The sequence below is a fragment of the Pelophylax lessonae genome (genome assembly GCF_965119305.1).
Source record: "Pelophylax lessonae genome assembly, chromosome: 2".
NCBI lineage: Eukaryota > Metazoa > Chordata > Amphibia > Anura > Ranidae > Pelophylax > Pelophylax lessonae.
In genome coordinates, this window is record NC_138769.1 from 426,562,719 (window position 1) to 426,634,807 (window position 72,089).

General features: G+C 43.7%; 2 protein-coding genes across 2 annotated transcripts in view; one reads left to right on the forward strand and one right to left on the reverse strand.

Moving 5' to 3' along the window:
* LOC309547796 (galectin-9B-like) overlaps positions 1–18,024 on the forward strand; it is a 47,844-nt gene extending 29,820 nt beyond the window's left edge. The window contains exons 4-10 of the mRNA XM_082247797.1: positions 4,569–4,688; positions 4,821–4,865; positions 8,265–8,300; positions 11,688–11,723; positions 15,034–15,122; positions 15,276–15,441; positions 17,783–18,024. Coding sequence (XP_082103923.1) covers positions 4,569–4,688; positions 4,821–4,865; positions 8,265–8,300; positions 11,688–11,723; positions 15,034–15,122; positions 15,276–15,441; positions 17,783–17,929 — 639 coding nt within the window. The 3' untranslated portion in view covers positions 17,930–18,024. The remainder of the gene's footprint in view (positions 1–4,568; positions 4,689–4,820; positions 4,866–8,264; positions 8,301–11,687; positions 11,724–15,033; positions 15,123–15,275; positions 15,442–17,782) is intronic.
* A 12,745-nt stretch (positions 18,025–30,769) lies between these two features.
* LOC309547797 (uncharacterized protein) lies at positions 30,770–58,087 on the reverse strand. Its single transcript, XM_082247798.1, has 3 exons — positions 57,975–58,087; positions 57,758–57,892; positions 30,770–31,034 (listed from the first exon to the last, which is right to left on the reverse strand). Exons 1-3 carry the CDS (start codon positions 58,027–58,029, stop codon positions 30,916–30,918), a joined length of 309 nt encoding a protein of 102 aa, XP_082103924.1. The 5' UTR covers positions 58,030–58,087; the 3' UTR covers positions 30,770–30,915.
* Between the last annotated feature and the right edge of the window lie 14,002 nt (positions 58,088–72,089).

The window sequence follows — 72,089 nt, forward strand, 5'->3', positions numbered from 1 at the left end:
TTCAATGCAGAGACCAGCATACATGCCCCCTTCAATGCAGAGACCAGCGTACTTGCCCCCTTCAATGCCGTGACCAGCGTACATGCCCCCTTCAATGCAGAGACCAGCGTACATGCCCCCTTCAATGCAGAGACCAGCGTACATGCCCCCTTCAATGCAGTGACCAGTGCACATGCCCCCATCAATGCAGAGACCAGCGTACATGTCCCTTTTCAATGCAGTGACCCGCGTACATGCCCCCTTTCAATGCAGAGACCAGCGTACATGCCCCCTTCAATGCAGTGACCAGCGTACATGCCCCCTTTCAATGCAGAGACCAGCTTACATGCCCCCTTAATGCAGTGACCAGCATACATGCCCCCTTCAATGCAGAGATCAGCGTGTGTGCCCCCTTCAATGCAGAGACCAGCATACATGCCCCCTTCAATGCAGAGATCAGCGTGCGTGCCCCCTTCAATGCAATGAACAGCGTACATGCCCCCTTCAATGCAGAGTTCAGCGTGCATGCCCCCTTCAATGCAATGAACAGCGTACATGCCCCCTTCAATGCAGAGTTCAGTTTGCGTGCCCCCTTCAATGCAATGAACAGCGTACATGCCCCCTTCAATGCAGAGTTCAGCGTGCGTGCCCCCTTCAATGCAATGAACATTGTGCCGTGCCCCCATCAATGCAGAGTTCAGCGTGCGTGCCCCCTTCAATGCAATTACCAGCGTACATGCCCCCTTCAATGCAATGAACAGCGTACATGCCCCCTTCAATACAGCATACATGCCCCCTTCAATGCAGAGTTCAGCGTGCTTGCCCCCTTCAATGCAATGTACATTGTGCCGTGCCCCCATTAATGCAGAGTTTAGCGTGCATGCCCCCCCCAGAGCAGTGCACTTACCTGGAGCCCTGGAGCAGCCCGCCTGGGCTACGGCTTCTCTTGTCTTCAGTCCCGGACTCCCGGCGGGTGGCTTCTTCTCACTCCGGCGGCGCGTCTTCTCTGGTCCTCCCGCCTCCTCCTCGGCCAATGGCATGGGGTTTGCCATGTGGCCAATCAGGAAGCCGGTATTAGACCGGCTTCCTGATTGGCCAGGAGGAGGATCGGTGTGCAATAGCGAATTTTCATTCACTGTTGTCACACAATGGGTGGGCTCTGGGCGCACTGCTCTGTGCCCCGGGACCACCCTTTGCATCACCCTATTAGAGCCCCTGGCTCTAATCAGGTGATTTAAAAAAAAATAAAATAAACATTAAGCTCCATGCTTCTGGCGCCCTGCATGCAGATTAGGGGGCTGGATGCATGGATGGGGGGGCAGCGCCCCTGCGCCCTGTATACACCAGCCGCCACTGGCGGTAATACGCGTAAATCACACGCATGCCCGCAGACAAAATGGGCTGCTTATTAGCTGACGAGTGTATATATATATATATTCCCTCTCATGTATCACTCCCTCGATTCATAGGGTCAAGTAGTCTTATTTAAATTCATGTTTAAGTCAGTACCTGCATGACGATAGCGGACTTTTGTTTTTATTATGAGAGGACTTCAGGGTTACAATAGTAGTCAGAAGTTTTGTTAAAGAAGCACTCTTCTCCTTTTTTTAGGGATGCTCCATGTTTTTTGAATATACCACTTTTAACTGCTTTAAGAGCTTTTAGTATAGGGTCAGTAGTATGGTTGGAAATACCTGTAGAGTTATTTAGCCACTAAGTGTACAGGGTCTTCAGGGCCAATGGTAGTGGTAGGTTGAGAAATTTCAGAGAAGAGTCTGACTAGATTTGTGACCTTATGGTGGTCTGAGCGGACCAGGACAAGACATGGTGAGACAGAAGAAAGAAATCAATTCTGCTATATGAATTCTGCACTGTTTAATACTATCCTGTGCATTAGGGCGTTGCATGTGCCGGACATCTATAAACTGTAGGAGATTAAAGTGTTTCTTAAATGTGTTAACTGAGTAGGATATCTGAGACCAATATTAGATTATGAGAATTTTACCCTAATTAGGGAAGTAAATATTAGCTATAGTCCATCTCATGTGCGCAGTCAAACATTTCAAAAAGACTTACCTGCTGTCAGTTTTTGAACATTTTGCAATCATTTTTCAGGGTAGAAAAGCATGTAGGCCAATGGAAACCCCTGTAGTCTCTTTCAGAGGGTTAGAGCTAAAGAGCTATTTAGTATAGTACCAGTTGTGTAGTATGGTGCCTTATGGTCCAGAAATAGAGTCCCCTGGAGAAGAAGAATACAAGTTTTCTTTTAATGCCTGTTATGAAGTATTTGAGAGTGTTTGTGTCCAGAATTAGGACCTCTAGTATTCAACAAGCCAAAATGTATTTTAACCATATAAAATGTATCTCATGGGTGAAACAATAGCAAAGGGGACTGCCTCAAATAGGAGAGTAGGTGGAAAGACATGAAGAGGGTCAGAAGACGAGAAAGAAGTTAAAGGCAGATAGAAGCACACAAGCACAGAAGACAAAATGCGTAGAAGAAAAAAAATCCTCCTCAAGCTCCATTTGGCCTGAATACCTATATAAGGTCTCAAAGCCGGTCTGTGTGGGGAAAAGTGGAAGCAGGGCTCAGGGGAAGTCTGGTTTTGTAAGCATATTGCCTACAACAGGGGTATACAGGGTATAATTCCTAAATGCATCCTTGGGGATGTTACACAGATTTCAGGGAGAACAAAATACATTACGTCCTGTGTGTGGAGCTAATATTAAGAAAAAAGGCCTCACTGTGGTGGTCAGGCATTGGAGTATATACACTAGCAAGTTTCAGGGTTGTCTTACTTATCTATGACAAGACAGAAAATGTAATAGCATGTGATAATTCAATGAGAAGCAGACAAAAGTGCAATATCCAATAAGTCCAGTAGGTAGAGCTGATGTCAAGTGAAAGTCTCAGCACAATGGCCAGACAATTAAGATATGCTATACCAAGTAACATTCATAGATATTGGGTTGGTGAAATTCTCGCGCTGTCACTCTATATGAATCCTAAATTCCTTTAAAGCTGCAGGTACTGTTATTGGTAACCTACGCAATTCAGAAATGTATAACAGGGGGGAGTACCGCGCTTAAAAGGTGCTTAGTGCATGTTATTCATACATTTAATAATTTACTTTCAGTGCTTTCAAATGTTTATAATAAAATATAAATATTCTCCAGTGCATAAAATTATATAAATATTCTCCAGTGCATAAAATTTAAAAAAATTCTCATTAATAAATAAAATATTTCTTACAAGTGATGTAAATATGTGCTATAAACAATCCTTAAATATATCAAAATTTGTATAAATGAAAATAAAAATAAAATGCCAGTGATAAATTATGTGCTTATAAGTTTCCAATAATTAAATAATTCAAAAGTGAAAAAGTGCCAAAGTGTCCTTGTATATATAAATAAAATGGTGTATATTCAAACGCCTTTTCTTTCCCAAAATTCATGCAGGTGCTCTTCCATGCAGTGGCCACTAGGTGTCCTAAGCGCTCACCTCAATTGGCTTTATAACCAGCTTTGTATGGTATCATATGTAATCCTCCTTTTCTATGGTTGATGGGTCCGGTCACTAATTCTCACACTTATCCCTTTTAACACGATATTCCAGGGGGTGTGTGTGGAGCCTTTGAATCTCCAAAATAAATGGGGCCACAATAGTGAGGTACCGTTTGGTGATTTTATTAAAAGAGATAAAAGTAACAGACTCACATTTTCCTTCGTCTTTGCCAATGCATAACAATTGTAATGTCGCTACGTCACTTCCGGTTTGGCGTCCTACGCGTTACGCTGCGTGCCCACACAGCTTCTTCCAGGGATCATTCATAACAAAACATAAAGCACTATAATGTATAATCTCATCAGATTACCTGATAGGGATGTTCAAATAAAGAACTATAGTGGGTTCTCACATGCGGTCCAACTGATATCAGGCTAGCTAAAAAGGCTAGTGTCACTTACTGCTAGGTAAGCAAAACTTCTGTTTACAGAATTCATCAGTTGTTTGGTGCTTCAGGTTCAGGAGTTTGGCATGACCTTCTAACACAAAAAGGTTGTGGTGGATTGTGCCTTTCTTAAAAAGTAGTGACCAGTGCGGGCGAAGAAAGGCCAAGCCTTCAGCTGTACAGCAGACAGATTTAACACTTCCAAGACTTGTATGTTTGATTTCAGAATGGGAGAAGGGACTATAGTCAGTCAGCCCCATCTTGGCCATGATGTTCAGCCCTGGCCTGGAAGTAAAGAACTGATGTCCTTGGGATGTGAAGTGGCAAGTGTAGATCTGAATGGTCTATGAGCTTTCTTGGGCAGACAGTGACCCATGAGCAGGGAAAAAAAGTAAAATGGGTTAGTGTTTTCTCCCTTTGCTTTGCACAGACCAAGCAGGACGCATCCTTAGTCGTCGATGTGTAGAAGACACCTCCCTTTTTTTAAATAAAATATGTTTTTTTTAATGCAGCCATAGTCCTGCACTACAGCAGATTAAGTTTTTTTTTTTTTTTTTTTTTATATAGCAGATATTTATGCATGTAAATAAATGTTTGTGATTTTGTGTCTTTATCAAAAGTGCAATTTCCTTTCAGGTTTCTGTGAACGGAAATCACATTTTGGAGTATCGTCACAGAATTCCCATCCATCGAGTCAATAATCTGTCTGTAAATGGCTGTGTCAGTTTATCTTTTGTGAATGTACAAGCTCCAGGGGTAAGTGTCTGTACCTTTCTACATTTCATTTTACATACAATCGCTAACAGTATTATTACGTTAGTTCTTACATTTTTTCATCCACATTTATTTCAGAAATAAATATAATATAATATTGTAATTTTTTTTTAGGGAGGATTTCCTCCTCAACAATTTCCAGGTGCAGGAATGTACAATGTAAGTATTTCATATTTGAATTTGCCTAAAATGTAAGTCTCTGCTGCACCCACTGCCAATCCTCCTCTGCTTCTGCTTCTGCTGCACCTGCAGATTCAGTCTCCTTAGAAGTCTGGGGCACCCACTGTACTGGCAGCCTGTTCTGCACCCACAATCTCCACTGCATGTACAGTCTGAACCTCCGCTGCGCAACCTCTGCGTCTGCAGCCTCTGGCCTCTGCCATGCCCCTCTGCACCCATAGCTTCAGACTTCTGTTGCACCAACAGACTTAGCCTCTACTGCATCATCTCTGCACCTGCAGCCTCAAGCCCTCACTGTGCCTCCGCTGCAGGTCTCCTCCTGCCTCTAGCTACTCAGTGCTGCCTAACTCTCTTATGCTCCTGTTTCTCATTACCCGGAACCTACACTCATTTGTGTCTGCTAAATATCTGTTAAATGACCTGTGGGTAGCCAGCAGCTAAGCCCAAACTCCTGTAAGGGGGTGCCTGGCAGAACACCAGTTACTTTTTAGATTCTACTCTCACAGGAAGCAGCTGTACAGTGGAGACTGATCCACACCTCAACTTGTGACAAACGTTATGTATAGTTGTGAAACCATAAATGTACATATAGATTGTGTAACATCAATAATGGTGTTCACCCAGTCACTGAAACGAAAACAAAAAAAAATAAAGATTTTACGCTACCAATTCACTTAAATTATTTCATATAATAAAAAGTGTACCACAGTCAATATCTGTATGAGTGTACCAAATGGTAATCAATAAAAGATAATAGTCCAATAATATAAATCATGTGGCTACAGTTCATAAACGTGAAATATATGTAATTTCCACCTTAAATAACCTTTAAGCTTCTTCCCAATCACCTCTGTTCTCAGTACCCTCACCTTAAAAGTGTAGTATGCATGCATGTATAGTAATATCCAGCTAGCTTCTCTCTCTCGTCAGAATGGCAATCCAAGGTCCCAAGGAACTCTGTGGTATGGCCTCCCACTCACCAGGGTACTCTTGTCGACTTAGATCATCAGCAATGGGGTTGTGGTCCCTTTAAAAACATGTGGCTCATGTACTGGAATATAAGGGGTTAATACATAAACATACATAAAGTGCAATATATAAACCAATAAATTATGTAAATGATTAATACATCAAAAAGCATATATTGTTATTGAGGTGACTTAGTGCAATAAATCAGTGCGCATCAATTTCATAAAGTGTACGTGCGCATATGCAAAAAGTGCTAATGGTGCTCTCAAAGTAATATTAAAAAATTATATAAACTGCCAGTTGATATCAATCATCACAATATATTTAAAGTGATTAAGTGCAATAAATCTGTGCAGCATAATTTACATAAAGAGCACGTGCGCCTGTGCTGCCATAATAGGTGGCACCTACTGGTGCTAGCAGTAATATCCCAAACCACTAATAAAAATAAAAAATATTGAGAGTGGTAAAAATGGTCATTAAAATATACCAAATAATGAATAGTGAACTATAACAAAAACTAATAAAAATAGTGTGTGCAAACAAAAGGGATAGAATAATATACGTGCAAGTGATAGACTCTGACTGTGAAAAAAAAATGTGATTATGTATGGTATATGAAATAGAAAAATTTATATATCTCTAGTGAGAAAAATTCAATCTGATGGGTGAATAGAAACAGAAATAAACTTCATATAAAGTCCATAAAAAAGTGCCAAATGAGCGTGGGCTATTGCGGTATTCAGCTCCGAGGGTGTTTTCCGTGGTGCTCCGAATATAAGGGTGTCAAGTGTGGAGACAGTGCTGCCCTTAATATCGACTATTGCCCGCACTCACCAGAAGTTTTCACCCCGACAGGGGTAATCAGCATATAACACCTAAATCTGTTCCCTGGTCCTGGGTGGTCCCATAAGCTGATCCCTTTATAGTAGCCGTATATGCCGCTTATATTATGTGCCCCTCGCGCTCACAAGCCGTGGGTCCAGGGTTCCATAAGGAGGAAGGAAATCTCGTATAGTGAAGTACCGTTTTAAATAAAATCCAATTTATTATTAAAAGACATAGTACTCACATTTTATCAGCAAACGTAGGCATAGAAAAAACATAGGGACCGCAAGACCCTCTTTAGCGGTAATTTCCGGGACGCTGTGCTGTCCAACCGCCGGATCTGCGTTCCACCAGTGCGGAAGTGACGTCGTTACGCTTGACGCGTTTCGTCATCCAATGACGTCTTCAGAAAATTACACTAATATGATATAGCACACGTTAATATTATTACTACTGGGCAGCGCCAGGTACCTCATTTCCCCCACATTGATTTAATATTGACCACTGGTCCATATTTTAGAGGTAGGCAGCAGCCATTTCCTAGAAAAATCTAGCAATAGATTGCATCTCTCCTTGGCGCGGATATTATCGTGAACCATATCATGTACTGGAATGTTCTCATATTCTACGTTGGGACAGAGAGGATAGCCTAATAGTGTACAGTATTATGCTTTAAAACCGCTTTATTTGTGTTTAAAACATTTATTTCATGAATAAAAATATTACAGGTATATAAGTGATACCATTCTTCCTTGTATGACATCATCTCAGGTCCACTCACCTACAGACTCCGCCCTATGTGTTACAGCACACATCACATGACTTTATCAGGGAAAATATATTGACAGTGGTACACTTTTTATAATATGAAATTATTTAAGCAAATTGGTGAGGCAGCCTCTTTACTTTGTTTTTGTTTTAGTTTAAAGTATAGTTGTCCCTGGAACAGAGTGGAAATGTTTTAATAGGAACAACTCTTCTAAAGATAGGAGTTTCCCCTCATTTTTAAGAGATTTTACCTTACTTATTGTCTGGGACAGGAAGTGATGGGAAGTCTTTCCAATGGGTCAAAGACAGGAAAAAAAAATGACAGGGGTTTTACCCATTCCCTACTCTACTGAGAACTAAAACAAATGTAAGCTTTAGAAACATTTTCTTCAAATTAGTAATATCAGCGGGCATTGCATTAAGGTAGCACATTCATTTTTAAAGGACTGCTGACGCAGTGAAAAATGTAACCTAGAGTAATTTTTTAACACAACATATGGTATGTGCATGGCATTGGATTGTAGTAGAGGTCTGCCAGCATCTATAGTAGTTGTGCATTGGAGCATAATTTAAAATGTATGACAATGCAGCTCACCACACAGAGGAGCTTGCATTAACATTAGCGCAACACATACCTATGAAGCCAGGGTTTAGGGTTTTTGGACATTCTATATTGATGCTAAACTAAGCCTACTTTACCATACTTAAACTATAATTACCTATGTTTGGGTTATGCAAGTATTGTAAATATCTAACATAAAGTTATGCACCGTATACTAATAGTATTTTGTACTTCTGTCATCTTTATTTTAGCCAGCATTCCCCCCACAGCCGTTTCCTGGAAGCAATGTAAGAATTTATGTATTGCAAATTATTTGATAAGTCATCATGTAATCCATATAGGAATGGATCTCCTTAGCAATTGTAGGCAGTTGGAGAGGTTTGTTTATGTTTTGCTCATCATAAGAAATATTGTTAGGCTGGGTGTCATTTTTGGGGGGTTTACTCAATAATGCTATGGTCACATATAATACTGTCCCTGTATTATCTGGCACGTCCCCTGCCTAAATCACACTTGAAATCAATAGACAGGTGGAGATCATTGTGGCATGAAATTTAATGTAGCAAAGTGCACTGTCAGACCCAGTGACTGAAGGCACTATAGTGTTGGAAAATTTGCTAAACAGAGCCTGAGACTGTGCAAAGAGCACAAGTTTCTACATTACAGCATGGAAAACCATGTTTGATGCATCACTGACGTTGGAACCTCATTGGCCTTTGCACATTCTTACTGAATATAATAATAGCCTTTATGTGTACTGCTTTGCTTTGCATTTGCAGTACAGCACCTGTCAGTGTCTGACTTCCTGTTTTAGTAAAGGTCAATACATAAACTATTACAAGGGGATAAACCAAAGATGGGAGTGTCACTAGTCTTTTCGTCATGGGTCATATTGTAAACCAGGGGTGTTCAACCCGTGGCCCTCGGAGCCCTCAGATGTTGCCCTCGACCTCAAACTGAATGCAGGTGTTTTGCTGTACTTACTGAAAGTGCACTGCAACTGCAGGATATTATTGAAGTCTAAGGCACAGTGCAGCTAACCCGAAGGAAAGCTGCACATGCACTGCACTGCACCCGCGGTTCGGGTAAACCGCAGTATGTTAGTGTGAAAGCAGCTTTATAGGGACAGTACAACTTGTTTACATTTGCGGTTTTGGGGGGGGGGGTGATAAACCCACATAGTTGAGACTTGTTTTTACCACAGCCCCCCAACCACCAGCCAGGAGTCGCAATGGCCCTGCCCCATGCTCCTGTGCAGTCTCCCTGTCACGTTCTGTTTTACACTTGGACTGGAGGGGTGGCAGGGGTGACATATACAAGAACCGATCCTCTTCACTTTCCTACTGCAACTGCTGAAACCTCGTCTCCCTCCTGCCAATATTCAGCGGCTGCAGGAGGAAATATTTATAATGCTATTCTAAATAGAAAAATTCAAATACTGAGCTATTTAATTTTTGCGGCCTGCGACTATTTATTAAATCACCTGAGCACCCCTGTTGTAAACAATATCCTCCCCATATTACTTGTCCTGTGATTGAATTTGTTCACATCACCCATTCAACAAGAATTCTGATAATACTATGTGACATACATATAAACATTCACAGAGGGGGCACTCCTACAAACTGTGTATGGAATAACCACAAGAATGGGCAAATGTGAAGCCTATTTTACCAACATTATTATATACTGCATATGTTAAAGTAAGAGCTCATTTTCACGTGCGGCAGCCCTTGCCACTCCTCTTAAAAGCAATTTGGTGTGGATTGCTTTTCAGATGGTTTGACAAGTGGGGAGCAAGCAATATGTTCCCCTCTCACTGCCTGTTAAAGCCCCAAAAGAGTGAACCACTGTATGGCCCCATACACTTAAATGGGTTGTATTTGGTGGTAGTAATGTCCACTAAATGCAACATGAAGTTTAATTTTTGCCGTGGCATGCATACAGCCCTTAAACGGCTGCATGCTGGTAGGCAGTTTGTGGTTGATAAAGCTACGACTAAACTACCTGCTTTTACCTCCCCCTGGCCGCCAGGGTGAACGAGCCCTAAGAAAATAGTATCAGAAACACTAATGCTAAAAACCTTTTTTATTATTATAAATAATAAATAAAAAATAAATATCTTTTATTGATTATTCAGGCTGCATTCACACTTGAGCGTAGCGTTATTTACCGCGATTTTACCGCGATTTTACCACGATTTTTTCTGGCGTTTTTCATTGACATCTATCAAAAACGCTGGTAATCAGCCCAAAAAGAAGCTCATGTACTTTTTTCAGCTACAGGCGTTTTGCAAAACGCTCAGATGTGAACAGGGGCCATTTAAATGAATGGGGTTTTACTTGTTGGGCGTTTTGGAAGCGTTTCTTTTGAGCGTTTTTGGAGCTGAAAACGCCCAGGTGTGAATGGAGCCTTAATGTAGACATAAGGCTCAGTTCACAAAGTTAACACACCAGAATCAAGGTGGGTACAGGCAGATCAAAATTTGGCTGGCTCAGCAAGGACTGGCCAACCTGTGTTTGCCCCTCACTGTTCGACAGAAGTTGATTGGTAGATCACTTTCTGTCAAACAACCTCTCTGGAAAACCTTCATTGTTCAGTGTCCACAGATGTCAGAATACAATGTCTCAGCAGGGAGGATTCCTCCAACCATTTTGCTTGTGTAGGTAAGGGAATCTATTTGTTTGTTTTTTTGTTATTGCTGGCGGAACAAAAAAGCTAACTATGTATACCCAACCTAATGTAAGAATCCCTATTTAATATGACAGTTTTTTTTTTTTTAGCTGAGTCTAATGAAGTTTGAAAATACAATCACCAGGCTGAGTGCTTTAAAGTCGTTGAAAAGTCTCAAAGTTTTTCCCTTTAATGCATTCTATGCATTAAGTTAAAAAACCTTCTGTGCTGTAAGTGCCCCCCAGACCCCCCCCCTCCTTCCTACCTGAGCTTGATCTGATCCAACGATGTGCAGGAGCACAATCCAGAGATGTGTCTCTCTCCTCATTGCACAGATTGGTAGCAGCAGGAGCCATTTGCTCCCGCTGCTGTCAATCAAATCCTGTGAAGTGGGGGGCAGGGCAGAGTCCCGGTATCTGTGTCAGTGGACACAGCAGCGGGACATGGGAGTGAGCCCGCAAGGGTGCCCCGATGGCAAGCAGCTTTCCGTGGGTGCACCCGATGAAGGGGGAGGAGCTAGGAGCGTCAGTGGGGCACCCCAGAAGAAGAGGATCGTGAGTATAGAGCAGAGCAGGTGAGTATAATATGTTTGTTATTTTTATTAAAAGAAAAAACAAACCTTTGCAAACACTTTAAGCTCACCACACACATTACAGACTGATTGTACAATCTCCATTAGATCTGCCACTAAGTATTTAGTGCAATGGCCTGCCTGATTGAAATCAAATTGATTGAAAAGTTCAAGGAGGTCTTTATATCATATAGTTTTGGTAGATCTAAAATTGATTGTACAGCGATTGTATAGTAATATGTATGGTTAGCCTTAGGCAAGTGAAGTTTTGTGAATTGAGCCTTTGGTATTTAAATACATGAGCAAGAGAAAGAATGTATTTTTTGTTCAATAGTACAACAGCGTGCGAATATCTTCATGAACCTTAACAGCTGTTTCCAATAACACTTCTATTTTAATTTCTAAAAAAAATATTGATTTATTTTTACAGCCGTTTCCTGCTGCACAACAGTATGGAGCTCATTTAGTAAGTACTTTCTACTGTACATTTCTATTTCTTCATTACTAACATTTGGAGTTAAAAGATACCATCTATTGGTTAAGGCCCCTTTCACATAAAGTATTCATTTCCCAGTGAAGCAGTTCTAGCAATTGGAGTGGTGTTTAGTGGCATGGACAAATGGAATGATAAGTATTTTCCTGCGTTCTTTAACCCCTTCACACCTAAGAGTAAAACAAATCTAAATGCCTGAGCACAAATTAGCAATTTTTGACATATGTTAGTAAAGCCGTACATATCATCACAACTACTTTGTACATTCAAATGGATTATTCCTTGTTTTTTTTTTTGTAGGACAAATTGGGCTTTCATTTGGTAGTAAATAGTTGTGAATTTCCCATGATTTATTTTTTTTATTATGAAAGGAATAGTTGCCAAAAATAGTAAAAATATATATATTTTTTAATTTAGCTATATTTTTCTTGTTACTACCATAACCTACCACCAAAGAACAACCCAAATTCAATTCTCCTGCTCCTGATGATTGCAAAAATACCATATGTGTATTTATTTGTTGTTTCTACCCATAGTACAGCCCAGAAGCATTTTTTTTTGTCCTACCTAAACTACACTAATTGACACTGATGCTAATTTAAAATAAATCCTGTCCAAAAAAATATACTGACCCTGACCTTAACCTTTGAACCTGACCTTGACCCAAACACTAACCCTGGCACTGATCTAGATCAAACCTGGATCTAGGTATTTTTCTTTATTTTTTATTTTATTTTTTTAATATTTTTTTAATATTTATTTATTTTAACAAACACTTTTTTCTGCAATAAACTAAACAAGAAAGATAGATTGAATCCTTCTTCTCCATTCACAGAAAGAAAAAAACATAGGGGCACGCTTCACAGTGACTGATAACTGTGGTAGCCAATAAAAGGTTACCACAGCGATCAGGTGACCCGGAATTGGGAGATCCGTTCCTCATCGTTAGGACGGGGCCCAGGGCTCTCGGTGAGACCCCGGTCCCTGTGGTGGAGGTGCACCTGCCTTTTCATGCACATGAACTTTAATGGCATCCCAGTTTTAGTCCATAGGGTTCAATATTGAGTTGGCCCACCCTTTGCAACTATGACAGCTTCTACACTTCTGGGAAGGCTGTCTATAAGGTTTAGGAGCGTGAAGAATAAATAATGAGGCGCTGCTACTGGTTGTTCATTAGCATTAATGAACAACCCCTAGCACATTTTTTATGGACACTATTTATTGACTTATTTTGCTCACTTTTTGATTTAAACGTTCTGAAGAAACACTGAGCACCTTTTTTATCACTTTGCACTTAATCATTTTTGTTTTAAATGTGTTTTTATATGTGGATTCAGCACCTGTATTCATTATTGTAAATTATTTTGGCACATGTTGTGAGTTCAACACAACATACTACACATTGAAATATTTTTTTATCTTTTTAATGGTATATTTAATATATACCGCACACAGCGCTATTTAGCACAGACTAGCACAAGCGCTTTATATTTATTAACTATTTATATTTATTTTTCTCCAATCTATTGTATTGGTTTGCATGCTTACATACAGTCATTCTTTTCATGCATGTGATGTCATTGTCACTCATAGAATATTCATATGATTGTATGAAGTTAACATCTAACACAGCCTCATTTATTTACTAATGTTAATGATCAACCAGTAGCAGCGCCTCATTATTTATTCTTCACTCTCTATTTAAGTATCCACTACTTAAATTGAATGCAGCTCTACATAGGACACCCTTATGTAGCTAGGAGAGGCACCTCACTCCTTACATTTCTACACAGGTTTAGGAGCGTGTCTTTAGGAATGTTTGACCATTCTTCCAGAAGGGAATTGTGACGTCAGGCACTGATATTGGGGAGAGGGCCTGGTTCGCAGTCTCCGCTCTAATTCATCCCAAAGGTGTTCTATCAGGTTGAGGTCAGGACTCTGTGCAAGCCAGTCAGTTCCACCCCATACTCGCTCATCCATGTCTTTATGGACCTTGCTTTGCGCGCTGGTGTGCAGACATGTTGGAACAGGAAAGGCCAACCCCAAACTATTCCCATGAAGTTGGAAGCATGAAATTGTCCAAAATGTCTTGGTATGTTGACACCTTAAGAGTTCCCTTCACTGGAACTAAGGGGCCAAGCCCAACCCCTGAAAAACATCCCCACACCATAATCCCCCCTCCACCAAATAATGTGGACCAGTGCACAAAGCAAGGCCCATAAATACATGGATGAGCGAGTTTGGGGTGGAGAAACTTGACTGGCCTGCTCAGTCCTGACCTCAGCCTGCACGCCAGGCCTTCTCTTCAACATCAGTGCCTGACCTGACAAATGCGCTTCTGGAAGAATGGTCAAACATTCCCAAAGACACACTCCTAAACCTTGTGGACAGCCTTCACAGGTGCACATTTTGGGCAAAGTAGACAACTGCTTCGCAAGAGGCATGAAAGGTAATTTATGTAAAACTGGAAAAACCATTCCTAAACAGCGTTGGGACTTTAGCACCATCTGTCACCCACGTGTAATGGCATTTTTACTTTTTTTAACCTGGAAAATTTGACAACAATTCACATGCAACATTCAATCATGCCATATAAGCAATTATCACCAGTTCTAGATTTCATGGCACCATGGTTACTTCATAATGAAAATCGAACAGGCCAGTTTCACAAACTTTCACACCTCCTGTCATGTTCTTGGACAGTCAGAATCTACCTTGACACATTACATTATATCATGAAGATTTGATTAAGCTGATGGAGTTGCCATTTTGGCGTTGAATGCTGGGGCTTGTTCCTGACACTCATTTGAGCTGAAAAAGCTACTGGAATGAGTGGCGAAACAACTTCAACATAAACAATATCTAGTTGAATGTGACAAACTACTGCTACCGTAGTACATACATACCATGATCTGGATAAAGGAGAAGCTTCACAGACAACATTTTGCTTCAACTCCAGCATTTCTGTCTTATTTATAACTGACATGGTACAATAACTCTGCTGCTATTATTTTGCTGGGGCTTGTTCCTGACACTCATTTGAGCTGAAAAAGCTACTGGAATGAGTAGCGAAACAACTTCAACATAAACAATATCTAGTTGAATGTGACAAACTACTGCTACCGTAGTACATACATACCATGATCTGGATAAAGGAGAAGCTTCACAGACAACATTTTGCTTCAACTCCAGCATTTCTGTCTTATTTATAACTGACATGGTACAATAACTCTGCTGCTATTATTTTAACTTAGTTGAGCTGTATATATTTTCTTACAACTAGGCAATTCCATATAATTCGAAGATCCATGGTGGCCTATATCCTAACAAGGTCATTGTCATAAGTGGAGCAGTTACTGGACATCCCAAGAGGTAATATATTAGCTTGTTCAGGCTTGCAACTGCCAGAAGCATTTTGCAAGGAGTGGCAGCCAGTAAATGACTGCTTGCTTCACTATACTCCAGTAGAACCCCCTCTCCCTCCTCTTTATTGATCTTCAATTATTATTTCTAAACATCTTTCAGATTTCATGTCAACCTGAGATTCCATGGTGGAATTGCATTTCACTTCAATCCAAGATTTGATGAACACACCATCGTTCGTAACAGCCAGCTTAATAATAGTTGGGGGCAGGAGGAGCGTCAAATGCCCAGTTGTGGACTGTGTTTTACTCCTGGCCAAAGCTTTGTGGTAAGTTCGATAACAACAAGTTCAATAACAACCTACATCTGCTGATAAATGTTCTTTGTATACTGGAATACATTTTTGTGCAGCCAGACCCCCTTATTGCTTTGACTGGTTCTGTAAAGTTATACAGTCTAATTAAAGACAGGGCTGGGGCAAGGGAAGGGGGGGGGGGGTGAGCAGGCACCTGCCCTGAGCGCTGTGTTTTTTAGGGGGGGATGTGCTGGCGATGTGACCTCTCGTCCTGTTCCTCACTGACAGGAGTGATTGCGGCAGCAGAGCTGGCTTCTGCTGGTGAGAGGATTCAGCTTTGTCCTCCCTCCAGCTGGCAGGGGGAGATAGAAAGCCCGCGCTGATTCCCACGCGATGCTGATTAGGAAAGGGTAAACTGTCCTTCCTACTCTTTCTATTTGTTATGTGACATATCACATGACTGGAGAGCGGAAGAAAAAGCTGCATTCATTCCAGTTCAAGGAGAAAGGGGGGCCACAACTCTGATGTAAGGGGGCACTGCGAAGGAGGAACATGATGTATGGGGGCACACTGAAGTATGAAGGCACACTGATGGGGAACCCTTATGTATGGGGTTACTCTGATGGGGGAACCTAATGTATGGGGTCAACTGATATATGGGGGTACACTGAAGTATGAAGGCTCATTGATGAGGGGAACCTGATGTATGGGGGCACTCTGATGTTAGCAAGAAGTTGATTGAGCACAATCTGTGCTTGACCAACTTTAGTGAGGTCCATAGGTGGCATTAGTGGTCTAATAGATCCTTGATGTCTCCCTGAAAAGGATCTGTTAGATAGTTGAAAAAGTGCAGAATTACAAACAATTGAAAAAAAGAAATTAAACCCCCCCAAACAACAATTGCACATATTAGGTATGGATTGAGAGCAATTATTTTAGGATGGTTAATCGTTATGGTTAACTTTAAATTAAAGACCTGTAAAGGCTTTAAAATGTCGCCTATGAACAGTTTTGGGTACCTAATTTTTTTTTGTTGCTGCCTCACATACACATACGATTTTAAGGCATGTTATGTTTGATATCTATTTGTATTTTTAATTAACGTTATGGGTTTGATAACAGCTGTGCTAATATCATGCGTCATAAACAGTTGAAACTCCCACCATTTTATTCTCCAGGGTCTCTGTTTTCATAAAATAAATAATGCTTGGTGGTTTTAACAAATGTTCTCTCAAAATAATTGTAAAAAATAGCTCTGGCAGCAAAAGGGTTAAAAACTAACTATAAACTGTTGATTGTTTACAATTATGTTTTAATTTTTTTTGTGTAAACTCTCCCTACATATTACAATCTGAATGTAAAATCTTTTTAGGAAAACCCTTATTATGTGGTTTTGGAAAGCCTAGAGGAGATTGTACAGAGATTGTACAACCAGATTGTAACTTGTACAACCATTTTAAGCCTAGTAAACACTATTCGTTTTTTTTTCCGTTCAACCCAACGTGTTGAATGGAAAAAACTGTCAGCTGTACTAACAATCCGACGTTAGTACAGCAATCTCCCCCGCTAAGCTGTTGTGTTAGGACAGGGGAACAGCCCCCCCGCCAGAACACTCTGATCAGCGCTCTCAGCCATTGGCTGAGAGTGCTGATTGGGAGTCGGTCAGCTGCTGGTTTTCCAGGATGCTCGTTCGACAGAAGCCGCCATACACACGGGCCGAATGGTGGTTGGTTTTGTATTGAATCAACCTATGTCAGCCGGTATTCAGCCCGTGTGTACGGGGCTTTAAGATGCATATAATGTTTAGGGGTGTTTTTGTAGGATATCTAAAATAACAGTATTGCTGGGAATAGTAATGTTTATATGTCTATAGCTGAGCTCCTGATTTTTAATGGAAGACACAGTTATCTTATATGTAAGATAAGTGAGTAACGAAGAAACAATTTATGTTATGGTGACTGCAGACAGCTTTTACCCTTCTGCTTCAGAGATGAATGATCAGACAGATCAGAAAGACTTTATTCCTCCTGTAAATAAGCCAGTGCTGAAGCTGTCTGGCCACATTTCCCTCCTCCTCTGTCCACTAACATAAATGTGTATGCTCAGCTGAAGTGAGCACCCTACTTTATGGAGCAATCTGTCTCAATGCTTTGCTTTATATCAGTCAAATCCTGCCTGAACGTCCAACCACCCTAATAAAATGTATAATCACTTTTAGCATTACTTCAGATATTGGAATGTCTAATAAGGTAACACGATTTACCCCATGATCAAACCATTGGAAATTTATCTTGAATGTTCATTGTTTACTGGCCTCTAAAATTTCAGTCTTCGAGTACAGTTTACTTCTATTTTTTTTTTTTTTTTTTTACAGATTGAAATTGTTTGTGAACAACATGCTTTCAGAGTGAACGTTAATGGGAACCATGTGTGCAATTTTAATCATCGTGTGCCACATCTTAATCAAATAGACACTCTGCAGATAGAGGGCGATGTTGTCCTGCAGCATGTTCAGATTTAGATAATAAAATGTCTATGCCATGTCTTTAATACCCAACTGTTTAACATATCTATACATACAGTATACCTCACAACTTAATACAGAAATAATACATAGTACAAATACATAAAAAAAATTATAGAGCAAAGTCAGCAGACAATATATAAACTGTCTGTTTATTTTAACACATTTAAAACTTTTAAAGCTACATGATTATGTATAGCCCATATATAAATTAGATTTACATATTTACATTTATTACAATATTTGTAAAATATCTATACATAAATATGATTTTATGTGTATATACCACTTTTTCTTGGCTACGTATTTTCTACTTCCCACATTGGACTAGAAAATGTGTGCTTTTCATGAAAAAAAGCCTAAACTGTATACATTTATTTGATAACTTTATGGATTTCTTCATCCTGTATACCAGCAGAAATATTTTAGTGTTAGTTTATCCATTGCCATAGCAAACACTGTTTTGTTCTGTTTTCATTCCATTTTATTTTATTTTTATACAATTTTTAAATGAGATGAGGAACCCATGGGCCTAGGATAGTCAAGGCACAAATTGAAAAACACTGATATACAGACATTGTTTTTTTACAGGATATATCTGAAAAAATCTGTAAACTTTTATTTGGGAAGAACAACGTTCTCCCATTTGTTTATAAATAGTTTGTTTAATAGAAAGGTAAGAAACCACTAAAAAAAAAACTATGTCACATACAGTACTCAAAGGGTTTAGGTGCAGTCTTTGAGCTTACAGGCAAACAGAAAAACTTCAACCGTAACCATGAAGTGGAACATAAGAGCATATAGTGTATTACATTATTAAAATAATACAGTTGTCAATAAAAGAGTCATGTAATAAAAGTTTTTGATTATGAAGAAACCATGGCGAGTGTTCTCATTCCTTTTAAATAATCATGCAGAGTGCTATAACGGAGGTCCGAGGGAGGAAGGGATATCAAGGGGATACATGGGTGTGGGAGGACTCTGTTGCTCTCAATCAGGGGGGGAAAGGTTGCTGGTCATCAACAAGCTGCCATGTATGGCAAATTTTATCAAATCTTGCATCTAATCATATCATTTACTTGGTATAGGGTGAGTTTTTTTATGGATAGTTTTAAGGCATAGTTCACCTATGCAAAAAAATAAATACATTTAGTTTGCAGACTTACTGTAAAGTGTATTTTTTCTTTTTTTTTTCCTTAATTAATAACATTTTATTTTACAACATGTTACACAGGATGGGATATTCAGATTACAGAGATCTAGTGGTTAGACTCCAGCATAAGTTAGTTCTAGTAGTATATCATAAGGGACATGAAAAATGTAAAGTATAAGAGGACAATTTCTAGTATATCAATATACTGAACCATGCTAGTATCCAACAGGGAGAGTCATTATATCTACATGCAAGACAAATCAATCCTCTGCGTAAGGAATTTAAGTCTACTGTCTGCAAGCAATGTCTGCACTTCTCTTTAAACTGTCGTGTTTCAAAATGTTTGAAACAAGATTAAAATAGCTCTGAAAGAAACATAAGAAGAAGAAATAGGATTGAAAAAGGTACAAATTTCTCCACCCTTCTGACCACAAAGCACACAGTTTTAAAGTGGTTGTTAGGCCACTACTATAAAATAATCTAATCCACTCTGTAATATAACACAAATATAATTGCTCCTGTGGAAAGGAAAGAAGTGAGGCATATGTGGACTTTAATGGTACCGTAACAAATTGGGTGAGAAAAGGGATTTTTTAAAACATAATTTTATTATCCAAAGATATAAAAAATATCAGGAGATCATCTCCATATTTAAACACTATTACAAAGTATACAACTGTAAGTATTTGGTACTTATACACTTGTGCACTACAAATGATACATCACAGATGGAGTAACCCTAAAGGTATCATAGCTGTGAATACGTACAATACCCTCTGGATTTTTTTGGGCTCAACATATTTCGCTGAATACATATTCATTTACATATCAAAGGTAAACTATATTACATCACATTATACAAACATATCAGAAATACAAAAATACAGAGAAACAATATATGCGGAATCACTCCATGCGTAACCTTATTTAAGGCAGAGCCCCACCCGTGGGCACAGGGTCATTTACGCCTTCCCGGGCGTATGTGGGAATCCCATTGATCAAAACGGGAGGATAGGAATGCAAAATACCATAATCTAATAGCAACAAATATATATAGGTAAATATAAGTATATGCGTAAAACGAAGGGAGTATTACAACCATAACTATGGTAACAATTCCTATCTTGAAATGAGAGACATAAAGACATACCATGCTTAAATATGATGGGCTATTAAGTCGTGTCCTCAGGTATTGGGTATTTTACGATGTCAAACAACAGCCTGGATATTAGCTGACCAATGTCAAGAAGAAACTTCCCATATATATTTAGTAGCCAAAATGTAGTAGCAACTTCATAGACAGCTAATGGATGCTGAAACTATAATGATATGGATATAAATATTCATATTCACCTCTAGAACATGATGCCCATATACATAGAACATATATATATTTTTTCCGACAAATACCTTATAGGTTGACAAGGGGAGATATTTCCAGGAAAAAGAAAGATGTCACAACCCTGGGCTTCACAGTGAAATTCCCGTAGTCTAAAGTAAATGGGCATAAAAGGTTATTATGGTAGGTTAAACTAGGTGATTGCCCCTGATCTGCAAAGCAGAACAGGTATATTGCCATTTAATCGCTCAATTTCTTAGAACCATTACAAACAGCTCACCTAAGAGGTATGTGGATCAGGGGTATATCAGGTAGTCCCTAGGATTTTATTAGGATATAGGTACAGATCGGCATATTTTTTCTATAACACAGGCACAGGAGCATTTAGTGTTATATTACAGAGTGGAAGGGATTATTTTATAATAAATATGAGAGCAGCAGGAGTGGAGGGGCAGCGCTGACTCAGCAGGCAGGCAGGGAGGGGAGGAGGACACAGGAGACAGAGAGCAGGGCTGCAGGTGACAGAGCACAGCATGTACACTGACCACGGTGTCAGGGCTCAGCAGCCATTATACTCAATGGTTAGTTTACAGAAGGGGGAGTAGAAACTGGCAGGATCAGCCAGGTTTTTTAGGTGATAGGGGGGGGGGGGCAAATTACACAGCACAAGCACTGTGCTGTATAACATACCGTAATTTAAGGAAAAAGTATCTGTTTTTTTAGGGTAACAAATGCTTTAAGTAAAGTGAAAGTGTATTGAAAGGCTCCTATTAAGGCGGGTCTTGTTTAGTATCCCACAGCTCCCATACCTGATTATGTTCATCTAGAGAATCATGTAACCGTGCCGTGAGTGTTTCCATAAGCTCAACATCTTTAATTCTAGCATAAAGTGCTAAGGAAGATGAGGGTTCTCTCCAGATATGTGCAGAACGAAAACATTTGTTTTGTTTCTTTTTGGATGGATTTTTTAAGTAAAACATTTTGTTTAGTCACATTCATTGTGTTAGAATCATTTGTTTTCGTAATTTATTTTGTTTTTTAGATTCAAATTTTTTTGTCCGTATTCGAATCGAATTCGATCAATATCGATTTGAATCTAAAAAAACGAAAATTATTTAGGTACTACTTGTTCATAGACGGTATTTGTGATTTTATCAGATAAAAATACGTTTTCACAACATGACAGCCTCCATTATGGGCCCAACAGAATATGTAACAATAAATTATAGGTAAGTTATCATTATAATTTATAAAAATTGTTGAACTACAATAGTATCAACATGTGCTAGACCCCAAACACCTTAATGCTTTTCATGAAATACTTTCTATAGAAAATGATAACAGCAATTTTATGTGTTGCAATAAAATGTATTTACTAATACTAACATGAAACTCACGTAATTGAACATACTATCTTTTTGTATACTCTAAGACACACATGCATAATAATTAAGTTGAGTATAGTCATTACAGGCATGTTATGTCTTCACTTGTTTACACTATCCACTGCCACTCGAATAGGGCTGAGGGAAACAAGGAGCGTTAAAATTACAGATGCACCGATATGTGTTTTCTACCAGCAAATGCGAGTACCGATACTTGTATTCAAGTAATCTCCGATACCTATTACAGATACCTTTGTGGTACTTACACTCGTGCAAATGCGCTGATACCTAAAACCAATACCTTTGCAGTGCCATTTGAGCCCATACAAATAAATGGGCTCAAATCGCACTGCAAGAATCGCATGTGATTTGAACAGGAATGCGGTGAGATTCTTTTCCGAATCACATGCAGTTTCCTGCGCCTCCCCTGTGTAAACCCAGGCTGAGGTCACTATGACAAGCCTGAGTATACTACAAATATACAATGCCATTTAAGAAGATCCTATAAGTTAAATACTGGTAATGGATTGGATATGTATTGTACGATAGATTCCTATTGTATGTTTGATAACATTTTTGCACAGTAGATCTGTTCTTTTGCATTTAAAGGCAGCCCACCTTCTCATCACCGAGTAATGTAATCTATGAACAAAAAGGTGGCAGTTTTATTAGGTAAGATAGTAGAAGAGCTAAGATGAGCATACAAAGTGCAGAAATAGTAACCCTAACCCATGCCAAATCATTAAATTAAACATTAAATACATTTTTCAGTAGAGATAGATGGGTGGAAGGTTATTTCAAGTTGATTAATATGAATACGAATAACTTTAATTTGTATATCATAACTGGTTCTCGCCATATGCAGATATGTTCCCAAAAACAGAATGTCTTTCGGTGATTATATAAAAGATGAGGAAGTCCTGTCAGTTAACATTGTCCCCTCCCTGTGGTCAAAAGGGAACAAACATTTTTTGATAAATCTGAAAATGTTAAATTAACAAAATTTAGTCCTAACTGTGTATGATCATATCTATGGAATGGTAAGTCTGATCATATGATAATCAGAAGGAAAATTCCTTATTTGGAACAATCTTAAGATTTTCATATAATGTGCTTACAAATTTTAAGAGCCAGTTCAGACCTTTCAAAAATAATTGCCGAAGGAGCAAACTGCTAATTTTTCAGAACTTTTGTCATGTCATGTGTCACCATTTGTACTGGTTTGTACTGGTTTGATACAATAAAACATCACATAAGAAATATTTTGTATGATTGCAAAACAAATTACAACCAGAAGAACATGCAGCCATTCGTAAGTAAATATCATAGACATAATAATGTATAAAAATATGTAAAAAATGTGTTTTGTGGATGGGACCATCTATAAACCATCAGAGCACCAACATCCCAATTAATCAGAAAATATTTGTATGGGCTGTCGGACTTTATGGGTGCTCATATAGAATAGGAGGGAGACAAGAAAGGTAAGAACAAACATAATATATACAGATAAAAAATATAAACGTTTGTTTAATACAAAAATATAACAGCATCAATTAAATACACTTATTCACTATATGTGTTAGCTACACATTGGTTTCCAAACGGTTTGGCCGTGTCAGCTTCTTCAGGGAAACACAGAGCTTAATTTAACTGATAAACAAACAAGAATATGATAAGTAGAATATGATAAGTACTCTGAAAGTTGTATACATATATAAAGCTAATTGTTACAGTGATATCCAGCAATGAATTACAATGCAGTAAAATGTGTTCATAACAGAAACAAACAAATAAATGAAGGTGTCTGACTGTAACCTGTGGCATGGACTGTTAAATAGTGTATGTGAGTCCATCTATGGGGAACAGTGGCATCAGCCCCCGTATTGGGTCTCCTGCAGGGGGAATATTTGGCCAGCAAGTTAGACAGTGAGCCTATAATCAGTGATATTCTATCGAAAGAAATAAATCAACATAGCCTCTAATGACACAGAATATATTAACCAGTCATTAGCTCATTTTACATTTTACGATATAACCTATGTAGGTTACTTACATGTGTTACATAATGGCTCAATTCCATAGATAACCACGTCCATTAGTGACTATCATGGAGTTAGATAATCACTTAGATAGAAAGGATATGGGTCCCCTCGGTGCTCAGCAAAGAAACTTTCTTGCATCTATTGGTGGAGATTCCAAACATCTATGGACAGAATGATTGTACTCAAATTGATCCATCAATTGAATTGGGTACAACCATCATGTTGGATTTTTCATGCGAGTATTGACATCAGCTATAGCCGATAGCAATAATCAATGTGAGTTCTGGTAGGGATGGCTCCCTGCGTCCCCCCACCAGGAGCACACAATAGCTTCTCAGGAGGTATTCCCCCATCAACACTGACTGTGTTGATGGGGGAATCCGGAGACTTTCCTGCAACCTGTGGTTGCAGAAAAGAAAATCGCACCGTCTATGCCTGACTTAGACCTTTAACAAAAGGATTGAATCTGAAAAAAATTGAAGGGTCCTAGGTTATAAAAGGCATATACTGTATGTTGATCCAGACACGTCTGACAGCTTAATCTGCTTTGTATTAATAAGGTTTATTCAGAATATGTGAAATGTTTTAAGTTATAAAAGTAATATATGACTTCAACATTTTGCTGTCTCTGTGTAAAGTACTGTGCAAACGTTCTAGGCAGGTGTGATGAAATAATGTAAAGTAAGAATGCTTTCAAAAATATTATGTTTTACTTATTTATTTTAATCAATCTAACCACATGCCAACCAGCCGATGGAGTTTTACTGCAGTAGGTCAGCTCTGTTACGCGAAATGACGTACCTGTACATCGCTTTGTTTAACAGATAGCGGGGGGCCCGCGTGCGCTGCCTGAGGTGCGCACACATGCCGATTGGCTAGAGGGGGAGGCAATCAGCAGGTCCGGCGGTTGTCCACCGGGTACCCACGAACGCTCCCCATGGCGACAGAAAGGTGGTCTGCCGATGTAAACAAGGCAGAATGCTGTTCTGTCAGTGATGAACAGTTATCCTGTGTTCCTCGTATTTACACGGTTAGAAAGCACTCCCTAGGGACACACGTAACCAGGGCTGATGTTAGAAATCACGGGGCCCCACATAGCCTACCTGGCAGGGTCCCCCGAATATGTTAAGACAACATTTTCACAAAAAATACACTAAAATCATTATTAGCAGACACAAACATAACAGTGAACCTGTGTGAATTAATTGTTTTTTTTTTTTTTTTTACATTTTTTAAAAGTTAGAATTACAATGTTTATTTATTTATTTTTATTTTTTACATGACAGGGAGGCCTGCAGTGCTGCGGGAGAGGGGGGGATCAGGAGAAGACAGAAAAGGGAGGAGGATCGGTGTCAGATAAGCAATTACAAGAATGATGTCCTGTGTCTCTGTGTCTGTGTCTCTCCCTGCAGCAGCTGAAAGCTGGCAGGAGGGGGAGAAACTGGCTTTCAGCTGCTGCAGAGAGCCGCACAGGGCTTCCTTCTGTAATTCCCCCTCTGCCCAACCACATCGATTCCCAATGCTGTTGGGGCCCCCTCTGTGTGCCCGGGCCCCCTACAGGAGGACTGGTGGTCCCCCCTATCAGCGGCCCTGAACGTAACCCTTTGATCGCCCCTGGTGTTAACCCCTTCCCTGCCAGTGTCATTATTACAGTAACAGTGCATATTTATAGCACTAATTACTGTAGTAATGTCACCAGTCCCCTCAAAAGTGTCAGTTCGGTGTCCGATGTGTCCACCACAATGTGGCAGTCCTACTAAAAATTGCTGATTGCCGCCATTACTAGTAAACAAATATTAAATAAATAAAAATGATATAAAACTATCTCCTAGTTTGTAGACATGATAACTTTTGCGCAAACCAATCAATATACACTTATTGGGATTTTTTTTACCAAAAATATGTGGCAGAATACATATTGGCCTAAATTGATGAAAAAAATGATTTTTTAATTTCTTTTTAATTGGGAATGTTTTTATAACAGAAAGTAAAAAATGTTTTTTTTTTTCAGAATTATCATTTGTTTTTGTTTATAGCGCAAAAAATAAAAACCGCAGAGGTGATCAAATACCACCAAAAGAAAGCTCTATTTGTGGGGAAAAAAAGGACATCAATTTTTGTTGAATACAGCATCGCACGACCGTGCAATTGTCACTTAAAGTACCGCAGTGCCTTATCGCAAAAAATGGTCTGGTCATTAAGGGAGTAAAACCTTCTGGTCTTTAAGTGGTTAAAAAATGCAGAGTGAGCGAATAGAAGAAATATCTAAATAAAGAATCGCTATTTGAATGCTCTTTCAAACCAGCTTCAATTATTATTATTTTTTTTTTTTTGCCTCAATTATTTTAGGTACACTTGCACACAGTTTTTGAAGGAAATCAGAATAATCTTTTTCCAATTGTGTTTGACAAGGCATTTCGCCAGGATATGTCTCAGCAGTTTCTTAGCATTTTTGGAGAAATTTGGTGGGGACAAGCCCAGGAAAAAAATTTTGGGAGTAAAAGAATTGTTTAGGCATTGTAGCATATTATGAACTGACTTCCAGTATGGTTCAATACGTGGACATTGACAGTATAAATATAAGAAGAGAGCCTCGCTCTTTCTGACATCTCCAGCAACAGTCGCTGGCCATAGGATGTACAGTGCCTTGCAAAAGTATTTGGCCCCCTTGAACTTTGCGACCTTTTGCCACATTTCAGGCTTCAAACATAAAGATATAAAACTGTATTTTTTTGTGAAGAATCAACAACAAGTGGGACACAATCATGAAGTGAAACTAAATTTATTGGATATTTCAAACTTTGTTAACAAATAAAAAACTGAAAAATTGGGCGTGCAAAATTATTCAGCCCCTTTACTTTCAGTGCAGCAAACTCTCTCCAGAAGTTCAGTGAGAATCTCTGAATGATCCAATGTTGACCTAAATTACTAATGATGATAAAAAGAATCCACCTGTGTGTAATTAAGTCTCCGTATAAATGCACCTGCACTGTGATAGTCTCAGATGTCCGTTCAAAGCGCAGAGAGCATCATGAAGAACAAGGAACACACCAGGCAGGTCCGAGATACTGTTGTGGAGAAGTTTAAAGCCGGATTTGGATACAAAAAGATTTCCCAAGCTTTAAACATCCCAAGGAGCACTGTGCAAGTGATAATATTGAAATGTAAGGAGTATCAGACCTCTGCAAATCTACGTAGACCTGGCCGTCCCTCTAAACTTTCAGCTCATACAAGGAGAAGACTGATCAGAGATGCAGCCAAGAGGCCCATGATCACTCTGGATGAACTGCAGAGATCTACAGCTGAGGTGGGAGACTCTGTCCATAGGACAACAATCAGTCGTATACTGCACAAATCTGGCAAGAAGAAAGCCATTTCTTAAAGATATCCATAAAAAGTGTCGTTTAAAGTTTGCCACAAGCCACCTGGGAGACACACCAAACATGTGGAAGAAGGTGCTCTGGTCAGATTAAACCAAAATCGAACTTTTTGGCAACAATGCAAAACATTATGTTTGGTGTAAAAGCAACACAGCTCATCACCCTGAACACACCATCCCCACTGTCAAACATGGTGGTGGCAGCATCATGGTTTGGGCCGGCTTTTCTTCAGCAGGGACAGGGAAGATGGTTAAAATTGATGGGAAGATGGATGGAGCCAAAAACAAGACCATTCTGGAAAAAAACCTGATGGAGTCTGCAAAAGACCTGAGATTGGGACGGGGATTTGTCGTCCAACAAGACAATGATCCAAAGCATAAAGCAAAATCTACAATGGAATGGTTCCAAATAAACATATCCAGGTGTTAGAATGGCCAAGTCAAAGTCCAGACCTGAATCCAATCGAGAATCTGTGGAAAGAACTGAAAACTGCTGTTCACAAACGCTCTCCATCCAACCTCACTGAGCTCGAGTTGTTTTGCAAGGAGGAATGGGCAAAAATTTCAGTCTCTCGATGTGCAAAACTGATAGAGACATACCCCAAGCGACTTACAGCTGTAATCGCAGCAAAAGGTGGAGCTACAAAGTATTAACTTAAGGGGGCTGAATAATTTTGCGCGCCCAATTTTTCAGTTTTTTATTTGTTAAAAAAGTTTGTAATATCCAATACATTTCGTTCCACTTCATGATTGTGTCCCACTTGTTGTTGATTCTTCAAAAAAAATTACAGTTTTTTTTCTCTTTATGTTTGAAGCCTGAAATGTGGCAAAAGGTCGAAAAGTTCAAGGGGGCCGAATACTTTTGCAAGGCAATGTATAGAGTGGAGAAGCTCTGGAGTCAAATACCAAAAGTAAAGTATTTTATGAGTTTTCTTTATAGAGAGTACAGACTATTTGCACCTTGGGACCAGGTGACTTGCCAAGCTTCAGGAGTTACTTCCTCCCCAAAAGCTCTCTCCCATTTTTGCATGTAAGAGTGTTTCCCCAAAGATTACATAGGGAATGCATTTGATATTTTATAGATGTCTGATATTAAGCCTTTCTGGGAAGGGCCTGCTAGAACCATCCTTTTAAAAGGAGTCAAGTTATCAAATTGTAAGGAAGAAATAATAGGTTGGGGGTAATGACATATCTGCAAGTATGCACGGAACGTGTGATTTGGTAAGCGGAATCTATCCTTAAGTGTGTCAAATGGTAACAATTTCCGAGTCCTGGTATTAACCTATGTCATGTTAATGAGATCAGAAATAATAGTTGCTGAAAATCTGCCAGGACTAGGGAAAGAAATGTTAAAAAAGTCAACTCTCCTGGTTTGCATCTCTAGACCTAGAATCAACCCCATGGAAGAGTTTTAGAGACAGTTCTAGCTTTACAGACTCTACAGAGTAAGTAAACTGAAAGTATATCAAACACCAACCTTTTTTTAACTAGGGTGCTGTGGTACCCTGGGGTGCCTTCTGGGTTCTTTAGGGGTACCTTGGCAAAATGCTTAAAAACTGCCCAAAAATTGCCAACAAGCCAATGAGTTGATCAAGCTTTCCTTTTTGCTACACACAGCCACAGGCATCATAACAACCAAAGATGTCATTAATTGATAAGGACATTTGGCACCTGCACAGCATCCTTGTTTGCCCCTCTCTGGGGTCACATTAACAGGGAAGGAGTATAACTAAGGGAGAAGAAAAAAGTTAGAATCCTAGTCAGTACCTGTTTGCAAAGGTGGAGGCATAAATCACCTCTAATGATGGGTGGCCCACATATTTGGATGCTGCTGCAATTAGTAAAAATATAACTTTAGTTGTTCACATTTTAGAGTGGGGGTACCTTGAGATTGTGCATAATTTTAACCACTTGCCGACCGCCGCACGACTATCTACGTCGGCGGTCAGCCCCTCACAGGCAAACTAACGTAGGGCTACGTTGCTTGCTTGTGAGGGTATAGGGAGCAAGCGCGCGCCCCCGGAGGCGCGCTCCCGCGTGGTCACGGACCCCCCCGCGCGTGTGACCAGCGGACCCGATGTCCGCCGGCCACTCGGCGATCGGCGGGGGAGAGGGAGAATGTCAGGCAGCTTGTGTAAACAAGCTGCCTGTCATTCTCCTCGCTGCAAAGACACTGATCACATGGATCTACTATGTAGATCCGTTGATCAGTGTCCTTACAGCTGAAGCCACAGCCAATCACAGTAGAAAGCACGCCCCTAGGGACACACACACAGCCCCTCCCTCCCAAATAAAGTTAACCCCTTCACTACCAGTGTATTTTTACAGTAACAGTGCATATATATAGCACTGATTACTGTAGAAATGTCACTGGTAACCCCAAAAGTGTCAAAAATGTCAGTCAAGGGTCCGATCTGTCCGCCGCAATGTTGCAGTACCGCAAAAAAAATCGCAGATCGCCTCCATTACGCGTTAAAAAAAAAAACAACAAAAATGACAAAAATCTTTCCCTTTGTTAGTAAACGCGATAACTTTTGCGCAAACCAATCAAAATACGCTTTTTGCGATTTTTTTTACCAAACATAGGTAGCATAAAACAAATTGGCCGAAAATGTTAAAAAATTTTGATTTTTCCATTTTTTTTTGGGGAATTTCATATAAAAAAATGTGAAAAATATTGTTATTTTTGCAAAATTGACGCTCTTTTTTTGTTTATAGCGCGTGATCAAAAAATCGCACAGGTGATCAAATACCACCAAAAGAAAGCTCTGTTTGTGGGAAAAAAAGGACGCCAAATTCGTTTAGGTACAGCGTCGCACGACCGCGCAATTGTCCGTTAAAGTCACGCAGTGCCGAATCGCAAAATACCCCCTGGTCGGAATGGGGGTAAAATCTTGCGGGGCTTAAGTGGTTAAAGGGTGCCTTGGCTGAAAAAAAGGTTGGGAAACACTGTCAAAAACGATTCCACCAACAAAAAAATGAAAGGGGGAGTCGGGAACATTTCCTTATTTATGATTATGAACAAGTAAGGCCAGTCATTTAAGTAATTATTACTCAGCAAACACTGCAACTGTGCTGAATTCAGGTAACTCAATAATTACCCTAATGTGTGTTCTACGAAATCCAGTGCAGCTAGATTTACAAGAGGGTCTTATTCTTGATTCTATGCAATATACACTCATATATTTCACCAGTTTCAACATTCTAGGGCAGGTTTGAGGCCTTGTTCACACCACTCGTTTTTGGCAGTTCCTGCACATTGCGTTTTAGGACAGTCCAATAATTTCAAGGGGCTGCCTAATGCGTGAGAAATGAACAAGAAAAGATGAAACACAAATTTTAAAAGCATGCCACATCAAAACAAATGGTATTGCAGTACCATGTGTTTTGTCAGGGCGTAAACACGTATGAGTTTGCTAGATGCGTGGGGGTGCCATTTAAGAATGAATAGTACCTATGCATTCTTGCACTGCACCATGTGTAACCATGGACATGCAAACATAAACAGTAGCACACAATAATGAATGATATGGTATTCAGTTTATTTCAATTTGATGTACATTTTCATACCTACAAAAAAGACATGCAAATGTCATCTCATGTGTGCAATTCCGTAAGAAAACACTTGTACAAGTTCAGTTTATTGGCCAAAAATGTTCCAAGTAGTGAAAAGTCTGTGTTTTTAGGGTTTGTTAGTCCAATGATAGCTGATGTCTGATTCTGAACTGATTATTTCCACATCATCATAGCCCCCATCATCATCTGGAATCACCTCCAAATAGTCTCGTTCATTAGGAACAGCTGTAAAAAAGAAAAATGTATTATCTTACAAAACATATACCTATATACAGTAATTACAGAATATTTTATATTATGCCACCCACAACACTGATTTGTTTCAATACATTACTAAATGGTTTGAATAAAGTATTTTTTTATGTACAGGGCAGTCCATCACCATTTCATAGTTTCTATACTTTATTTAAAATTTTTGTTCGACAAAAATAGTAACTGTATTAAGATTGGGGATGAATTCCATTATGAAATTTTAAGACAACTAGTAGTCATCAATAGGCATGTCACTGTGGTGGCCGGTGCATTGGGGGCGCAGGTGCACCGCTCCCCCATCCATGCACCCGGCCCCCTAATCTACATGCAGGGCACCGGACGTATGGAGTTCAATGGGGCTTTTTTTTCTGAATCACCTGATTAGAGCCAGAGGCTCTAAAAGGCTTCAGATAGGGTGGACCCGGGCGCAGAGCAGTGCGCCCCGAGCCCACCCATTGTGTGACAATAGCAAATGAAAATTCGCTATTTTCACATTGTCACAAGGATCCTCCTCCTGGCCAATCAGGAAGCGGGTCCAAAGGCAAACCCCCTGCCATTGGCTGAGGAGGAGGCGGGAGGACTGAGGACTCAAGGAGATGCCGGGAGAAGCCGCCGCTGCCTGAGGTAAGTGCACTGCTCCCGGGGGGGGGGGGCACGCTTATGCTGGTCCCTCTGCATTGAAAGGGGGCACGCTGGCATCTCTGCATTGAAAGGGGCACTCTGGAATCTCTGCATTGAAAGGGGGCACCCTCGCATCTCTGCATTGAAAGGGGGCACAATGATCTCTGCATTGAAAAGAGGCATGCTGGCATCTCTGCATTGAAAGGGGGCACACTGGCATCTCTGCATTGAAAAGGGGCACGCTGGTATCTCTGCAATGAAAGGGGGCACGCTGGCATCTCTGCATTGAAAGGGGACACGATGATCTCTGCATTGAAAGGGGGCACGATGATCTCTGCATTGAAAGGGGGCACGCTGGTATCTCTGCATTGAAGGGGGCATGCTGGTATCTCTGCATTGAAAGGGGGCACGCTGGCATCTCTGCATTGAAAGTGGGCATGATGATCTCTGCATTGAAAGGGGGCACGCTGGTATCTCTGCATTGAAAGGGGGCACGCTGGCATCTCTGCATTGAAAGGGGGCACAATGATCTCTGCATTGAAAGTGGGCACGCTGGTATTTCTGCATTGAAGGGGGCACGCTGGTATCTCTGCATTGAAAGGGGGCACGCTGGCATCTCTGCATTGAAAGGGGGCACGATGATCTCTGCATTGAAGGGGGCATGCTGGTATCTCTGCATTGAAAGGGGGCACGCTGGAATCTCTGCATTGAAAGGGGGCACAATGATCTCTGCATTGAAGGGGGCAAGCTGGTATCTCTGCATTGAAAGGGGGCAAGCTGGTATCTCTGCATTGAAAGGGGGCACGCTGGCATCTCTGCATTGAAAGGGGGCACAATGATCTCTGCATTGAAAGGGGGCACGCTGATCTCTGTGCATTGAAAGGCGGCAAGCTGATCTCTGTGCATTGAAAGGGGGCACGCTGGTCTCTGTGCATTGAAAGGGGGCACACTGGTCTCTGTGCATTGAAAGGGGGCACGCTGGTCTCTGTGCATTGAAAGGGGGCACGCTGGTCTCTGTGCATTGAAAGGGGGCACTCTGGTCTCTGTGCATTAAAAGGGGGCACGCTATACCTTAATTACTGAAAGCCCCTTTCACACTTTCGTGACCTCAAAGTCAAGCAATTTTTTATAGCGTTTTTTGCCGCAAAGCAATGCCTATTACATTTTTCTGTTTGCGCCGCCCCCCCCCCCCTAAAAAATTTTGAGCGCCAGCCGCCACTGGCATGTCATACTCTGGAATTTCACTATTGAATTGTTATAACTGAACAGCCTTGGTTGTTTCTCATTCAAGCAGAGGTGGCATGCTGTTTTCTCATCCTCTGCTTGAGCTCAGTGCTCGCTGTCGTGATTACATAGAAAAGAACAGAAAGTTGTCTACAAACTGTTTTACACACCTCTAGCAATCCAGAAATTGTGACAGTTATGGCAGTTTGAGAAATTACAGGAACAGAATATAGGTGAAAAACAGAACACACACCTGGTCCTGGGAGGTACATTAGTAAAACAGCTTTAGAGGGAAGATTAAGATTTCTAATAAAAGCACATTGACTATTATTTTTGTATTAAGACTAAATTCTTTATTTAGTAGTTTCTGCTCTCTAGATACATGTGTGTCAAATGAATACATGGATTGAGTGAAGCAGGTCATCCACAGGGATCAATGAGGAAATCAATAAAAAAGTTTATGTGGCCTGCAACTTCCTGCTCTGGAAAGGCCGGTCGGCAAGCCCAGATACCGACCCGCCATCCCAGAGCATCAGTGTTCTGAACGGAGCCGGTGCCAGAGGAGGCACGGCTGCGGAGGAAGCAGAGCTGCATAAGCTGATTATTTCCTCTATAGTGCCGACTCCTGTCACAGGGGGAGTAATACCAATTGCACTCCGCCTGGGACAGCAACAACCGGCAATACCTGTAGCAATACCTGTAGCAAGGGAGATTCCTGAATATAAAATTATTAAAGGTTGGTTTATATTCCAAAATCACAGTTTATATTTATGGGCATATCTCTTCTGCATTTGTTACTGGGCTGCTTTCAAACTGATCTGCAGGTGCAGCGCAGTGCAATTGCGGGTTGCCTGCACTGAACCATAGACTTCTGTTATTACCTGTGGGTATTGTGCACTTTCTGATAGCACATCAAAACTCCTGAATGCATTAGTTTTGTTGCACTTTTCAGAAAGTGCGCCACACCTGTAGGATATAATAGTTACATAGTTACATAGTTAGTGAGGTTGAAAAAAGACATCAGTCCATCCAGTTCAACCTATGATGTGTGTGTGTGTGTTTGCTTTTAACCGTACATTGTATACCCCTGTATGTTGTGGTCTTTAAGGTGTCCATCTAATAGTTTTTTGAAACTATCAATGCTCCCTGCTGATACGACTGCTTGTGGAAGAGAATTCCACATCTTTACCACTCTTACAGTGAAGAACCCCTTACGCACTTTAAGGTTAAACCGCCTTTCCTCAAGTTTTAGTGAGTGGCCACGTGTCTTATTGTATCTCCTTTCTCTGAATAGTTTGTTCCTTATGCTAGGGTCACCAGTACAGTATTTGTACATTGATATCATATCCCCCCTCAATCGTCTCTTCTCCAGAGAGAATAAGTTCAGTGCTTGTAGTCTTTCCTCATAGCTGATGTCCTCCATTCCCCTAATTATTTTTGTTGCCCTTCTCTGGACTTTCTCCAGTTCCAGCACATCCTTCCTGAGGACCGGTGCCCAGAACTGGACAGCATACTCCAGATGTGGCCGGACCAGAGTCTTGTAGAGTGGGAGAATAATCTCTTTATTTCTGGAGTGAATCCCCTTTTTTATACAACCCAGTATTCTGTTGGCTTTGCTTGCGGCGGCTTGGCATTGCATGCCACTGCCAAGCCTGTTGTCTACCAGTACCCCCAAGTCTTTTTCCATCCTAGACTCACCCAGAGGTTCCCCCCCTAGTGAGTAGCTTGCTTTCTGGTTTCTGGCCCCCAGGTGCATTACTTTACATTTTTCAACATTAAATCTCATCTGCCATGTAGTTGCCCACCCCGTTATTTTGTTCAGGTCCGCTTGCAAGGTTTCCACATCCTGCATAGAAGATATTGGCATGCCTAATTTAGTATCATCAGCAAACACTGAGATTGTACTCGATATCCCCTCCTCCAGATCATTTATGAATAAATTAAACAGGATAGGTCCCAGGACAGAACCCTGGGGGACCCCACTTTCCACACCCGCCCAATCCGAGTACTCCCCATTAATCACCACCCTCTGTACTCTCCCCTGGAGCCAGTTCTCTATCCAGGTACTCATCTTATGGTCCATACCTACCTTCCTTAGTTTGTACAGTAAGCGTTTGTGGGGAACGGTGTCAAAGGCCTTTGCAAAGTCCAGATACACCACATCCACAGGCTTACCTTTATCTAGGTGGCAGCTCACTTCATCGTAGAAGGTTAATAGATTGGTTTGGCACGAACGATTTTTCATGAATCCATGCTGATTACTACTTATAATACCGTTTTCATTACTAAAGTCTTGTATGTGGTCCCTTAACATCCCCTCCAAAATTTTGCAGACTACTGATGTTAGGCTGACCGGCCTATAGTTACCCGGGATACATCTCGGCCCCTTTTTAAATATTGGTACCACGTTGGCTTTTTTCCAATCAGCTGGCACCATACCCGTCTGTAAACTATCCTTAAAGATCAAGAATAATGGTCTGGCAATCACCTGGCTGAGCTCAATAAGAACCCTCGGGTGCAAGCCATCCGGTCCCGGGGATTTATTTATGTTAAGTTTCTCTAGTTTAGCTCTAAGTCTATCCTCTGTTAGCCATGGCGGCACTTCCTGAGGTGTATTATTTAGTTCGGCCTTACAAGCAAGGTTCGTGTAGCCCCCCGATTCCTTTGTGAAGACTGAAGAAAAGAAATTATTTAACACTTCCGCCTTTTCTCTGTCCTCAGTGGCCATTTTTCCTTTATCATCTTTTATGGGGCCAATGTGTTCTGACCTCACTTTCTTACTGTTTATATACTTAAAGAACTTCTTGGGGTTCTTTTTACTCTCCTCCGCTATATGTCTCTCGTGTTCTATTTTAGCCGCCCTGATTTCGTCTTTACATTTCTTATTACACTCTTTATAATGCTTAAATGCTGCCAATGACCCCTCAGTCTTGTATTTTTTGAAGGCCTTTTCTTTAGCTCTAATATACATTTTTATGTTGGAGTTTAGCCACCCAGGGTTTAGTTTTGCTCTTTTAAATTTATTTCCCTGTGGAATGCACTGGCCCACCCCCTTGTTAAGTATGCTCTTGAAGCACTCCCATTTTTCCTCCGTGTTCATTGTTCCCAGGGTTCTATCCCATTTGATATTTTCTAGCAGCGAGCGCAGTTTAGGGAAATTGGCTCTTTTGAAATTCAGTGTTCTTATATTACCCTTGTGTTTCCTATTACTGTAATTAATACTGAAACCAATTGACCTATGGTCACTGCTCCCTAAGTTATCCCGTATTTCTATATCCGTGAGCAGGTCTGTATTGTTGGTAATCAGTAGGTCAAGTACCGCATTGTTTCTTGTCGGTGCATTCACCATCTGACCCATGAAATTGTCCTGCAAAACATTTAGGAACTGCCGAGCCTTGGCTGAGTGCGCGGTTCCTTCTGCCCAGTCTATATCCGGATAATTAAAGTCCCCCATTATAATGACATTTCCCATCCTTGCTGCCAATCCTATCTGTAACATGAGGTCCGCCTCACCCTCCTCCCTCTGGTTGGGGGGCCTATAGCATACGCCCAATATTACCTTCCCCACCGTGCCTTCCCTTTGAAGCTCTACCCATAGGGATTCTGCCTCGTCCTTAGCTCCATTATTAATATCATCCCTCATATTTACCTGTATACTGTTCTTAATATACAGACATACCCCTCCCCCTTTTTTACCCTCTCTATCCCTGCGATAAAGGGTATACCCCTGAATGGTCGCCATCCAGTCATGAGAGCTGTCAAACCAAGTGTCAGTTATCCCCACAAAATCTAAGTCCCCCTCAAACATCAGCAGCTCCAGCTCTCCCATTTTGTTGGCCAGGCTTCTGGCATTGGTATACAAACCTCTTAATTTTGACCGGTTACATATATCGTCATTTGATGTTTTTAGGCTGCTCTCTTGATTTTTCCCCGTACCCACCCTGGGTTTAGGAGCTCCGAACACCCTACCGCTAATGCCCCCATTTCTGCCCTCTGAAACTTGCTTTCCACTGGCTAATTCTACATCTGTACCCTCCCCCCCATTCCCTAGTTTAAAAGCCCCTCTAACTTTTTGGCCATCCTCTCACCCAGTACGGCTGCACCCACCCCATTTAGGTGCAATCCGTCCCTACCAAAGAGCCGGTGACCGACTGAGAAGTCGGCCCAGTTCTCCAGGAACCCGAAACCCTCCTTACTACACCAGCTCCTCAGCCACTCGTTAACTTCCCTAATCTCCCGCTGACTCTCTGGTGTGGCTCGAGGTACAGGTAGTATTTCGGAAAATACTACCTTGGAGGTCCTAGTCCTCAACTTAGCGCCTAAGTCCCTGAAATCGTTTAGGACTCTCCGTCTTCCTCTGCCTATGTCATTGGTACCCACGTGTACCATGACAGCTGGGTCTTCCCCAGCCCCACCCAATAATCTGTTCACCCGATCCGCGATGTGCCGAACCCGAGCGCCCGGCAAACAACAGACTGTTCGGCACACACGGTCTTTGTCACAGATTACACTGTCTGTCCTAATAATTGAGTCCCCTACCACCAGCACCTGTCTTTCCTTTCCCTTTCTCCCGGCCTCACTGGAGGAGTTCTTCCCCTGGCAGCTAGGGGCGTCCCTCTGCTCCAGCAATGCTGGTCCCTGACTGGTTTCCCCAACATCACACAACGGGGCGTATCTATTGGGGTGCTCCAGCCCAGGATCAGCCTCCTTGCCTTGTCCCCTTCTACCCCTCCTAACTGTCACCCCTCTACTCTGCTCTGATGCCTGCACCTCCGATACTCCGCCCACCTCTGTGCAGACCCCTGTCTGCACCTGACTGGTACGATCCTGGCTCTCCTCCGGTATGGACATTCGTCTCAGTGTTGCCAGCTGCTTCCCTAGATTCAGGACCTGAGCTTCCAGGGAAGCAACGTGCTTACATTTTGCGCATTTGTATTCGCCCTCGATCACATGTCTGAGGAACGCATACATACCACAAGATGTACACCGAGTCGCATCTCCACACCCGCCGGGCATTGTACCTACTATCTAATCTAATGGGAATTCAGCGATTTAACCACTTAAGCCCCAGCCCTATTTCGGACACTTTTTGTTTACAAGTTTAAATCAGTATTTTTTCCTAGAAAACTACTTAGAACCCCCAAACATTATATATATTTTTTTAGCAAAGACTCTGGAGAATAAAATGTCGGTCATTGTAATATTTTTTATCATGCGGTATTTGCGCAGCGGTCTTTAAAGCGCCATTTTTTTGGAAAATTTTTGAAAAATCACATTTCACTAATTTTAAAAAATACTAAACAGTAAAGTTAGCCCATTTTTTTTGTATATTGTGAAAGAACATGTCACGCCGAGTAAATAGATACCCAAAATGTTACGGTTTAAAATTGCGCCCCCCCGTGGGATCGCGACAAACTACGGTCAATAGAGATCTCAATCTGCGACGCTTTAAATTTATTTAACGGTTACCAGTTTTGAGTTAGAGTGTAGCTCTTTTTTTTAAATTATTGCTCACGCTCTGGCGATCGCGGCGATACCTCACATGTGTGGTTTGAACAGCGATTACATTTGCGGCTCGACTTCCGTATACGTTTTTTTTTGTGCGCGAGCTAACGGTGACGGGGGCGGCTAAATTTTTTTTTTTTTTTTTTTTTCCCATTTATTTTATTTATTTTTTTAACTTTATTAAAGTTTTAAAAAAAAAAAAAAATCTGATCACTTTTATTGCTGTCACAAGCAATGTAAACATCCCTTGTGACACCAATATGTAGTGACAGGTACACTTTATGGAGGGATCGAGGGTCTAAAAGACCCTAGACCCCTCCACTACACTTCCCTGTATGCAAAACGCCGAAAACGGCATTTTTGCATACAGCCGTTTTTCAAATTTGCCGCCTTTTGCAGCACAGTAACCCGGAAGTGACGTCATGGACGCCGCCTCCGGGTTACGTCATCGGAGACCCGATCGATGCCGTTTCCGGCATTCATCGGGACTCCATCCAGCCGGCGGACGTGCCGGCTGGGTGCTCGGGGCTCCCGGTGGAACGGGAGCCCTGGGCAAAGCCACGGAAGGCGGCGGGAGGGGGGGGGGGCGTCCCCTCCCGCCCCCCCGGGTACCGATCGAGCGGCTCCCGAGCCGCATCGGTCGGTACCGACGGAAAGCCAACCGTCGGCTCTAAACCACGGTACCGGGATGGTGCCTCTAGCTAGAGGCATCATCCCGGTACACTACCGCAAAGTTTACCGACGTAGACCTACGTTAGTATGCGGTAAGTGGTTAAGTCTATCCTATGTGGCTATTTCCTGGCTTCCTAACGCTACCTTCTCACCCTCTGGTATTCCGCTTCACTCACTTGACACTCAGTTGCACAACACTCACAATCTCACAGCCCGGTCAGACGCACAACACTCAGTCGCACAGCCCGGTCAGACGCACAACACTCAGTCACACAGCCCGGTCAGACGCACAGTACTCAGTCGCACAGCCCGGTCAGACGCACAGCCCGGTCAGACGCACAACACTGAGTCGCACAGCCCGGTCAGACGCACAACACTAAGTCGCACAGCCCGGTCAGACGCACAACACTCAGTCGCACAGCCCGGTCAGACACACAACACTGAGTCGCACAGCCCGGTCAGACGCACAACACTCAGTCGCACAGCCCGGTCAGACGCACAACACTCAGTCGCACAGCCCGGTCAGACGCACAACGCTCAGTCGCACAGCCCGGTCAGACGCACAACGCTCAGTCGCACAGCCCGGTCAGACGCCCAACGCTCAGTCGCACAGCCCGGTCAGACGCACAACACTGAGTCGCACAGCCCGGTCAGACGCACAACGCTCAGTCGCACAGCCCGGTCAGACGCACAACGCTCAGTCGCACAGCCCGGTCAGACGCCCAACGCTCAGTCGCACAGCCCGGTCAGACGCACAACACTGAGTCGCACAGCCCGGTCAGACGCACAACACTGAGTCGCACAGCCCGGTCAGACGCACAACACTGAGTCGCACAGCCCGGTCAGACGCACAACACTCAGTCACACAGCCCGGTCAGACGCACAACACTCAGTCGCACAGCCCGGTCAGACGCACAACACTCAGTCGCACAGCCCGGTCAGACGCACAACACTAAGTCGCACAGCCCGGTCAGACGCACAACACTGAGTCGCACAGCCCGGTCAGACGCACAACACTGAGTCGCACAGCCCGGTCAGACGCACAACACTGAGTCGCACAGCCCGGTCAGACGCACAAGTCTCAGTCGCACAGCCCGGTCAGACGCACAACTCTCAGTCGCACAGCCCATTTAGACGCACAACACTCTCAGTCGCACAGCCCAGTCAGACGCACAACACTCTCAGTCGCACAGCCAGTCAGACGCACAACACTCTCAGTCGCACAGCCCGGTCAGACGCATCACACTCAGTCGCACAGCCTGGTCAGACGCACAACTCTCAGTCGCACAGCCCGGTCAGATGCACAACGCTCAGTCGCACAGCCCGGTCAGACGCCCAACGCTCAGTCGCACAGCCCGGTCAGACGCACAACACTGAGTCGCACAGCCCGGTCAGACGCACAACACTGAGTCGCACAGCCCGGTCAGACGCACAACACTGAGTCGCACAGCCCGGTCAGACGCACAACACTCAGTCACACAGCCCGGTCAGACGCACAACACTCAGTCGCACAGCCCGGTCAGACGCACAACACTCAGTCGCACAGCCCGGTCAGACGCACAACACTAAGTCGCACAGCCCGGTCAGACGCACAACACTGAGTCGCACAGCCCGGTCAGACGCACAACACTGAGTCGCACAGCCCGGTCAGACGCACAACACTGAGTCGCACAGCCCGGTCAGACGCACAAGTCTCAGTCGCACAGCCCGGTCAGACGCACAACTCTCAGTCGCACAGCCCATTTAGACGCACAACACTCTCAGTCGCACAGCCCAGTCAGACGCACAACACTCTCAGTCGCACAGCCCAGTCAGACGCACAACACTCTCAGTCGCACAGCCCGGTCAGACGCATCACACTCAGTCGCACAGCCTGGTCAGACGCACAACTCTCAGTCGCACAGCCCGGTCAGATGCACAACACTCACAGTACACTCAGGTAGCACTAGGTATTCAAAGATACTCAGGTAGCACTAGGTACTCACAGATACTCAGGTAGCACTAGGTACTCACAGATACTCAGGTATTACTAGGTACTCACAGATACTCAGGTAGCACTAGGTACTCACAGACACTCAGGTAGCACTAGGTACTCAAGATACTCAGGTAGCACTAGGTACTCACAGATATTCAGGTAGCACTAGGTACTCAAGATACTCAGGTAGCACTAGGTACTCACAGACACTCAGGTAGCACTAGGTACTCAAGATACTCAGGTAGCACTAGGTACTCACAGACACTCAGGTAGCACTAGGTACTCACAGATACTCAGGTACTACACTACCCCCCTCAGTCACTGTCCAATCTAAGTCACCAGTCTTACTTACCTAGTGTGTGTCCCTTTAAGCCTGTCACTAGCAGTTCCTAACGTGAGTCGGTCAGTCTCCTCTCAGCACCCCGTCACTCCCTGTCAGCTAGTCTCCTCTGCTCCTCTCTGTGGGGGGTTCCCGCACCGCAAGAGACGGTTTACCGCACGCCGCCCGCAACAAGGGGGGGTTGTAAGCACCGGACGCCGCCGCCGCAACAAGGGGGAGGTTTCGGTCTGCTCGCCGCCCGCTTCCTTTCAGGGGGGGGAGGGGGTTCTAGTCCGGACGCCGCCGCTCTTCTGAGGGGTGGTGGGGGGGGGGTACTCAGTCCTTCAGTCCCTCTTCTGCCGCTGCTGCCGCCGCTCAGATGATCCTCCCCTTCAGTCGCCGGACACCGTGGTTCCCCGAGATCTCCCGCACCGGCTCCCCCGCAGCACCTTCTCCTCCTCCTCTCTCTGCACGCTGCCCGCACACACACAAGTTCTGCTTCCGGTTCCGGTTCAGCCCACAGGTGACTGGCCCATAGAAGTGTATGGTAAAGTGCAGCTAACCCACAGGAAAGCCAAAGGTACACTGCGTTGCACCTGCAGTGCAGGTAAACTGCAGTGCATCAGTCTGAAAGTCTTAGGCCCTTTTTAGCCGATGAGTCCAATCAAATCCACCTATCCATTTTTGAGGTGAACCCAATCGGACCCTCCATTCACCTCTATTGAGCGGCAGATGTAAACAGACTTGTGTCCCTTTACACCCGCCTTTCTCTAACCTGATCGGCTAAAAAAAACAGAAGGTGATCTGTCCCATCCATCTGGATGGATCTGATCAGAGGGCCCATAGAGCCGAGTGGGCTGTGTCTGCTCTGCTTATACATGTACATTTTACAAGGCACCCTCTGGTGGTCTTATTTTCCTTTCATGCTTCTGCCCCAATTTGTTCTGCAACATTAACATTATGCTTTCCACAATTGACAGACCAGGAAATGTCATGCTTAGTTGATTCTGGCTCCGCCTGGACTATAATTCAAAAGCCCAGCCTACCAAAGGACATCCCCCTTACATCTGGGCCACTAGCAATTGGAGTGGGCGGAAAGTCCATCACTCTCAAGGAAACGCCCTCCAAACAAATAGAGATTGGAAACCACAACATGTTTCATAAGCTGTTTGTCTCTGACACTGTACCATGTAATCTACTGGGAAGAGACTTACTGAATCGCTTACAACCTTGCATACAGTATACACCTAATAGAGTAAAAGTACATGTTGGAAAATTAGATGAGGAAATGATATGTGGAATGACAGCAATGGAACTATAGGAAGAGGTTGAAGGCAATATTCCTCCTGAAATTGTTGCCCAAATACCTGATACTCTCCGTGCCAAGGGAAAGTACAAGTCCCTCCAGTAAAAGTTAAAATAAAAGCAGAAGCCCAAATCCCACGTATACCACAATACCCACTCTCAGTAGATCAACTCACCGGTATACGAATACAAATAAAAGAACTACTTGAAGCAGGTGTTATAAAGAAAACAGCAGAGCACAAACACCATTGTTTCCTTTAAAGAGAAAGGTCAAAAAGGGAGAGTAGCCAGTATATTGGATGGTACATGATTTAAGAGCCATCAATCAGATCGAGAAAGGCACTCCTGTTGTCCAAAATCTTATTACTTTGCTCAATGATATACAGTACCTACAGGAACAGGGGTGTACACCATAATAGACTTGGCCAATGCTTTCTTTAGTGTAACCCTGGATGAAGAAAGCCAAAAACTCTTTGCTTTCCAGTTTGAGGGAGAAATGTACACCTGGACAAAAATTCCACAAGGAATGGTTTCCTCCCCAAGTGAATTCTCAAAGGCCATGATGATAATCCTGAACGGATGGCAACCAGCCCATGAAGGCAAAGTGATTTAAGTGTATATTGATGACATCTTGCTATGTGCAGACACAAAAGAACATTGTAAACAAGACTCTCTTTCTCTGTTGAGGCCTACACAATGGTGTAGGGCTCATGTGAAATTCCTTGGTCACTGACTAGGCCCTGGAGCCAAGCACATTGACATTGAAAGAAAACGGACAATAATTAAAATGCCTCAGCCGAAAAACCACAAGCAACATAGGGAATTCATTGGGATGGTGTCATATGTGAGACAATGGATACCAGATGCTAACACCAAGTTGAAACTCTTGTATGCTGCCCTAACTATACCATTTGATTTGACAAAGGAATTGGAGGATGCCTTCAACCAGTTGAAAGCTGATATTCAGATTGAGCCTGCTCTCACATTGCCTGACAAAAACAAGCCCTTCCAATTATATTGTTCTGTCAAGGGAGCCACAGACAATTGGGTCCTTACTCAGAGGTCACCATCAGGAATACACATAGTGGCCTATGTAAGCGTACAACTTGACCCAATCCTTCAAGGAACACCAACCTGTGTAAGAGCAGTTGCATCTGCCATTGTAAGGATGAATCAGTCTCTGAGAGTCTACACAACACATGCAACAAATTAAATCCTAAAAAGAGCAAACACCAAACATCTGTCATCAGCAAGACTGAGCAAATATGAAGCAACCCTGCTTGAATCAGGAGAGATATAAGTGAGAAGATGTACTACAATCAACCCTGACAGCATTCTCCCAAAGAGGGAAGAAGACCTTGCAGAGGGGGTGATCACAATTGCTTGGAACTCATGGAAGAAGAAATGCAGCAAATCTCCCCAGTAAAGGACACTCCTCTTGAAAACCCTGATCTGATCCTGTTTGAAGATGGTTCACGCCTATACAAGGACGGAGTCCCAAGAACGGCATATGCAGTGACAACACTGGAGGAAGTAATTGAGACCCAATTACTCCCTTCAACACTCTCGGCGCAGGTTGCCGAATTGGTAGCACTCACTAGGGTTTGTGAGACCGCAAAGGATCAATCAACTAACATCGATACCGATAGCAGGTATGCTCTAGGTGCAGTTCACGACTATGAACCCATATGGAAGAACAGAGGATTCACAACTGCTGCAGGAGAACCAATTCAAAACTGTAAATATGTTCAAGAGCTTTTTGAAGCAGTCACCCTCCCAAAGGAAGTTTCTATCCTGAAGGTTAAGGTACATACTGGTGGACAAGCCATGGAAGAAAAAGGAAACCAGTTGGCTGATTATACTGCCAGGAAGACCGCTGAAACACAAATGTAGAAAATGATGACCCTAGTCACTGATTTTTCAAAAAAAAGAAGAAGCTTGTAAAAGATTGGAGGAAAGTAGAGAACGAGTACAGAAGGTGAAAGAACAGATCAGGAAACTGCAAGAATCTGCACCCGATAACTGGTATGAAATCATGGAAAGGGATGGAGCAAGGAAAGACCAAGATCGAATCTTGTGCAAGGAGAAAGGAATATGTGTTCCACCCCAAACAGATAAAATAGTCATGCAATTAGCCCATGACATAGGTCATGTAGGCCCTAAAGCAATGGAGAGAAACATTAAGAAGGCTGGATGGTTTATTCAATACTTCAGGAATGCATGTCAAGACTTTGTTGAGGGATGCATAATTTGTGCTAAAAAAAAACCCCAGGAAAGCCAACTAGAGTGACACAAAGACATTTGGTAAAGCCTCTATTCCCTTTTCAAAGACTTCAGATTGACTACATCCAATTACCTAAATCGTGCCAATACCAATATGTTTTGGTGTATGGACATGTCTTCAGGATGGGTGGAAGTCTGGCCAGTAACTAAAGCAAATGCCAAGACGTCAGCAAAGAAACTCCTTTTTGAATAATATGACGTTTTAGAGTCCCTGAAACCATAGAGAGCAACCGTGGAACACATTTCCCTGAACAGATCATGCAAATTATATGCAAAGACTTGGCATTGAGCAGGCCTTTCATACCCTTTATCATCCTCAGAGTTCAGGAAAGGTAGAAAAATGTAATGGAATCATTAAGAACAGGCTGGCTAAGCTAATGCAGGAAAGAGCGGAAGGGTCAGTGAAGAAACAGTGGCCAGAACTGTTGCCACTGGTTCTTTATAACATTAGAACTACCCCTACCTATAAGAGAGAAACTTTGAGTCCTTATGAGATTTTGTTTGGGGGCCCACCTAAGACAGGGTTGTATTTTCTACATCAGACTGCTGTAATGTTGAAAAAGTGTGCGATTCCCAAAAACATGTAATTCTGTTTAGCCATCATCCCGTGATAGTATTGAAAAGTGGGGTTGGTTGCCTCAGGTCAAAGGTTGGGACTTTATGGGCTATATACATTCATAGGTAGATATGTTTTTTTATAAAATGAAATTTTATTCCAATTATTTTGTACAACATATATGAATTGTGGTAATTCAAAAATTATTAAAGAGAAGACAATAATACATCAAGTGTGTGGGTTATAGACCCATTGGTGTTGGTGAGAAGAAAAGAAAATAAGGAGAGGGTGACATGGTGGAATAGTGACAACAAATCTCTCTCTATTGTTCCACGCTTCTTAGTGGGGCGTCAGATCCATAGAGAGGGTATTCAGGTTCCTACGCGTTTCGGCGATAAAGCCTTTGTCAAGGAAGGTATGTCAACCACGTCTGAAATTATAATGGGTAATATTTTAGTATATATTATGTGGATCCAATGGGGTGTAATTTCCCTTTGGTCCCATAATAACATACATACTTGTTTAAATGTTGTGAAATATTTCGCTCCTGGGCCTTGCTTCGGATCCTTTAAGCCACATAAGAATCAAGGGACCTTGCTGTTGAGGGTATATAATATATAGTGTATATGATTATAAAATGTTTTGGAGAGTGGATTCAAAGGATAGAATGAAGGAGACTAACTTGCTCACCGGCACCACCTAGTGGAACAATTGAAAATTACACCACAAGTAAGTGGATGACACAAAAAATTACAAGTCTTAACATACTTACCTGAACCAATATTAAATATACTCCTATGCAACACAGATTGGACTGGATTTGGGATGGTGTTCCCCTCCCTACTTAGCCCAACATTACAGACTAGTAAGTATGATGAAAATATGTATCCTATACAAAAACCACTCTCCAAAACATTTTATAATCATATACACTATATATTATATACCCTCAACAGCAAGGTCCCTTGATTCTTATGTGGCTTAACCACTTGCCGACTGCCTAACGCAGATCTACGTCGGCAGTCAGCCCCTCACAGGCAAAGCGACGTAGGTCTACGTCGCTAGCTTGTGAGGGTCTAGGGAGCGCACCCCCCCGCACATGTGACCGGCAGACCCGATGTCCGCCGATCACTCTGCGATCGTCGGGGGAGAGGGAGAAAGTCAGGCGGCTTGTGTAAACAAGCTGCCTGTCATTCTCCCCGGTGTATGAAGGATGATCATACGGTTCTACTACGTAGAACCGTTGATCACTGTTCATACATCTGAAGCCACAGCCAATCACAGTAGAAAGCACGCCCCTAGGGACACACATAGCCCCTCCCTTTCAAAAAAAGTTAACCCCTTCACTGCCAGTGTATTTTTACAGTAACAGTGCATATGTATAGCACTGATTACTGTAGAAATTTCACTGGTAACCCCAAAAGTGTCAAAAATGTCAGTCAAGGGTCCGATCTGTCCGCCGCAATGTCGCAGTACCGCAAAAAAAATCGCAGATCGCCCCCATTACGCGTTAAAAAAAACAACAAAAATGACAAAAATCTTTCCCTTTGTTAGTAAACGCTATAACTTTTGCGCAAACCAATCAAAATACGCTTTTTGCGATTTTTTTTTACCAAACATAGGTAGCATAAAACAAATTGGCTGAAAATGTTAAAAAATTTTGATTTTTACATTTTTTTGGGGAGGAATTTCATATAAAAAATGTGAAAAATATTGCTATTTTTGCAAAATTTACGCTCTTTTTTTGTTTATAGCGCATGATCAAAAAATCGCACAGGTGATCAAATACCACCAAAAGAAAGCTCTGTTTGTGGGAAAAAAAGGACGCCAAATTCGTTTAGATACAGCGTTGCACGACCGCGCAATTGTCCGTTAAAGTCACGCAGTGCCGAATCGCAAAATACCCCCTGGTCAGGAAGGGGGTAAAATCTTCCGGGGCTTAAGTGGTTAAAGGATCCGAAGCAAGGCCCAGGAGCGAAATATTTCACAACATTTAAACAAGTATGTATGTTATTATGGGACCAAAGGGAAATTACACCCCATTGGATCCACATAATATATACTAAAATATTACCCATTATAATTTCAGAGGTGGTTGACATACCTTCCTTGACAAAGGCTTTATCGCCGAAATGCGTAGGAACCTGAATACCCTCTCTATGGATCCGACGCCCCACTAAGAAGCGTGGAACAATAGAGAGAGATTTGTTGTCACTATTCCACCATGTCACCCTCTCCTTATTTTCTTTTCTTCTCACCAACACCAATGGGTCTATAACCCACACACTTGATGTATTATTGTCTTCTCTTTAATAATTTGTGAATTACCACAATTCATATATGTTGTACAAAATAATTGGAATAAAATTTCATTTTATAAAAAACCATATCTACCTATGAATGTATATAGCCCATAAAGTCCCAACCTTTGACCTGAGGCAACCAACCCCACTTTTCGACTGCTGTAATGTATAATGATCTTGCTGCTTATGTAATTGTCTGGAACACATATCTTACAGCCAGGTGATTGGGTCCTAGTGAAACAACACATGAAAGTACCCTTGGAATCAAAGTTTGAGGGACCCTACCAAGTGCTCCTGACAACTGCCACAGCTGTACAGTTGGAAGGAAAAGAGATGTGGATAAATGCCAGCCATTGCAAGAAAGTACAACCACCCTTAACCACTTCCCTACCGGCGTATAATAAAATGACCCTGACAGGAAGTCTTTCTCGATCCTGGCGGCCGTCATATGACGTCCGTCCGGTCTCGCCACTACTGCGCGCCCCCAGGTGCGGCGATCAGGGACGAGGCTTGTCCCTCGGACAGAGCCCATCCCCAATCAAGGTTTACCACGTGACCGGCTGTGTCCAATCACAGCCGGTCACAAATGTCAACAGAGAACACGGTAACTAGCTGTCACCGTGTTCTCCTCCATACACACTGATCCTGTGTGAGGAGGAGATTGTGGTAACAGCTAGTTACCAATTACAGTGCACCCCAAACACACTGATTGCCCCCCCCCAATAAAGAGCACCTGTCACTAGCCCATCAAAGTACCTGTCACTAGCCCATCAAAGTACCTGTCACTAGCCCATCAAAGTACCCGAGTACCTGTCACCAGCCCATCAGGTACTCTGATGACAGGTACTCGGGTACTCTGATGGGCTCGTGACAGGTATTCGGGTACTTTGATGATGGGTACTTGGGTACTCTGATGACAGGTACTCGGGTACTCTGATGACGGGTACTCTGTTGACAGGTACTTGGATACTCTGATGACAGGTACTCGGGTACGTTGAGTACCTGTCACCGGAGTACCCGAGCACCCGCCATCGGAGTACCTGAGTACCCGTCATCGGAGTACCCAAGTACCTGTCACCTACCCATCAGAGTACCCGAGTACCTGTCACTTACCCATCAGAGTACCCGAGTACCTGTCACCTATCCATCAGAGTACCCGAGTACCTGTCACCTACCCATCAGGGTACCCTAGTACCTTCCACCTGCTCAACAGAGTACCTGACGCCTGAAGTACCTGGGTACTTGCCGCCTGCTCATCAGTACCCATCACTACTCATCAGTACTCATCAGTACCCATCAGTACCTATCACCTATCAGTATAAGTACTGATCATCAGTACCCATCAGTACAGTATCAGTATCACCTATCAGTATCAGTACTACTCATCAGTACCCATCAGTACCTATCACCTGCTTTTCACCTGCCTATCAGAGTACCCGAGTACCTGTCGTCACCTGCCTATCGGAGTACCCGAGTACCTGCCACCTGCTCATCAGTACCAGAGTACCTGTCACCTGCCCAGCAAAGTACCCGAGTACCTGTCACCCTTCATACAGCCACCATGTCCAAGTCCAAAAAGGTTTATATACGTCCACCGTTTAAACCTAAATACCGTTGTTATTCAGGAAGGAAGGATTACATGCGAGTGGCCACGATTAGCTGCGGGAACCGGCAGCCTCCTATTACTTTCAGATTTTTGCAGGTTTATCTATCGGTGGTGAATGTCGGTGGATTGGATCTGTTCCGATACCATACATTGTGCAATTACTATCTGAGTCTGGTAAGGGGCCCTTATTGTCAGTGTTGATGGTCCTGGTACATTTGGGATTTTGTCTCTATCTGCCTTTGTCCATCCTCAATCTGGTAAGCGGCTTAAAAATTGGTGGTGGTTTTCTTCCACTTTCTTCATCATCTGTCTCTGTGGTTCACTCATTTGGGGAGTGTTATTTATGCCTGCATACAAGTTTTTCTCTGGTAAGCAGTCCCACATCTGGTGACGGATTCACACACCTCCTGCATGGTGCACTTTTAGGGTGTTTAAGGAATAATATATCGTTATGGTATTATGCTTTCTTTTTTTCCATGATTCTATGACTTCATTTCTTGGGAGTTCATCACATGTGTTTCTACAATCAAGTTCACCTACGTCGCTGGATCCCGCCCCCTCTGTGCGACACAGCGGGAGTCGGCCAGGGGAGGAGAGGCGGTGATCATCACCGCTCTTCCCCGATCGTCAGGGATCGAGTGAGGAAATCCACCCGCTTGTGTAAACAAAGCGGGCGGATCTCCTATGTGACAGGCAGTGACAGATTACAGGATTCAGCATAGCTGAACCTGCGATCTGTGTCTCTGTCACACAACCCCCTCCCCCCACACATGTCAGTAAGCATGAGGCACACATTTAACCCCTTGATCACCAATAAAGTTAACCCCTTCCCTGCCAGTGTCATTATTACAGTAACAGTGCATATTTATAGCACTGATTACTGTAGAAATGTCACTGGTCCCCCCAAAAGTGTCCCCCAAAACTGTAAAAAATGTCAGTAAGGGGTCCGATCTGTCCGCCGCAATGTCGCAGTCCCACAAAATAGCAGATCGCTGACATTACTAGTAAAAAAAAATAAACAATAAAAATGACAAATCTTTCCTGTAGTTAGTAAACGCAATAACTTTTGCGCAAACCAATCAAAATACGCTTATTGTGATTTTTTTTTTACCAAAAATATGTAGCAGAAAACAAATTGGCCTAAAATGTTAAAAAAATTTGATTTATAAATTTTTTGGGGGGAAATGTTATATATCAGAATGTAAAAAATATTGTTTTTTTTTTTTTTTCAAAATTGTCGCTCCTTTTTTCAAAAATTTAAAATTGCACAGGTGATCAAATACCACCAAAAGAAAGCTCTATTTGTGGGGGGAAAAAAGGACATACATTTAATTTGGGTACAGTGTCGCACGACCGTGCAATTGTCCGTTAAAGTAACGCAGTGCCAAATCGCAAAATATAGCCTGGTCAGGAATGGGGTAAAATCTTCCGGTCTTAAAGTGGTTAAAAATACGCTCATTGAGAATTTTTTTGTCAAAGACAGGTAGCTAAATACATTTTGGCCTAAATATAGGACAAAAATTTAATATATTGGATATTGTTTAACTGTCAAAGTAGAAAATGTCAATTTTTTCGCGAAACTAACGACTATATAAAGCAGATTTGACTGAGTGATCGTACCAGGAACCCAAAGCTTGTAAAGCCAAATGCGAACTGGTGGCTTTTTTTCCAGGATGCTCCTAACATCTTCATTTATTACAAGGACTCCTTCATTTAATTGTCCCATGTGTGTAGGGCTAGGGATTCTGATTTTGGCACCTAAAGCTGGCCATACACTAGTAGAGTTTAGTTCAGATAGTTTTTGGGTTTCAAAATGAATAATATTATTTATTTTTATTTTTTAGTCCCTCGGTGTAGTGAAACACACTCACAAAACCTATCACCCAGTTCATAAAAAACAGTGAGAACGCAAAAGTGAAACACACAAAGAAATGCACAAGGTGTACATAAGGCCCTCCTCCAAAGAGAAAGAACCCTAGCCCTGATCATTTTAGCCCTGATCATTTTAAGAATATTCGTTTGGTTTGCTAATCATTAGTGGGGTCAAACCGACCTTCATTATTTTAACAATGTGACGAGAATATTCAAAGGAGCAGGATGGAAAATTTATCTCAAACAAACCATTTCTAACATCGAATGTGGTTTTCTTTTGGGAAATCACATTCATTACAAAATCAAATGTTAAAAGCAAACAATATTTTGATGACATTCATCCATTTATTGAATTTACAAATAATTTTTGTACGAATGTTTACATGACAATTTGTACAAACATGGCAAATCTACTAGTGTATAGCCAACCTATGTTCTCAAGAGATATAACAAGATAGAGGTTTCAGATTTAAGTGCACTCTTCAAAGTTGGCCCAATATTAATGTATATGTTCACACAAAATTATGAACTCTACAGGAAACAAGGTTTTTAATACATTAACAAACATAGAAACATTTTACTGAAATGGGTATATGGGCTGTCACCTTATCAAATGTCTTAAAGTTCTGATTGACTAGCCAAGAACAAGTATGTAGACTAAGAATTACAACTGAAATAGTTCCTTCTTGTTTAAAGTTAAAGTAATAAAAACCAGTGACAGCTAGCATTTTTGAAGGATTAGACACAAAAAAGTGTAGCACTCTCCTTCAATAAAATGCATTCAAATTATAGTGCATAAATAAATATCTGGAAACAGTGTAAAAATCATCTAAATATAATAAATTTACGTGAGTCCATCATTTCTTTTAACCCGCTTGCCGCCCGCCCGCCGCAGATTTACTGAGGCAGGCTGGCTCGGCTGCGCGAACCGACGTAGGGGTACGTCGGTTCACGGGAGCGGTCCGCCCCCACTAGGCAGCAGGGATCCCGATGCGCGGGACCGGCAGCACCAATTGCCCCCGGGCACCCGCGATCGCTCACCGCCGAGAGAGAAGGACGGACAGCTGTTGTAAACACAGCTGACCGTTGTTCTCTCTGAAATGGTCACACAGCGCCTTTGATCCTCCTATATAGGAACAAAGGTCTCTGTGATAATTTCACAAGTCCCTCCCCCCCACAGTTAGAAAACACTCCCCTAGGCTCACACTTAACCCTTTGATCACCCCTAGGTTAACCCCTTCCCTGCCAGTGTCATTATTACAGTAACAGTGCATATTTTTAGCACTGATTACTGTAGTAACATCAGTGGTCCCCCCCCAAAAGTGTCAAGAATGTCAGTTAAGGGTCCGGTCTGTCCGTTGCAGTCCCGCTAAATATTGCAGATCTCCGCCATTACTAGTAAAAAAATAAATAAATTAAAATGACAAATTTTTCCCCTAGTTTGTAGACACGATAACTTTTGCGCAAACCAATCAAAATATGCTTATTGTGATTTTCTTTACCTAAAATATGTAGCAGAATACAAATTGGCCTAAAAGGATGAAAATTTTGATTTTAAATTTTTTTTTGGGGGGGGAATGTTATATAGCAGAATGTGAAAAATATTGTTTTTTTTTTTCTTTCAGAATTGTCGCTCTTTTTTTGTTTATAGCACAAAAAATTAAAATCGCACAGGTGACCAAAAGAAAGCTCTATTTGTGGGAAAAAAATTACATCAATTTTATTTTGGTACAACATCGCACAATTGCACAATTGTCCATTAAAATAACGCAGTGCCGAATCGCAAAAAAATGGCCTGGTCACTAAGGGGCAAATCCTTCCGTTCCAGAAGTAGTTAAATATATATACAGCCCATCAATAAATTATTTAATGTCCGTTACATAGTTACATAGTTACATAGTAGGTGAGGTTGAATAAAGACAATAGTCCATCCAGTTCAACCTGTGTAGGCATGTGTGGCTGTAATCATCTCCCATACCCCTGAATGTTCTGATCCTTGAGATGTAAGTCTAAGAGTCTTTTGAAAGCCACCATACTACCCGCAGAAACCACCTCTTGTGGTAGAGAATTCCACAATCTTGTTGCCCTAACAGTAAAGAACCCCCCGCGTTGCCTGAGGTTAAAACGCTTCTCCTCTAATCGCATTGTATGCCCTCGAGTCCTCATGCAATCCCTTCGAATGAACAGCTTTTTTTCTAAGCTGGGATCCCCATTAAGATATTTATAAATTGCTATCATGTCCCCCCTCAGACGTCTCTTCTCCAGGGAGAATAAATCGAGCGATTGTAGACGCTCTTCATAGTCAAGGTCCTCCAATCCCCTAATTAGTTTAGTTGCCCTTCTCTGGACTCTCTCCAGCTCCAACACATCCCTCCTGAGGACTGGCGACCAGAACTGGACGGAATACTCCAGATGCGGTCGGACCAGAGTTTTATAAAGTGGAAGGATTATAGTCTTATCTCTGGAATGCATCCCTTTCTTTATGCATGCTAATATTCTGTTGGCTTTGGAAGCTGCCGCTTGACATTGCATGCTGTTTCCTAATCTATCATCAACCAATACTCCCAGATCCTTCTCCATTTTTGATTCCCCCAAGGGCTCCCCTCCTAACGTGTATTGTGATTTTATGTTTTTAGTCCCCAAGTGCAAAACCTTACACTTCTCCACGTTAAACCTCATTTGCCATGTCGTTGCCCACTCTGTTATTTTGTCCAGGTCATTCTGCAGGATATCTGCTTCATGTTGTGAAGTTATTGCCCTGCCCAATTTTGTGTCATCTGCAAAAACTGATATCGAACTACTGATCCCGACCTCAATGTTGTTTATGAATAAATTGAACAAGGTTGGTCCCAGGACTGAGCCTTGGGGGACCCCGCTTACCACCTCAGACCAGTCTGAGTATGCGCTGTTTATTACTACCCTTTGGACCCGCCTTTTTAGCCAGTTCCGTATCCAAGAGCAAACCCTGCTATCGATACCTGCAGACCTTATTTTATAAATTAAGCGCTTGTGGGGAACTGTATCAAACGCCTTAGCGAAATCCAAGTACACCACATCCACTGGTCTCCCCCTATCTAGCTCACAGCTCACCTCCTCGTAGAATGTAAGGAGATTGGTTTGACAAGAACGCCCATTTGTAAACCCGTGCTGATTACTGCTGATGATGTTGTTGTCCTTAGCAAACTCTACAATATAGTCCCTTATCATCCCCTCCAGAAGTTTACATACTACTGATGTCAAACTGACAGGCCTATAATTTCCCGGGATATGCCTCTGGCCCTTTTTGAATATTGGAATCACGTTAGCTTTCTTCCAATCCCCTGGTACATCTCCTGTCCTAATACTGTCAGCAAAGATCAGGAACAGTGGTCTCGATATAACTTTACTGAGTTCCTTGAGTACTCTCGGATGTATGCCATCCGGTCCTGGTGATTTGTTTGTGTTAAGTTTATCCAGCCTTTCCCTGATTTCCCCCTCTGGTTAGCCATGGTGGCAAGTCCTGTTTATTACTACTAACCATACAGTCATGGTCAGTGTACCCCTCCTTTTCCTGTGTAAAGACTGACGAGAAAAAAGCATTTAGCACGGTTGCTTTTTCAGTGTCCTCTGTAACCATCCTCCCATCATTGTTAATTATGTGTGCAATATGCTCTGCCTTAGTTTTTTTGCTGTTGATATATTTAAAGAATTTCTTTGGGTTTTTTTTACTATCCTCCGCTATTTGTCTCTCAAAGTTGATTTTAGCCATCTTGATTTCTTGTTTACTTTTCTTATTTGCCTCCTTGTATTGCTCGAAAGCCGATACTGTGCCCTCTGATTTATACTTCTTGAAGGCCAATTTTTTCCCCCTAATAAGTTTTATGACGCTACAGTTTAGCCAGCCAGGTTTGGCTTTGTCTCTTCTAAATTTATTTCCCATAGGAATGCACTGCAAGATGCCTTTGCCTAATATGTTCCTAAAGCATTCCCATTTTTCCTCTGTGGTCAGGGATCCCAGGGTTTGGTCCCAGTTTACCTTTTCCATCATTGAGTACAATTTTGGAAAGTTTGCCCTTCTGAAGTTTAGGGTTCTTATGTTCCCCACTTGTCTTGTTATGTTGTTATTTACACTAAATGTGATCATCCTGTGATCGCTAGAGCCCAGGTTGTCCTGGACTCCTACCTCCGAGATTATGTCTGGGTCATTAGTGAGCAATAGATCCAGGACTGCGTTTTCTCTGGTGGGGGAATCCACCAACTGTGACATGTAATTATCCAGTAAGGTTTCCGTGAATAGGCGGGCCTTCTGTGAGTGTGCAGTCCCCTCTTCCCAGTCAATGTCGGGGTAATTGAAGTCCCCCAATATGATGACTGATCCCAATTTTGCCACTTTACCCATTAGTGCTAAAAATTCCAGCTCTACCTCCTCCCCTTGGTTAGGTGGCCTATAGCAAACCCCCACAATTACTTTCCCCTTTTCTCCTTCCCTATGGAGTTCAACCCACACAGATTCTAAATCCATGCTCATCCCATCCGTAATGTCACTCCTTTCTGTCACCTTTATATTGTTCTTGACATAGAGACATACCCCTCCCCCTCTTTTTCCTACCCTGTCCTTCCGGTACACCGAATACCCTTGGATATTGGCCAGCCAGTCATGTGAGGGGCCTGAACCTTTGAGAAAGACTATTGGGCGCTGCGCGTGAGGTGGGTGGTGACGTAATCACGCTGGGACTAGGTGGAGCTGTGTTTGCCTAGGATTGTATTGTGAAATGCCTGTTTTTTACTTCTGAAATGTGAGTGGATTTTTATACCGAATTAAATACTTTTTATTAGCGATTTGCACTATGGTTCATTCCGCTTGCCTCCTATATGATTGACACCACGCTGAGAGCTGCTGAGAGCCACTGATTTGGAGTTTACGGCCAGTGGGAAAGTGCCACTTACAGTGTAAAGGCCTGTACACACGTAGCAATTGTCGGCCGTAAATATTCGGCCGCCGAACGATCGGCCGATTGTCGGCTTGTTAGTATGATGCTTCCGACAACCAACTGTGACTTTTCGGCCGAACAGAATCGGGTGTGCAGGCTATAAAATTTTTGTTGGCCGTCACCAGAACGGCCGATTGTTCGCCAGTCAGTACAGAATTCGGCCGACTAACAGCAGATGAGCAAGACTGGGCATGCTCAGAGAAGAAAAAACACAAGGAAAGTTAACCATCACATGGCATCACTTCTGCAGTCGGCTGTTGTTGGCCGACAAAATTCGTGTGCAGTCTTTAGCAACCGACAGGACAGCCCCGGACAAAAGACGGCCGATCGTTCGGCCGACATTCGGTACGTGTGTACGGGGCTTAACACTGCAAAACACATAATTTTAATTAGTGAGATCCATTTAAGCAAGTGAGAAGACACCCATAGGTGGGTTGAAGGGCACCGTGGTGACTAAAGGCAATTACTGAAGAGTTTTTGGTGTATAGGACTGCAACCTTTTTTTCATGGACATGAAATCATTTATTGATAGACTGTATATATATTTAAAAGAAAAGATGGACTCATGTAAATTTATAGTATATACATGATTTTTGCACTGTTTTCAGATATTTATTTCTGCACTATAATTTGAATGCACGTTATTGAAGGAGAGCGCTGCACTTTTTGGATGCATAGTGGTGCTAGCTGCTTCCTATAGTATATAGAGTTGAGTAATATGTGGTTAATACACAGAGATAGCTCAGAAAGTTTTTTTCACCGTTTTTCTAAGTATAGGGTTCCTTTAAGTATATCTCTTTAAACCTCTTTATCTTAACTACTTGCCCACTGCTCACAGTATATTTACTGCGGCAGTCAGCCCCTCACAGGCAGAGCGACGTAGGTCTACGTCGCTAGCCTGTGAGGCTCTGGGGATCGAGCGTGCGCCGCCGGAGGCGCGCTCCCGCGCGGTCACGGACCCCCCGTGCGTGTGACCGGCGGACCCGATGTGTAGAAACAATGATCATACGGTTCTACTATGTAGGACCGTTGATCATTGTTCCTACACCTCAAGCCACAGACAATCACAGTTAGAATCACGCCCCTAGGGACACACACAGCCCCTCCCTCTCAAATAAAGTTAACTCCTTCACTGCCAGTGTAATTTTACAGTAACAGTGCATATGTATAGCACTGATTACTGTAGAAATGTCACTGGTAACCCCAAAAGTGTCAAAAATATCAGTCAAAGGTCCGATCTGTCCGCCGCAATGTTGCAGTACCGCAAAAAAAATTGCAGATCGCCGCCATTACGCCAAAAAAGGACGTCAAATTCGTTTAAAAATGCGTCGCACGACCGCGCAATTGTCCGTTAAAGTCACGCAGTGCCGAATCGCAAAATACCCCCTGGTCAGGAAGGGGGTAAAATCTTCCGGGGCTTAAGTGGTTAAAAAAAAAAATAAAAATTACAGTACTTCTTTAATGAAGGCACTTTGAATTTCTTACCTGCTGCAGCTGCATCAGAATAGTTAGAGTAGCCTGAAATGCTGCCTACAGAATCATAGGATGCATAGGAATATCTGTCATTTGGGTTAGGTAGATGTACATTTGTATTTTCTTTCTTGGCATAATATTCAGGATCTGTAATAAACACAAAGAAATGATGTGTGCAGACTGGTAATGTTGTGCAAACCCCCCAAAAATTATTTTTTATAATACTCACTTAAGCCCCATGGAGGCACCCATGGAGGCACCCGTGGAGGCCCCATGTGTACCATGGCATTCTTTTTACGTGGCAAGACAGTAATGGGATTTTCAGAAATAGCTGGTGAAAAGAAAAAAGGTGAGAAATGAACCTGTAAATGATCAAATACATCCAAATCCTGTGCTATCTTTGCACAGCATTATTTATTATTAACCTGAATTTCTGTTAGTTTTTTTTTTTAATTGCACTGCCAATTCTTTGTAGATGATCCTGACATATACTGTATGTATGTCTACCAGTCTCAGTTCTACTACTGTCTGTTGTTTCCTACTCTATCTGTTGTCTCTAGTTTCAAGGACTTTCACTTATTACTTGGAAACTACTATGCTTTAGGCCAAGTTCACACTGCCGCGACTTCAAAGTCACGCAACTTTGGCACAACTTGCATACAACTTCTTTAATAAAAACCAATGCAAGTCGTGCGGAAGTCACACCAAAAGTAATGCAGGAACCTTTTTCTAAGTTGGAGCAACCTAAGTACCGACTCACCTGGAATGAGAGATGGGCCACCTCCCTGTTTCACATGAACATATCAATATAGTAACAAAAGAAAATAGGGAAGACATACAGTATAAGTAGTTCAAAAAGTGTGAAGAGTGAATAGAGCAGCCAGCGGTTTCTCCTTGAAAAAACTTTATTAATCTAGAAAGTGGAAAAATTAGAATCAAAGTTGGCTCAATTCATGTGAGCACACTATAATACCACATAAATCCGGGGTACCGACTATGCCAGCTCAAGATTGGGGGGCAGAGTGTGTGGGGGTCTGAAGGAGTCCCAGGTAACTGCCGTGGTGTCAAAACTAACAGTGGACATCTAGGCTTCTTTATTCCCCAAATAGACTGAATGAGCTGGACAGGGTACTGTATGTCACAGCATACACTTATGTTCCTGCAGTTGTCAAATATAGTGCATGGAAAGCGTGGGCAGCAGATAAGATGAACCAGATCTAGCGCCTGTGAACCAGTAGATTCAAATCACAGGTGTAGGTATCGACAGTCCTGTGCAGTATAAGTGAAAGGTTTTTGTTTTGGCCTATGGCAGTCTATGCTTGTGCATGTAAACACATGCAAGTCCTGGTGGAATGAAGCTACACTCATGCAGTGCCGTTAATGGAGGGGCACTGCCTTCGGGTGCGGCAGGTGTCCTGACCGGGTTCACACTGGCAGTGTTTGTGACCATCAAATCACATCAGTCTGAAATGTGAATAAATGGCGCTACTCCCCGCTGGGGATAACTCACGATTCCTGGAGCAGCCAAGGGTGAGTGCAAACACTCGATCCACGCTCTTCCCTATGTATGGGATTGTCCTTCTGGCGATGCTGTTTCCCAGAGTTAGAAGGTGCAGAAGTGGGAGCCTCGGGTCAGTGTAGTAGCCTTGGTGGGAGCCTCGGGTCACGGCGGGAGCCTTGAGTCAGTGTGGTAGCCTCGGTATCTGGATGACAGGTTCCTGCATATGCATGCACTTCCACGTGCCACACTGACCCGAGGCTTCCACTGAGGTTACCACACTGTCCCGGGGCTCCCACTTTTACACCTTCTAGCTCTGGGAAACAACGTCGCCGGAAGGTCGAGGGGGTTGAAGGCCCAGCGCCCCTGTGCTGCCTGTTGTTGGCAATGTGCACCCCATCCTTCCAGACTGGCATCCGAAGTCACTACCGCTGGGTGCATGGGAGTGATTGGGCAACGTTTCAAAAGGTTGCAGACCAGAGTCCACCACCTGAGACATTGTTTCACTCTCTAGGGGATAATGATTGATAAGTGCATTGATATTCTATCCCTTTGCACATGAAAGGAACTCTGGAAGGTTCTCGTGTGCCATTGGGCCCATTGAATCATAAGGAATGTGGTGGTCAATGACCTTAGGATGCTGAGACAGGATTTGACTGGCGGGGTTTCTGCCGACAATGCTGTTTTTACTCTGTGGAAAGCCAATCTTCTCCCTTGGAAGTTGGACCATGTTTGGCTTGCAAGTCCAGTAATTCGCCCAGAAAGACCATCCTTTGTGTAGGGTGCAAGATAAATATCCCTACTGCTGGCAAGCAGCATGATATTGTCAAAATAATGGTGGACCCTCAGCCCCTTCTTCCTCATGAGCTTGATAACTGGAAGTAGAACCTTCATAAAGGTCCTGGGGGGAGTAGAAATCCTGAATGATAGGCTTAGAAACTAAAAGCGCTTGTGATTGATGGTGAAGCGCAAGTACCTGAAAAGCGGGATGAATGGGCACATGGAGATATGCGTTAGATAAGTCTACATACAGCATCAAGTCCCCAAGATTTATAGCCAGCAGTATTGATTGAAGGCTCTCCATCTTAAACACTTGAGTTGAGACAAATGCTCCTGTTGAGAGCTTCTAGGTCTAGTACCGGGCGAAGATACCCTGTTTTTTTTTCTTTACTAGGAACAAAGGGGAGTAGAATCCTCAGCCCTGCTGAGATATTGGCACTTCCAAGAAAGAGCATTTCTGAAGAAGGTCCATGATGTATTTGACCATTATCTTCCTTTTCCTCTGATCTGAGGGAAGCCTGGTTGATCGGAAATGGTAATTTTGGAGTTGCCCGTTAAGCTGCCACAGATGGCAGAATGAAACAGTGGACACCAACCAAGTATCTGACACATGCTCCACCAAGACCTGTGTGTAGTGTCCAGAATTTCTAGTGTTAACATGTGGTCATACATAGGCGTGCGCAGCCTATTGCATTAGGGTGTGCACCCCAAAGCTCAAACACACATGCGTGTATATATATATATATATATATATATATATATATATAGAGCAGTGATGGCAAACCTTGGCATGAGACGGTCAGAGACTGCAGACATGATACAGGAGATGATCAGAGACTGCAGACATGATACAGTAGATGGTCAGAGATTGCAGACATGATACAGGTGATGGTCAGAGACTGCAGACATGATACAATAAATGGTCAGAGACTGCAGACGTGATACAATAGATGGTCAGAGACTGCAGACGTGATACAATAGATGGTCAGAGACTGCAGACGTGATACAATAGATGGTCAGAGACTGCAGGCATGATACAGGAGATGGTCAGAGACTGCAGACATTATACAGTAGATGGTCAGAGACTGCAGACATGATACAATAGATGGTCAGAGACTGCAGACGTGATACAATAGATGGTCAGAGACTGCAGACGTGATACAATAGATGGTCAGAGACTGCAGGCATGATACAGGAGATGGTCAGAGACTGCAGACATGATACAGAAGATGCTCAGAGACTGAGGACATAATAGAAGATAGAAGAGCACTAGGGGGGCCGGAGAGCACAGGGGAAGCAGAGAGCACTGGAGGAGGTGAAGGGCACGGTGGGCAGGGGGGGACAGGAGAGAATTAAGAGGGGGTTTGCAAAGCATTGTAGGGGGGTTGGAAGGTGCAGGGGGTGGAGAGCACTGGGGGGGCGAGCAGGGAAAACCAGGGGGGTGGAGAGCACTGGGGGGGACAGGGAGCACTTGGGGGGCGGGCAGGGAAAACCAGGGGGGTTGAGAGCACTGGGGGGGACAGGGAGCACTTGGGGGGCGGGCAGGGAAAACCAGGGGGGTGGAGAGCACTGGGGGGACAGGGAGCACTTGGGGGGCGGGCAGGGAAAACCAGGGGGGTGGAGAGCACTGGGGGGGGGGGGGACAGGGAGCATAGGGGGGAGGGAGATAAAAAGCACTGTGGGGAGCTGAAGAGCATGGGGGGGGGGCTAAAGAACAGGGGGGTCTAGTGCACTGGGGGGGTTAAGAGCACTGAGGGGGGGATAAGGACACTGGAGGGGGGTTAAGAGAGCACTGGGGGGCCAGCAAAGGAAGTTGTATAGGAGGGGGATGAGGCAGCTGCATATAGAGGAATTGATCTTTCACCATTCTTCCTGCAGGAGGGAGAGGAGGACAATCAGTTATTCAGCAGCTGCAGGAAGGATAGGGAAGGATGAATTCCTCTATATGCAGCTTCCCCATCCTCCTCCTTTCCAACACAGAGCACACACACTTGGGCAATGGGCACTCACCTTCTTCCCGCCGAGGCTCCGCCCCCTTCTTCCAGTCGAGGCCCCGCCCCCTCCTTCCCATCGAGGCTCCGCCCCTTTCTTCCCGCCGCGGTTCCGCCCCCTTCATCCCGCCGCGTCTCCGCCCCCCGCTTGCAGCACGGATTGAAGGAGCTGCCACTGCAGCTGCCTTCACACTGCCATACAGGATCTCTCAGAGGACGCTGGCTGATACCCCCAGTGCGCCCCCCTATTGGTACCCCACTGTGTGTGTGACACAGTCACTGTCATGTAGCTGCTTGCAGGGAGAAAGACCAGCTGTCAAAACTTAGCGGTGATGTCGGGGGTGGGCGGGATCAAGCAGCTGTCAAACACCAGCCAATGATTGGGCTGCTTAAGAAAGGGGCGGAGCCACATAAATGAAGGAGCGCCCAGACCCCATCCCATTGGCTGGTGTTTGATAGCTGTTCGGTCCCGCCCATCCCCGACATCACCGCTGAGTTTTGACAGCTTGTCTTTCTCCCTGCAAGCAGTAAAATTACCTGACAGTGTCACACACATGGCAAGCCTCACTGTCTGCTGGAGCCAACAGCACAGCCGCCTCTCCACCGAGTATCTCACTACCCTCAGTGCCAAAGATGGGGATCTCGGGAGGCAGTCGGCCCTACACTAACAGACACAGGGTGATTAGGGTGTGCCCAGGCACACCCGGCACAACCCGTGCGCACGCCTATGTGGTCATACCCCTTTAGCACCTGATAGATTATATGTGTAGCACCACCCCCGCAGGAGCTGCTGATTATATTATTGGGTCTACACCCTGCCTAACAACCCAATCAAATTGGCTCGATCCCTCCTCAGGCACAACTGACCCAGAATAGGACTGGACTATCAAATAGATACACAGGTTGGAATACAATACTTCACTATGCAACAATACCTTGTTACCTTCTTGAATAGTAGTCCTTCTGGGTGACACAATGGAACAACGCACAAGATTGTAATTAACCAAACTTAGTTTACTATGTATCAAATTGAATAGGGGAGATACAATACAATACAATACAAGTCCATAAAAGGTTATTTAAAACAGCTTTAAAAAGGTAAAAGAATACCCCCACACTCCTCCTGCATTAAGACTAGACACAGTACCAGGTAGGTGGGCCTATCTGAGTCCCTCCCCCAGAGTTCTCTTCTTTCTTGTTGATCTTCGCTAGCAAGGTTATTGAATAGAGCTCATTTGTAATCCAGATTAGGAATAAAGATCAAGAGAGAAAAAAACAACGAGCTGTTAGTTGTCACCGCAGGGTGTCTGCGTAACTGAGCAATAACTTCTGCGAGAGAGATAAGCCTCTGGCGACTCCTTTACAGACCTTATTGTTTGTCTATGAGTCTCCTGAGAGAGTATGGTGATAAACCCCGGGGTTTTATCACCTCCTGCTGCGCTACCGCTATCTGTAGATAAAACTGTCTCTTCAGCAGATAAAGTCAGTTATTGGGCATGTGCCCTCTCACCAACAGAAGTTTCTCCTTCGCGCGCTTCCACTGCGGTCTCAGTCCTTTGGCTATATGCCAGCCGCGCGGGGTCCTTCTGGCGGATGACTTCCCGTCTCGGCAAACAGCAGTATGACCTCCAGGAATGTGCCTCGTGCTTGAGATGGGACGGTTCCACGTCGTCCCTCCAGGCTAAAAGGCTCTGGCCCAATATCCAGTGTCAGTCCTTCACTCTTGCTCGCTGGTTCCTCAGAGTCCAGCGCAGAAAGGCCCCCCCCCTTCGCGCGCTTCTCTCTTCCTTTAAATAACCTCCCCCATAGTGCCGTGCGGTGCAGCCGTGCACCCTGGATCTTGCAAAGCAGCCTGGGAGATGTAGTTTCTTCATCTTGTGAAAAGGAAGTCACAGCCTGGGAAATTCCATGCAGCTACCACTAGAGGGAGCCTAGTTCCTGGATCTTGCAAAGCAGCCTGGGAGATGTAGTTTCTTCATCTTGTGAAAAGGAAGTCACAGCCCGGGAAATTCCATGCAGCTACCACTAGAGGGAGCCTAGTTCCTTCCCACATATCAAACAGTGTCTTTAGGCATGTTTAACCCCGCTACACACTCCCCCCACTTGAGAAACTTTGGTCCCCAAAGAGGTCAACAGTATGTACCCTAGTGCATAGGTTGGCATTATACAACAAAAACATTAACATTTTGCTGAAATAAGTCAATCTGAATACATCCAATTTTGTATTCTAATAGCAGTGCAACAGTAAAACGATAAAGTGCAATTAATAAACAAATAAGTGATTTCTACAGTGTTAATATAGTGCTGATTTCTAGTGCTTTTATATAGTGCTCCTTTAAAAAGCACATGTGTCTTTGCAATTTCTTAAACACTTACATCTTAAAGTTTGTGTTGAAAAAAAAACATCAAAAGGTGAGAAAGAGAAAAAAAACACATAGTGAGGTCAGAGCAACAAAATGTGCGCAAACATTAACTCACAAAGTAAACCAAATTGTGAACATCAAAAACTGTGCTTATTATAATGGCCAAACCCAATATCCTTATGTACAAACTTAAATGCAAACGTTTTCTACTTCAATACTTTGTTCTCATGATCTCTCACAGACCCCCCAAAACTTGGGTAACTTGTACAGTTGTGCCTGGGGGTGAGCTAGGGTTGTCCCCCACCAAATCTACAGTGGAGGAACTAGGCTGGTCAGGAGATCTTTTGGAGGTAAAAACAGCTTCTTCCGAACATTCACCCAATTGATCATAGGTCAGTCTCTTAGGTGGGTGAATGACTCTCCTTTCCCTCTGTTCCCGTGGAGGCATGCTCTCAGAGGTGCTAGGATCAGGCACTTCTGAGGATTCTTCAATGTCCCCCTCCTCATGTTCCAACACAGAGGAACCTGATGGTTCAAGAGAGGTCAGTTCTTCTTCAGAGAAGGGTGCAACCTCCTCCTCAGGATCTTCATCCTCAGCTGCTTCTTCTGGAAGCATATGAAAGGGTATGAATTCAGGGGCTTCTGCCCGAAGGGCTCCTCTATCAGCCAAGTCAGATGAAGACAGGGAGGCAGGTGTGGGTTCTGGCAACTGAGATGACCACAACCAGTCGGGTACCTCCTCTTCATCTTCCAAATCTTCAGATGGAGAACTTCCCTCTCCCTCATCTGGGAGCGTCGTCTGAGATCTGGTAACTGGTCTGGACCGGCGAGAAGTCGAAGGGGCCTCTGACAAGTCTTCCACAGGGGGCATACGAACCGCTTCAGAGAGAGGCAGCAAATGGTTCCGATGCCAAGCCTTCAATGGACCCACACTTCCTTCAGGCCGAATTTGGTACACAGGAAGGTTTGGCAGTTGCTTGCAGATAACATAAGGTTGGGACTTCCAGCGGTCTGCCAACTTGTGTTTTCCCGGGACACCCAAGTTTCTCAACAAAACCCTGTCCCCTGGTTGCAGGTCATGGATCCGAACTTTTAGGTCGAAATTTTTTTTATTCCGCAGTCCACGTTGATCAGATGTGGCCTGAGCCTTGTCATAGGCCGCTTTCAGACTCTTCCGCAGTCGGTCCACATATCCTCTATGCGATGCTGAAGAGGTATGATCAGGCGAAATGCCAAAGGCCAAATCCACTGGCAACCGAGCCTCCCTTCCAAACATCAGCCGATAAGGGGAATATCCAGTAGCATCACTGACAGTGCTGTTGTAGGCATGCACAATGGCAGCTACGTGCTTGCCCCAATGCTGTTTCTTCTCTGAGCTCAAAGTCCCCAACATATCCAAAAGAGTCCTGTTAAATCGTTCAGGCTGGGCATCCCCCTGTGGATGGTAGGGAGTGGTTCTAGTCTTTTGAATGCCTAACATATCTAACAGTCTCTTGATCAGTCTGCTTTCAAAGTCCCTTCCCTGATCAGAATGGAGGCGTTGTGGTAACCCATAATGTACAAAGAACTTCTCTACAAGAACTTTGGCTACCGTTGAGGCCTTCTGATCCCTTGTTGGGAATGCTTGAGCATATCTGGTAAAATGGTCTGTTACCACAAGGACATTCCCCTGGCCACTCAGATCAGGCTCTAAGCAAAGGAAATCAATGCACACCAGCTCCATGGGTCCCTGACTTTGTAGATGGCCCATTGGGGCTGCTTGACGTGGCAGAGTCTTCCTCTGTATACACCGGACACAAGAATGACAGTATCCTTCAACTTCGGCCCTCATACAAGGCCAGTAGAACCTGTCCCTGACAAGCTGAAAGGTTCTTTCGGGCCCCAGATGGCCATGATTATCATGAAGAGCGGCCAGAACTCCCTCTCTGTATTTAGCTGGTAAGAACAGTTGCCACTTCTCCTCCAGATCTTCAGATGGACCTCTCCGGTAGGCCACTCCTTCTCTGATCTGTAACCGGGTCCACTCTCTATGCAACAGACGGGCCCCCTGAGGGGAGTCAGTTAGAAGCAACTCAGGGCTCTGGATCTCCAGAGCTTCCAAGAGAAGTTTTCCCAAAGGGTCTTCCAACTGCTCCTTCCGCAAGTCCCTTTTGGACAGCCGGGGCAAACCCTCCCCTTCAACTTGGGTCACCTGGCAGTAGCATTTGGGTACTCCGATAGCCGAAACCCCAATCTCTTCTGCTCTTGACCCTCCTCGGGATCGAAATTCAGTTCCCTGATATAGGGCACGCACCCCTTCTGGAGCCAAATGAGTCCATTCTTCCGCAGGTTCCTGTGGAACATGCAACCTTCTGGATAGGGCATCTGCATCCCTATTTCCGATTCCTGGCCGATACTTCAGGCTAAAATTGAAGCTAGAGAGGGCAGCCAACCATCGATGTCCTGTTGCATCCAGCTTGGCCGTAGTCAACAGATAGGTGAGGGGATTATTATCTGTCTTGACAATGAATTCAGCTCCGTACAGGTAGTCTTTCAATTTGTCAACCACTGCCCACTTCAAGGCCAAGAATTCAAGTTTGTGAGTAGGATAATTCCTTTCAGCAGGCAATAGGCTTCTGCTCACATAGGCAACAGGTCGCAGATGACCCTCATGCTCCTGATAAAGTACCCCCCCCAGCCCATCTCGGCTGGCATCAACATGCAGTTCATATGGTTTTGTGGGGTCCGCATAGGCCAACACAGGGGCAGTGGTTAGGGTTTCCTTCAGCTGGACAAAGGCCCCTTCGCATTCCGGGGTCCACTGATCCTGGATGGATTCCTTAGCCTTCCGGGGGCCTATGGTGGACTTCGCCGGCTTTACCAACTCAGGGACATCATCTTCTTCATTCTTCAGGAGCTCATTTAGGGGTCGGGCAATCTGGGCGAACCCCTCCACAAACCTCCTGTAATAGGAGCAAAAGCCCAAGAATGACCGGAGTTCGGTCATATTTGTGGGTCTCGGCCAGGAAGCAACAGCATCCAGCTTGTCCGGGTCAGTGGCCACCCCTTCTTCAGACACGATATGGCCCAGGTAATGGACCGAGGACTGATAGAATTGGCACTTCTCAGGAGAAAGTTTCAGACCTTCTTCATGTAGCCTCTTCAAGACCTTTTCCAACCTCTCCTCATGTTCTTCTAAAGTTCTGCCAAACACGATAACATCATCCAAGTATACCAGTACCTCTATCAAATTCATATCTCCAACGGTCCTCTCCATCAGCCTTTGGAAGGTAGCAGGGGCCCCGGACAACCCCTGAGGCATGCGATTGAACTCAAAGAACCCCACAGGGGTGATGAAGGCTGTTTTCTCCCGATCTTCAGGGTGCATGGGGATCTGATAATACCCACTCTTTAAGTCCATCACACTGAACCACTTCGCCCCTGACAGACTCTGTAGGGCATCTTCGATTCGAGGAGTGGTATACTGGTCTGGGATGGTTCTTCTGTTCAGCGTTCGGTAGTCGATACAAAGCCTCAAAGATCCATTTTTCTTCCGGACTACCACTATCGGGGAAGCATACGGGCTCCTGGATTCTCGGATAATCCCGATCTTTTTGAGCTCTGCCAGCTGTTGACGTAGATCTTCTAAGTCACCTAAGGGGACTCGCCGGACTCTCTCCCTGAAAGGCTTGTCCTCACTCAGGCGGATCTTATGAGTAGCGCTCCTGGCACATCCCACGTCAAACTCGTCCTTAGAGAATATTTCCCTACATCGAGCAAGTTGTGCCTTGGCCCTCTTCACCCATTCCGGCGGGAGGGCAGCGTTTCCAGAGCAAAGCTCCTCTATAACCGCTTCACCCTGTTCCTTTTCTTTGAAATCAATGGGGGCAACTGGGGTAGCCGGGTTGACTTGGCCCAGGAGCACTCTGGCCGGTACCTTCACTGGTGTAATAGAGGTGTTTCTGACACTCACTAAAACCCTTCCACGGTTTTCCTGTAACACCTTCAAAGGGATCACCTCAGGGATCACTTCTATCCCTCTCTGTCTCTCCTTTTGACCTGATTCAAAGATAATGAAGGGACCCGGCTGTTGCCATGTGAGTTTAACAGAAGCCTTAAAACAGGCCACCTCTCCTGGCTGTAAGACCTTTTCTGCTCTATCCAGCTTCCAGAGTCGTCCAACTCCTTCTGCGGGGGTCTCTTGCTCCAACACTAATCGTTGGTAGGCCTGCCGTAGCATGGGATGGATCCTTGGCGCCTGAGCATCTTGTCCCTGGACCAGTTGTATCAGAAGGCGCCTTACCAGGTCAGTGTTTGTTCCTACGATGAGAGAGCTTTTGTTGGCCCCTGGTGGACGAGGACAGACCACCGCTAAGGTGTCGAAGGTTTCCGCTTCACCAGCCACTGATGGATCAAAGGTCAACTTGATTGGCAGATACCCGTCATAGGGAAAACTTTGGGTCCCAATACCCCATATCTCCAGATCTTCCAACTTCTGCAAAGGTAGATGGGTAAGATATTTATCATAAAAGTCTCTATACAAAAGAGTCACCTGGGCCCCTGTGTCAAGGAGGGCTCTTGTGTAAATTCCTTCCACCTGAACCGAGACCACTGGGGAGGGCCCGACCAAGTTAGTTGGGAATTCTCTTGATGTAGCCTGGTTGTCTGATTCAGTTCTCTGTACCCTGGCCCTCTTCTCCTTTTTCTTCCTTGATCTGGGCCCCCGCTGAACCCGGTGTGCATTGACTTTCCTTCCCTCAGTAACCCGGAGTCTAGAACTGGGGGTATTATATTTGGGTCTGACCCCCTGACTCAGTTTCCCTGATCCTGCACCACTTCTGGAGTCCCTTAAGACTGGCGGACACCCGGTTGACTCCTTCACCAGTGTCCTCTGAAGTTTCCCGCTGGCTCGCGAGGTTTCGCGGCAGCATTTCCTGAGCTGGGACATACCCTTCTAACATGCCCAACTCCCCCGCAGTTGAAACAAGTTAACAATCTTGCAGGCCGTGGCTCTGGATCTGTGCTGAGACTAACAGGTTCATCTGGCCTCTCCGATATACTCCCCTTGGGTAGAGTGGATACCTGACCAGTCAGGATGGACACCATTTCTATCAACTGAGACACTTGGGTCTTTAGGAGTTCAACTTGAGAGTCACCCTCTTCCACACTTATCACTCCAACCCGGGCAGTTGAGTCAAACTGCCGACTTTTCTTCTTGTTGTCCAACATAACCTCTTCCTCTCTGACCATTCGAATCAGATCGGGGTATTCTAGAATGCCGCCATCTCGACGAGTTCGTAACAGTATGGCAATGGGATCTAAAGGTTGAGCCCCTTTCAGAACCTGTCGTGCACGAGTCTCATCTATTTTCCGGTGGTCTATTCCTTTCTTTAACAGAATCTGGTGGATAATCCTATCCAGACGTTTAATGAATTCGGACAACTTCTCCCCCTCTTCTTGATAACAGTGGTCCAACTGGTAGAGAAGTTCAGCCGCATTCTCCGTCCGACCAAACACATCTTGCAGAATGTCCAAATAATCCTGTGCAGTGCAGTTCTTCTTGCTAAGCTTTAGATTACGTACAGCCTCTAATGCAGGTCCCCTTAAACTCTCTGTGATTCTCTGCTTCTTGTGCTGTTCTGGTACCTCCCATTCCTCCAAAGCCTGAGTGGCGGTATCTAACCACTCTTCGAACCCATCTTCTGCTGAAGGCACAGGCTGTTTCCCAGAGAATGTCCGGAGCTTCCTATATCCAGTCATCAAATAGCTCGAGGAGTCCCTACTACATTTTGCCACAATCTCCCCAAGAACAGCACACAGTTCTGAGCTAAAAGTCGACAAAGGTGATGACTCAGGATGCCCTTCTTGGACACCTTTTTCTTGGCTGGATACCCCAGGGGTGGTGGATGAGGGACCCGCAATAGGAACTCCTGGATGTATCAGGAAAAGTTCTGTTTGGTCAGTAGTTTTTACACTGTTTCCGTTGAAATAATCAGGGACCCCCTTCCTCCACTCACACAGTGCATACGTGTGTGGGACAGTGGTGTCAGTTTTCATGTCAATCACCCAAAATTTCCTGTCTGTGGATAGTGCCCTCAAAACAGGGAGGAGCTTTTCTTCAGTCCAGGCTTCTCCCTTGATTTCAACCACCAGGCCATTTTCCACTATGACATTCTCTTCCTTGCACCACTCAGCAGCAGCGACAGGATCCATTTCTGCGTGGGAGGGAATTCTATGGCTGAGAGGGTTGTATTGCAGGACTGTAGAAATCCCGGACGAGCCCCCACGTGTAGCACCACCCCCGCAGGAGCTGCTGATTATATTATTGGGTCTACACCCTGCCTAACAACCCAATCAAATTGGCTCGATCCCTCCTCAGGCACAACTGACCCAGAATAGGACTGGACTATCAAATAGATACACAGGTTGGAATACAATACTTCACTATGCAACAATACCTTGTTACCTTCTTGAATAGTAGTCCTTCTGGGTGACACAATGGAACAACGCACAAGATTGTAATTAACCAAACTTAGTTTACTATGTATCAAATTGAATAGGGGAGATACAATACAATACAATACAAGTCCATAAAAGGTTATTTAAAACAGCTTTAAAAAGGTAAAAGAATACCCCCACACTCCTCCTGCATTAAGACTAGACACAGTACCAGGTAGGTGGGCCTATCTGAGTCCCTCCCCCAGAGTTCTCTTCTTTCTTGTTGATCTTCGCTAGCAAGGTTATTGAATAGAGCTCATTTGTAATCCAGATTAGGAATAAAGATCAAGAGAGAAAAAAACAACGAGCTGTTAGTTGTCACCGCAGGGTGTCTGCGTAACTGAGCAATAACTTCTGCGAGAGAGATAAGCCTCTGGCGACTCCTTTACAGACCTTATTGTTTGTCTATGAGTCTCCTGAGAGAGTATGGTGATAAACCCCGGGGTTTTATCACCTCCTGCTGCGCTACCGCTATCTGTAGATAAAACTGTCTCTTCAGCAGATAAAGTCAGTTATTGGGCATGTGCCCTCTCACCAACAGAAGTTTCTCCTTCGCGCGCTTCCACTGCGGTCTCAGTCCTTTGGCTATATGCCAGCCGCGCGGGGTCCTTCTGGCGGATGACTTCCCGTCTCGGCAAACAGCAGTATGACCTCCAGGAATGTGCCTCGTGCTTGAGATGGGACGGTTCCACGTCGTCCCTCCAGGCTAAAAGGCTCTGGCCCAATATCCAGTGTCAGTCCTTCACTCTTGCTCGCTGGTTCCTCAGAGTCCAGCGCAGAAAGGCCCCCCCCCTTCGCGCGCTTCTCTCTTCCTTTAAATAACCTCCCCCATAGTGCCGTGCGGTGCAGCCGTGCACCCTGGATCTTGCAAAGCAGCCTGGGAGATGTAGTTTCTTCATCTTGTGAAAAGGAAGTCACAGCCTGGGAAATTCCATGCAGCTACCACTAGAGGGAGCCTAGTTCCTGGATCTTGCAAAGCAGCCTGGGAGATGTAGTTTCTTCATCTTGTGAAAAGGAAGTCACAGCCCGGGAAATTCCATGCAGCTACCACTAGAGGGAGCCTAGTTCCTTCCCACATATCAAACAGTGTCTTTAGGCATGTTTAACCCCGCTACATATGCATGTACAAGCTATTGGGATTTGAGCACAGGTATATCTTGTTTCTGTTGCAATGCAGGTCAGTGACCAGACCAGTGATGTATTTAGGTTTTGTGCTGCCCTAGGCCTGACTAAAC

What these genes read in the sequence shown, in the direction of transcription:
- LOC309547797 (XM_082247798.1), bottom strand. Translation starts at nt 58,029, where the DNA reads ATGGTACACATGGGGCCTCCACGGGTGCCTCCATGGGTGCCTCCATGG. An exon ending in GGTGCCTCCATGGGGCTTAA is followed by an intron (nt 57,893 to 57,974) that starts GTGAGTATTATA and finishes TGTTTATTACAG; the next exon opens with ATCCTGAATATTATGCCAAG. An exon ending in TTCTGATGCAGCTGCAGCAG is followed by an intron (nt 31,035 to 57,757) that starts GTAAGAAATTCA and finishes TCTTTTTTACAG; the next exon opens with CTGTTCCTAATGAACGAGAC.